This window comes from Lepisosteus oculatus, chromosome 4, assembly GCF_040954835.1.
Source record: "Lepisosteus oculatus isolate fLepOcu1 chromosome 4, fLepOcu1.hap2, whole genome shotgun sequence".
Lineage (NCBI taxonomy): Eukaryota > Metazoa > Chordata > Actinopteri > Semionotiformes > Lepisosteidae > Lepisosteus > Lepisosteus oculatus.
The window spans coordinates 21,287,704-21,348,651 of record NC_090699.1 but is presented as its reverse complement, the minus strand read 5'-3'; the positions used below and the strand labels follow the sequence as shown (position 1 = coordinate 21,348,651).

The window sequence follows — 60,948 nt, the reverse complement described above, 5'->3', positions numbered from 1 at the left end:
TTCCTCGGCATTCAGATCACTGAGAGGCTGAGCTGGTCAGAGAACACTGCTGCCATCCTCACTAAAGCCTACCAGCACCTTCACTTCCTGAGACAGCTAAGGAAGTTGGGGATGAGCAAGACAACACTCACCAATTTTGACACACCTGAAGAAGGCTCCACGGCCGAAACATTGTGTTCTCTTTCTTCTTTTTTTCAGCATGGAATAAACCTATTACTTGTTCCTTTACTCACCAATTTTTACCGTAATATGATTGAGAGTATCCTGACCGGTGGTATTATGGTGTGGCATGGTGGAGCCACACTGCAGGACAGAAAAGCCATACAGAGGGTTGTGAGGTCGGTGCAGAAAATCTTTGGGACCAAACTACCCTCCATCAGCTGGATATACTGTATCTTGACTGTGGCCACAACCGGACTCAAGCTATATGTCAGGACCCAGTTCACACTGGCCATGATCTGTTTTCACCCCTGTGTTCTTGTAGGAGGTATTGCAGTATCAGAACACTGACCAATAGATTTAAAAACAGTTTCTTCCCCCAAGCAGTCCGCACCATAAACAGCTCAAATTATCAGTCGCACTTTAAGGTGTAAGCACTATGACCCATCTTGGCTGTATTATAACGTCTATTGTCTACATTTTTTTTCCGTGTCTGTTTGTAATTTGTGCCTATTTTTTTCAAATGTTACTAGGTACAGCTGAACGAGTAAGCATTCCAATACATTTGTTGTATACGGTAAATAAAAAATCTTGACTCTTGAATCAAAAGTACAGAAATATCTTGTTCGCTCACATCCAAAAAACGCCTCTATACGCATTGGGCAGCAAATGACCCTGCAAAAAAACAATGACCCAAAATATACTGCACACTTAACCAAGGAATTCATCAGGAAGAAGTGGAAGAAATTTCAATGTCTTAAATTGAGGAGAAAACTATAGCCAGAAAAGCAGATGATTAACATCTCAAAGCTGTTGCAGTTAAGGCTGGACAAAGTTCAGTATCCCAAAGGACCATATCAAGACTCTGATGATGACAATGGGGGACTGAACACAATAAAATTTTGTTCTAACATGGTTTAACATAAATGCACGAAAATATTTAGAAATAAAAACTGACATCCTACACTTTTGCCTCATATTGTTTTTTATCTGAAATTAAATTTTTAATACACAGCAAAAATGACAAATTTCACTGCAATGTCCCAATACTTACCCTTTTCACTGTATTAAGTTCTTCTAATATAAACCAGGTATCCTTTTTCCTCCTTTATATTCATTAATATAGAACTTCCTCAGCTTTAGGCCAGTTCTTGATTGTATCCTTGAAAAGCATCTGAGTGAAAAACGCATTTCATACATCAGCCATTCCAATTTCATCTAGAAGGTTCCATCATTATCCAAACACTTTTGACTTGATCCTTTACTGAAAGAATGCTGTATAGATTAAACTTTTGCAACCACAGCAAAGAACAGGAAAATATAACAGCACTCAGCTATTTTTATTGTGTGGGCCTTTTGACATTCTTTAAATATATAATATCAACCTGTTTGGCACTTATGTACACAGAAAAATTACAGCCCATTTTAATGTGTATAGTTACCATATTAAAATACGACAAAATAATCACTTGAAAATATTTTTGTATTTTAGAAAGCTGTTCAATTTCTATCTATTGTCCATTATATTAGTAACAACTCTCGAGGGCCAAGGGACCCCTGGACCCCTGTCTTTCACTGTCCCTCTGGCCTTCTTCTTTTTTCAACATCATACAAAATAAAGCTAAAAATATAAACAACTGCATTTTTAAAAAGTCAATTCCTTTCACTTTAAAATCATTACATGCACAATGTACTTTTTACAGGGCTGGACACTTCTGTGTATGGAAAGTTAGAAAGCAAGGTTTTTTCAGGTACTGTTCAGGTCATGAGGCTCACTTTCAAACAGCAGTTGTGTCCCAGAAAAGATATTTATATACTTCACATAAAAAACACACACATACAAAGACTAAAGCCAACAAGGTGGTATTGGGGAATTTTGTTCAAAACAACTCAAGACAATAGAAATTTAGAAGAAACGAAAATGCTTCACATTTTATTAGATTACTTTATTTAAAAAATAGGACTCTCCACATATAATCATTGTGTTGGATAACTCCCAGATGTAATGAGAACTTTGACAAAACAGTGTTAAATTTATCACACTTTTACAATAACCTTGCAGTACTACAGAAACACTGATATCGGATCACTAGCGATTCACCTGCATAGCATGTTGTTAACAAGAGAAGATCACACTTCGACTGATTGAGTTACATCAAAAACTACTGAAACAAAGATGTTTAAAACATTTCAAAATCAATTTTCAGTGAGTAAATTTCTTAAAGAAAGTTTGTGTTTAATAGATCTTTTGTATTCTACAGAGCTATATTCTAGCATGCCTACCTTAACTAAGGTTTTAACATATGGATCCTACATATATTTGGCAACTTCAAAGATACACTTTTAGAGCAGCCCCAAATACTTGGTTTCCAAAAAAATTCTGCAGTGAAAACAATCTTAGCGAACACTCTTTAAAAGTACTGTACAGTAATTAGGCTACTGTATAAGTGTAGTGAATATTGCCTTGTAATATTACAAACTTGTTACCTAACATAATGCTATTCATGTGTTTCAGTTAGAGCATGTCTGCTTAACAGCAGGAGGACATGCTTATAATGCAGATCTCAAGTAGTCCACATCAACCCAGTAGAGTCCTGCCTTAAAAAACTGCTACAGTAGTTTCAGAGAATTTTGCAAATTAAAAGAAAAGATTAGTAAATGCAAAACCTATATCAGAAGCTGATATCCTCACACACTTGATTCTCATAAAAAGAAGCTGGCATAAGTAGAATCTTTTAATAAAGTACACACATGAAGAGATCAGAGAGAAAAATAGGGTTGTTAACAGATACTTCTATTAATATTTTTGTTTAAAGGGGATGTGACTATTGGCTGTGAACATACAATTGTTAGCTAAGATTCAGTGTTATGAAAGACATTTGGGATAAACCCTCAAAATGTGAAGCAGATAAGCCTGTATATTCACAGGACGAGAGTCACAAATCAGAATTCTCACACTGGGATTACTTCCATACCTTATGAAGATGGACTCCCGGAATGGTATGTATTTGAGATTGTCAACACCTCACTGTTTTTATCTTCCTTTACTGAATTGAAATCCTCTTGCTCTGTCTGATCTTAGTCATGTTAGTGACTTCATATTGTTAGCTTGGCCACCACTCTTTCCCTGAGAATGCTGTTACCTGTACTTTAAATCTGGACTCATTGCTACACCCATCATCTTTCAAACTCATTTTATCTTATGATTTGTCCCTAGATTTTGGATTGGGATTCTATGAACTCAGTACAGCAATAGCATTGGAAGCTGTTAAATCTAGCTTTCCACAGAGTTCTAGTTTAGGATCCTTGTTGCTCAGTCTGGAGCTTCTTAAACTTCTAGCTTGGAATGCTGAGCTGCTCTTTTAGTGTTCCCCAGGGCATGATCTTGGGACCTTTGGTCACTTCATTACATCTATGATGTCACTTGGTGATATTATCAGGAAATGTACACTTGTATTTCACTTCTAAATTGGTCATTCACTTATTTAAGTGATGGTTCCAATCCAAATCAAAAATAGCTAAGCCTTTTCTTGTACATTACCTAACTAAAATCCAGTCATGGATGATTATTAATTGGTTTATATTAAATCCATATAAAATAGAGATGCTGTTGTAATCTAAACAGATTACCGAAATCTTATTCTTTCAGCATAACGTTTGATGGCACTGTTACTATTTTCAGATCAGTTTGCATTTTAAGGCACCTCACCCATATGCAACTAATTGTTCACTGAGAATGTAGATTTACTCATCGCAACCTAACACTATCCTCAGTCAGTCAGATTGAGGCATTCAGTTGTTATCCTCGCTGTGCTGAACCTCCCTCACCATCCACATTAGAAATCCTTATACAACAGACTATTTTAAAATTAAATTGAAAGCCTTTCATTTAGTTGGTCATTTATGTAATTGCTCCTAACTGGACTTGGTATTGCATCTGTTTTGTTTTTAATTTTATAGTGGGCTCTGGGATCCCCTGGTATGTAAGATGTTAAATAAGATAACATCTGTATTGTATTTACAAAGACAGTCTAGCTTTTTGCCTCTGGCACTGTACAGTTATAGTATCGCCCCTCATACATAAACCTACTGAATTTCTTAAACTTATGACACTATGTAATATAGAACATTCTACAACATAATACATAATGGCAGCTTTTTTTGGCTCTGGTAGTAGAGAGTTAATCTATTCCATAGCTCATTCACTCACTTAAAATTGTTTACCATGATGTTTCAACTATAGAGTTGCCATAGAATTTAAGTTTGCCATTGTTCTAGGACCCGTGAGAACCATGACAACCGTTGCAATGTTGCAATGTAAAATGCAAAGAATTTTGAAGGTCGCTAAAGCTTTTCAACTAATACTGTAACCAGCCAGTGAATCATCAGACAGATTCTGTACTAGCTGTACAGTTAAAACGTGAACATACTGAAACGCTGCAGATGTCCTAGCAGAATGGCAAAACACTTTAAACCATTCAATTCCACAAGACCATAACAGAAACCACACATGAATCAGCGAACAAAAACGATACGGCACCGAAGTCGCCCGAAAGGATGAATCATAAACCTTTGCTTTGATAAAGGCAACCTATACAATATTTTTAGCTTGGAGGTTAGACTGGTAGTGGCACAATTTGGCCTGTACAATTGAGTATGTTTATTAAGTCCGTTAAGAAATGTGGCACCTATCAAGCTGAGGAAAATACCATCTCTTAAAAATTGAACAGAAGGCATTCATTAGGGTGTATTAGTGATTTTAGAAGTACTGTCCTGTTATCTCTAACATTATCATCTGTCTTTTCGTGTAGTATTAAAGAGTTTTAATTCACAACTGTTACAATTTAAAAAAAAACTCAATATATTGTATTGAATCACATGAATCCATTTTTTGTTTATGAATACCTTATATATCTACTAAATGAAACATTCAATTCAAACATATAGGACTTTCTACTACTATGGTTATTTTCTAATGTTTTCTCTTTTATATCTACAAAATAAAACTTCTTTACATTTTAGAGTTGAGATGACAATTGATCATCTTTGCGGCCTAAGTAAAGGGATGAAAACCCTACAGACGAAAGGTTCAGGACCAACAATCCAAACATCTCTTAAGTAGGAGATGAAACAGCTTTTTGAATCACAGTTTTGTCAGGAAGGTTGTAGCTTTTTCAGCCTTTGATTCAATCATTTACTGCAGGAAAGGATGCAGACCTGTGTCTGGTGAAAGGGCACGACATGAGAAACACCAACAGGCGTGACGGGTAGCTCTTCTGGGTCACCTTTGTGAAGCCAGATCAAAGAAAGGTCAAACGTCCCAAATACCCATTTTAAAAAAGGCAGTAAAGTGTCTGACTTCCAGTAGTTCACAGGGTTGCTTTGTAGTTTCATTTGAAACCAAGAAAGATCATGAAATGTCATGAAAATTAACCAAAAAGTAACATGATAAAATCTCCCAGGGTACTCATTACATTTTTCTAAAGAAAAAAAAAACACATTCTGATTAAAAGTACACCCAGAAGAAAGAAAGAAAAAATGGACCTATTGTTTGGCAGAAATGTGGGCAAATTTTTGGCATACTCCTGCAGGCTCGACTACCAATTCAGGTATTATTTCAGGTGATATCGTATCATCAAAACGCAGCATGTAGTAAAGCTAATAAGGAAGGTAATGTAAAGAGGCTCAGTGCATTGAGAAAGTTACAGAAGTGTGAAATCTAAACAGAATAGTACTCTGTAGTGGCAGAGAAATGTCCTAGACAACCTAGGGAGTGGAGCCACATCCAGCTTGGAGCCAGGAGTGACTGAGATCAAACCCCCAGAAGGGGCTGAGAATGTAACATTGGTCATAGTAACCACAAAGGATGCCTTGGATTTTTCAGTGCTCCCAGTCAATACTCAACAGTCCATCCAGTTGAGAGTTAATTTCAAAATGGCCATCTTGAATCAGCCATCTCCTGGAACAGCATTTACCAGAGTGAAAAAATTGAGTATTTCATTCAGATAGTAATATAAAAAAACAGAGGAATGGTTGTCCTGGATATTATTATTAACAACTGACTTCTCTCCCACATCCCTTAAATGCCTGAAAGTGTAGGTACAGAGGGAATTCTGAAGCCTTAAATGGGGCTCATTCTGAATGAACATGGTGATCAAAATGGAGCTCTTGGGATAAATCCCAAAAAGTACACCTACGGGTTATAATAGGTCCATTTTCTCAAAAAGGTCCTCCTCTAAAAAGTCAAAACTTGCATAAAACAATTGTAACTAAAATTGAAAAATTACGACAAACAAAATGTCAGTAGATTTTGGCCTTAGCGCACTTTCTAAAAAATACATATTTACAGTATCAGGAGAGGTTTCACAGTTCATGGATTTTCCTCTTAATGCATACTATGTTATAATTTATATTAGTTCATAAAAATCTCTGGGTACCATGGGAAGGAATTAATATTTACAGTTTTAAATTAGAAAATGGCTTTTCCATTTCGGATAGTGGCTTTCTTTACAGGATTCCAGCAGCTTTATCTTGTACAGTTTTTCGTCTCTTTCTTCAGCAGCTTCTTTCCTTAGTTATCGTCCGTCATTTTTAATAATTCCAGGAGAGCACCCACAGCTCCGAAGTAGCCCTTTAAAGCAAAGCAAATGGTCATCCCATTTCATTTACACAAATTACCTTTACCGCACGTCCACAATCCGCTGTACTTCATAGTCAAATTAACACTTGTTTAATCTTTTAATCATTCAATCAGAATAAATGTGATGCCTCTGAAGTTAAGGTGAAGCTGAGCTCACCATGCTCTGTGGTTGACATAGTTCTGCAGTTCACCTAGACTAGGAATTGAGTTGTGTGTGAGTTGTACTGGGTCACAGTTTTATAACAGCTGACAATATTATGCCAACTCTGTAAAGGAAAATTGAAACAGGAAGTATAGAGACTGTAACTCATTTTCCAGGCTCTGTGACCAATGACCCTGAAAATGCCAATTCTATAATCTAGAATAGAAGCTCAAAGTATGTTTTATGTTTCTACAACAAAAAGAGCAAATTTTACCTCATGCTCCAGGAATAAAGCCTTCAGCTGTCCTTTTGACCAAAAATCCATGGCATATGCCAGTAGCTTCATGGACACCATGTTGATCCGGAGGAAATTCCCAACAAAAACTACCCTCTCTATTTTCTGAAAGAGCACATGGACATATCAGCAAATTATGTTGTGTTCAGCAAAAGGAGATTTCACTGTTGAAAATGTTTGATCAAAACAGTACTGCGTGAAAAGAAAAAAAAACTTCTGTTAAAAAAATCCATGCATAACAATGGAAACATCAAACATCAACTGACAAAATTAATATAAAAACAACCAAAAATTGGTAGTTGACCACATTATGTAGACAAGATGTTTTACATTACAATACCTTGACAATGATGCCACCTAGTGGCGCACAACAAGATGAACCGGTGTGGATTGTCAGCATTGTGAAATATTAAAATAGTTTTGAACAAGTTTTACAAGAAAATTCTCTATAGGGCAAATCAGAAAGTCATTTCAGATTTCTCCATTTTTAACATAAGGGGATATAAGAGAAACACCACGAAAGTAATTTTATCGTATTCTTCAGTAACTTCGGAGAAGACGTATTCTGGTTGGGCTTTTGGAACAGGGCGGAGCTGCTTTTGTGGTTTTATTTCATAATGATAAAAATATGGCAGGCAATCAATTCCACAGCTCTGGCGGGCGCTTCAGTTCTCCTCTGAGCCATTGAAATAGTTTAACCCTAGACCCTATAAGAGAAACACCACGAAAATAATTTTATCGTATTCTTCAGTAACTTCGGAGAAGACGTATTCCGGTTTGGCTTTTGGAAAAGGGCGGAGCTGCTTTTGTGGTTTTATTTCGTAACGATAAAAATATGGCAGCCAATCAATTCCACAGCTCTGGCGGGCGCTTCAGTTCTCCTCTGAGCCATTGAAGTAGTTTAACCCTAGACCCAATTTGTGAAATTAAAAAATGTCTTTTGAAAAGGTAAACTCAAGTATGAAATTAAAATGCCACTGGCTGCTGAATTTATATTTATATTCCTCCAACGGATGCAAAAACAGTTCTTAGAAATTTAGAAAAACGTTTTTTTTTTCTAATTTTTGAAGTGGCAAAACTGATTCTGCCCAAAAACTCTCCGTGCTTTTCGAAAGTGTTTAATTATATTTGCAGCTAAATAGACGAAAATGCTATTATTTTCGTTCTCTGAAGAAAGCACACAGAGGAACAGATGCCATGTACAGCAACAGACACCCTCCTTTATGAGGAGGGAATAATGTCTGAGAGACAATCTGGAAGAAACGTAACGAGTTTCAAAGTGTAAGTCCACGCAAGGAGGAGAAGCCCGATATGCATTGTTCTAACACTAAAGGGAAAGTACAGCACAAGCTTTGCTTGTGGGACCTGGAGAGAAAAAAATAGGTTAATCTGTGCCCCAAGGCTGAACAATGTGTTTTGGCCAAGACCACAAGGTGGCTGAATGATAAGAATACAATTGGAATAGTGGTGCTTATTTGGGAAGACGTCCAAAACTCCACTGCTCACATATGTTAAAAATAATGTGCCACTGCACAAGGACATAGCAAAAAAAATGACAGATCTATGAACAGAGCTAATATTGAAGCCATATGCTTTTCAGGCATTGTAGTTCCTCGTGCTGCTCTCTGTGCTTTGATAGCCCTGTACAATGCTGCTTGATCTCCATGCCACAAGGCAACACTGTAAAGAAGCTAAAAACACAGAGAATTTGGCTCCTTACAGATGACCAAAAGACAGCTTTTATTCCTTATACCATAAATACAATTCAGAACCTTTTGTTTCAATTATTATATAAAGCTGATAATTCACAGTACTTCTGTAACCCCTTTAGGTTTCCACTGTCTGTGGTTTTGTGTTCTTGTGTTGTGATATCATTCTGTTGCTCTGTCTTATCAGAATGGCAGTGTGTCATTGATTTATACAAAGACTTAGAGACGTTGTCCCACTTAGTACCGAATACACCTCTCATGCCTTTTCTAGTGGAGTTTCCGTGCGAGTATTAGTTTCTTTGCGCAGACCAACAGGCTGTGTGCCTCTGCAGTGCACAATGGAGAACGTGGTGGTTGCCGCACTTTGGTGCAGATTTGATGGGCATTACCTCGTTTACCGCGCACATGCGAGCGATGGAGCCGATGTTGTTGGTGATGGTGACGAGGGTGGCTCTGGCAAGGTCTTCCTTGCTGATTGTGTCCCGTTTCTCTTTACTCATCATGTGGCCAAAGCTATAAAAACACACACACACAGAGTTGAAGAATGTTAGAGTCAGCATTTCTGCTCTGAGACTGTCAGGTCCTGTTTCAGGAGGAACAATAACATCCCATGAGAAAAACCATTTGGGAAAGTCACTCAGCCCCCACAGGGACAGAGAAGTCAGCCAAAAAATGAGCTGGAGATGGGACTCATGGACTGTTCTAATCTCAAACCGCTTCATGCATGCATACATACATTTGTATGGATGACGCACGTTTTATACAGCTGGTCATTACAGAAAGAGCAAAACACAGGAAGGTCAAAGTTAGTGTCATAAGGTCCAGTGAGCATGTGCTCTGTTAGACGGAATTCATTTTCTTAGATTAAAAGACAGGTATGAAAATGTTTGGGCCTGCCCTCAGGAAGTGCCTCACCTGGATGCGACAGCAGACCCTTGCAGTCCAAATCGCTCGTAATCTCCCCCGTAAATGTCCTTCACTAGTTTATCCACATTGGTGCTGTTCCCCTTGGCTGCCATCTCCAACGCCTCCTCAAACGTCTCGCAGCCTGTCAGCAGGCAGCACAGCCCCAGGAATGTCCCGCCTCCTAGACTTTGAGGTGGAAGCAGCCCACAGGAAATACGGAAATTAAGTGCCAAGGACAGGAGGCAGTACAGCCCATTAAGCCCATTTTGTTGTTAGTCACGAAGTGGTCAGTGGATCTCATGAGGGTTATCAGCTTAGCCCTTTCTCTGAAGAAGTGTCTCCAGTTTTCAGTTAAATGCTACTCCCCTGAAGCTCCTGTCTGCTCAAAGACTACCTGCATTTCAAACAGTACAAAAAATGTTTCCGAAGACCAGGATTCATTTTATCACACCACTGTTGTGTTCTGCTTGACAAACTCATATATTCAAGAACAACAAGAATAAAAACTGATTTTGGCAAATAGATTATATTCATGCAGGAGGTCACTGGACATGCTTTGTAAATTCAGTACACTAGAGAACATAATTTGGAAAATGAATGATGGCACTGTGACCAAACACCACATCAGGATGGCTGTCGGGAAGTAAACAGAGCTTTTTGAAACACATAAGGGTGTGAGTGAGGATTATACCACAACTAATTATACTTCCTTTAACTCATAATAAACCCACAAAGTAAACCAATAAAGCATTGAAAACTTCAGTAAAGTCAGTTACATTTTTGTATGTGCCAAAGGAAAATTAACTTGAAGGTTCAGATAATTGATGTCTGTTACTCAGCTATAGTTTTAAAGATGTTTATGGTGTTATGATGTTCAATTATGAACTCCCCAAGGGAGGCGCGATTTGAATGGAAACAAAAAGGCATTTTGCAAATTCTTTCTTTCAAATGTATTTCTTCTGTCTATTCTGAAATTAAACTGATCTGCTGGTGGCAATTTTCTGTTATCAAAAGCACTTTCAACTATAATGCTTCTAAGTTCAAGAACTGAGATTGCTAATGTTTTCACTAACAATTTCATTTTTCATGTAAAAATGCACATATTCTTGTTTTTTGCCCCAATTTGTAGTCCAACTGCAACTACATATTTGCATGCAAATATATATAATGGGCTACAAAAAATATCTAAGCTTTTATTAAGGAGTTTTGGTTATGTTATAATAAGCTCTGTAAAGATACAAAAAGATGTCAAAGGTATTAAAAGATACCATCATGCAGTTCACTCACAAAATCATTTGTCTCTAAAACAACAATACATACAGCTATGGAGATAATTACCTGGTCCCAGTGACACGTTTATAACTGTCCTTGGAATAAACAGCCAGAATGCTGACCCCTGAGCCTATGTTCACCAGTAGCATAGGGAAGGGATTATCCAGACTGCAGGGTCTTTTCACACAGTTCTGGGGGTCTGAAGGGTTTTCGAAGAAGTAGCACTCTGGATGCCCATTGAACCCAACAGAATCAACGTAGAGGAGGCCCTGGATGAGGCAGTCCAGCTCGTCGAGTTTCAGCAACTCCAGATCTGCCATCTGGAAAGAAGAGATAAACCATTCTGAGCACAAGCAGAACAAACAGCGGGTTAATCAGTGAGCAGGTGTCTCTAAACAATTTCGAGGCGCACCAGACATTACTGCACAGCGTGGTCCCTGCCACTAATCACTGCAGGAGACTTAGCAAGCCAGTTCTTCAAAGCAACCACACTCACAGTTATATTTGCCAACAGTTGACAAATCCTGACTTAGCAGAAACAGAAAACATGTTCCTTTGTATCAGCTGCTTGACAATCACCCACATTGCCTGTTGGTGATGGAAGATCAAAGAGATTCACATCACTTAGACCTAATTAACTTGACTATAATCTTTAAGGAAAAACAAACTGTTGCAAAAAGCAGAAAACCACAAATATCCCTTGAAAAGAAATTGCACTAAATAATCCAAAAAATCAGTGAGAAAAAGATAATTGTGACCAATTACCCTCAAGAGGGTGTTTGCATTTAAAAGACATGGTGACACAAAAATCATTTAATGGAAAGAATAACACAGTAGCGCAGTGCTTAGTTCTATCACACATCTCTCCAAATTGGAGTATCTTATAAACACCTGGCTAATTCACCCCCACCATGTTATGAACGTAGAAAGGGCAACAGAGGGAACCAAAAGAGACGGCACTTTGCAAGGGTGGTGCTCTTGAGTTCTCGCGAGACAGTGTTGGGGGGCAGGCGTGGTATTAATCTCTCGCGGACCTGTAGGGTTTGATCTGTCTGCTCTGCACATGCTGAAGAAGACATACAGACACTTGTTGTGTAGAATGTTTATAGAGAGAGCAGGTAACATTCCAGTTCAACTGGAGGGTAGGGATAAGCACTGTCAAATTGCAATTGTGTTATGTATGACAATCTTTAAGCAGGTTCTAAAGACTTACATAAAACTGTCTCTCTCCTAAACACAACATTCGTGGTGACACAAGAGTGGGGCTGTATCCCTTTGAGAATGACAGTACTCAAAGCATAATAAGAGAAGACACGCTTCTATGTGTCCCTGTTTGTTCTCCGCAAAATGGCCTCCCCAGTAAAAGATGAGAAATCTTTTCAAACCTTCGCTGAGAAGCCCCGTGACGTCCTGCACCCCTACGTACCGTTCGGAAGTCCTCCTCGAACTTGTAGGCGCCCCCTCCTGTGGCGCATAGCGTGGTGTGCAGGCTGGAGAAGTTCTTGTCGCTGCCCATCTGGATGAAGCGGTGCATGGCCTGCGTAGGGAAGCGGATGAAGTGCAGGTGGCCCTTGCGGCCGCACATGGTCAGGTTCTTCAGCTCCAGGTGGACGTCGCGGATGCCCGTCTTGCCGTAGGCCGTGTTGGAGGTCAGGTACTTCCGGATGCTCTTCAGGTTCTCCACTTCCTCCTGCTCCTCCTCTGCGGTGATGTCCTTCGGCTCGAAGTAGACCAGCTTAACCAGGGTGCCGCCGATATCCATCCCGAACCAGGGAAAGGCTGCAACACAGTGCCATGGAAAGTGCTGTCAGGAAGCTAGGGTATTATGGGAGCTGTGGCAGCTCAGACAGCAAAGGGCGTCTAGCTCCTAACTGGAAGGTCCCGGGTTCAATCCCAGGTAGAAGCAAGCGATGTAGCTTGCTCTGATTCCTTCCTGATGGCTCCCAGGTCCACTCAGCCTGCTTTTCAAATGAGTACCGGGGGTTAATCCTTCCAGAGATAACAGGCTGGCCGGAACTGATGCTGACCACATCACCTCTACCTCCTGTGTCGGATGGCCTAGAAAAATGATGGCCCAACCCCCAGTTCCCCATGGGCCTTTATGGCCTAAAAAGGGACCTACTCAGCTAGGGTATTATGTCAATAAAATGGCTCAGCAGCATGATCCACACACTCCTGGACTTGTTTCCTATCATCAGTCTTGCATGGCTTATCTCTTTATTTCTGTTTCTGACCCCGGGTCCTTGTTTTATTTTGAGACCAAACTAGTCTGTTTCCTCCAGGTGCTCCAGTTTCCTACCACAGTCCAAAAACATACTGGTAGGTTAATTGGTTTCTGTCAGTGTGCCCTGTGATGGACTGGTGTCCTGTCCAGGATGCACCCTGCCTTTCCCCTGTTGCTTGCCAAGATAGGCTCCGGCTCCCCCATGACCATGAATTATAACAAGCACAGAAAATGGATGGATGGGTTTGTTGGATTCATCTTAAATACTTAAGATCACATTTTGTTTATTTTAATGAGGATGAACATGTTACATGAAATCTGCCTCTTCAGCCAGCACTCAGGAGAAATCCATCCCTTCAAACCCCATCCAGTGCTGTGGCAATGGTTGCTATGGAAACAGCCACAGAAAGAAGACTGTCTAGAGATTCACAAACCATGCCAAACAACCCATTTTAAAATATTTCTAAAATAAATTAATAAGTAAGCATAACAAATGCTAGACACCCCGTAATGTGGCTATTAATCTGTTTTAAATGGATTTTCAATCATATTGTAGACTTACCTTTTAAATTAGCCTCCTATGAATAACCTAATGACATTTCCAATTTAATAATCATTAAACCACAATTTTAACAATATTTGTAACAATAATGAAATATGACACACAGCAAAGGACTGTCTGCACTTTGCACCATGTGTTCCTGTCTACAATGTCTATGTCAGCGTCCTGTCTGTCCTGTCTGTATTTGCACTGTGGACCAGGAGGAACGATATTTTGTTCCACTGTATGCTTGTATACAGCTGGAATGACAAACAAACATGAACTTGAACTTAAGCAATACTTGATGGTGTTTTGTTTTTCAATTGGAGTGAAGAATGCTTTTACCAATATTTATGCACTGATGGCCTCATCTTCTTTTTCCATTGACTACATAACAACATGAGAAATGTTACAAACAAGAGGAAATGTTACAAGCAAGCTGTTAGCAGCTCATTAATCTGAGGATCTCATCCAGCTGTTTCTTGAAAGAAGACAGGATATTGGGTTCAACCACATGACTATTTTGCTCCACACTCCCACAACCATTTGTAAAGATGTGCCTCTTGTTCTTGGTTTGCGAGTTTTGACCGACCTTCTTGAATGAAAGGTGAATTCAGTGAGGTACCTTGCTGTTCTACTTACAGAAATTGAATCACTTTCACCTGTCACCATCTGGGTTTCGTTCAGGTTTGGGGGGGTAACAAAAATTATTCAAGCCACAGGACTTGCAGTGAGTCTTCCAAATAGCAAAGAAGGCTGTAACTCAATCCTTTCCTGGGCTGGCTGTAATGATGCAGATGTTTTATCATTTTAAAAACTGGATTCTTCATTTATTCTGAATTCATACAATCTTATATTTTAAAACCAGTCACGCTCTAAATTAATAACACTGTTACATTTCAGATTTCTTGCACTGAATCTTATTCTACAACATTTACCTACTTTTTTTCAAGTAACCTAAATTATTCAATCACCCCCCATCTTGTTTCTAAAACTTTATTTTATGCTACATCAAGTCTATATAAAGATTATGTAAATATTCAAACAAGTATTAGCAGGGTGCATTGAGGACAGAGTCCAAACTTCTACAGGGAAGTGTACTAAGAAATCAGCTTTTGTACTTCTCATATTTTTTATTTGCCTTCAATGCGGATATGTTTTAAATACAGCAAATTAAACTCCCCGTCTAGACATCTGAAAACATTTCTTAGAGTCAAGTCAGATTACTTCAGACTTTTGCAAGAAAAGGCTCTTTAAATTTGCATCACTCTCAGGATCCATCTGAACCCGTTTCTTCACCCTCATGGAAATCATGACTTGCTCCACATTAGAAGATGATGACTTGTTCTCAGTTTATTCCCTTAGCTAGAGGCATATAGACTTGACCATTGAATTAACGTGACAGCCTTTGTGCGTCTGAAAAATAATATCTGTGCTTTAACTTACATGGTGGCTTAAAAACCTAAACTTCCCACACAACTGCAAATACACTTGAAATGTTAAACTTAGTAACATCTGGGAGGGGACAGTTATGGTTCATATTACAACACTCATTTTAGTTAAAACAGTGCCTCCTCAGACAGACACTCTGAATGGGATTGGCTGAGAAAAATCTTAAGAAAGATCCCTTTTGAATTAAGGGCTTAGACACACCTCCTTATCATACTGAAGGTTACAATCGTACATTATGAACTCGGTCACCTAAGCTTCTCAGAACACTTTCTGAACACAGTATCTGCCTAAGTCACGATGAAAGCTGTTGGGAAGTGGGGAAATGTTTGCCTCAACTACTGCATCATTCAGGTCCTCAGCACAGGTTCCCGAAAACAGGTCAGCTCGCAATGGTGGCCAAATTACACAAGTTCTTATCAGCAACGTTAACCACATTGTGTAGAACTTAGACTTAGAAAGGGCCCCTTGGATCTTTTTAGATAATTTACTCGTTCAAACATAAATGAAAAGCAATTAAAATGGGGGCAGGATAGACATACATGCTTTCATCTTGTTGCAAAAGTCATTTGCCACAATTAAGGGAAAATAATTCAGGAATGCTTTACATGAATGTACATTTTAGAAACACCACTTGACCAGCTGTGGCACTGCGTTATAACATGGTCTTTTTTTTTTGCTAGGAGCGTGTATTTCATAGCAAGCTACTGCATTATTGTTTTTAAACTACTGCATTAAATGAATGTATATCAGGTGTTGTTAATCTGAGAATAAACCCAGGCTTGCATAATGGAGTGCAGTACTAATGTTAGTCTCAATACAATAACATGAAGATTTTCTTTTCTAATTATTTTCTTCACAGTAGATGTAAAGTAAACCCCATTCATACCAAAGCTCCTAAGTGAATCAACAATTAACAATGGAGCTTTTGTCTAAAACTCTTTTTTCAATTATTTATTCAGCAATGAAACACATTTGGAGGCAATTTCTTAGACAAACCTTTTAAAAATAATTGTAAACTCCCCTTGAACTCAATACACCTTTACATACAACCTAGTGCAGTAACTAAAAAATGTTTAATATAAACATTATTTAACATCTATAGTACTCACTGAATGACAAACTCAGAATCTACATTTGCTTAGCATGTCAGAAGAAACATCATTTGACTTTATAAATCGTAATATAAATCATTGAAAATCCAACTGCCTGAACTGTATTACTTAATTTATTAATAGCATGTTTAGAATGTGGAATGCAAAATACCAGTTCCAATCCTTCCATTTCAAACTTGACTCTGAACTTTAAATTGCAAATCTCTGCAGATTATAATGTTACAGACCAGTTAAAGATTAAACATTCCCTGAAACCAGAAGTGCTCGGAATTAAGAGCAACATCAATTCTCTTTGCAGTGACACCTGCTTCAATTAGCGTCATGAGACAGTGTCTTCTCTGCCAAGCTTGGTAAACACACTTAAAAGCTGCTTCTGTATTAGCTTATTTGTTGTCTCTTTTCGTACATTTTTCTGTTTTTTCTTTAAGGCGCATTAAGGGGCAGAGGTTTACAGGTTTGAAAAAAAATCTACTGTTTTTATTTGTTTAAAAAATGTCTCTCCCTCACATTTAAACAGCTCCCAATCTAAATTCTTCTCAATCAATTTCCTTCTAATAACTCCCTAAATATGGCACAAATATATCATTCACACCCTATGTTTAATCAAACAGAAGAAAAAAATAAAATTCAGATTTACAGAGTTTTCTAAAGGCGTGTCAAACTTGGGGTCTGCACTGTTGCAAGGCAGAACTCGAATGTGAATCCATTAAATGCCACAGTTTGTACATTGTGCAACTGCAGTTTTGAAATTAAGTACAAACCAAACTGTGTCCTTTAAAGGCTAAATTATAGTATACAGTGCAATTCCAACACCTAAGTAGAAATAATAACACCCCTCCCAATGGATATGCATCTTAAGAACAAGAAATAGAACAGATCGTTTTTTGCAGAAAAAGACAGATACAGTGGGTGGGGTATGGATCCCATTGTAAGACTGAATTTCACACAAAAATAAAAAAAGTACTGGCATCATTGCAGGTATTCCAGAAACAAGATGAGGAGAACAAGAGTGTGAGGGCTGTAGCTTCCTCACTTTATAATACATCACATACAATACGCTACAGCACATTCATTAGTGGTGCAATACCTAACCACTCTCCTACCTGTTGCACCGATAAAACAGTAGAGCGCAAACATCCCCGCACACTTTTCTACTATTAATGGTGAACGCAAAGTAAAAAGTAAAGACGTCTGGTAATGAAATGTGCGCTGCTATGACACCTGACACATGACAATGTCATGTCAAGGGAAGATGTCTGCATTCGGGAGACAGAGCACACTGTACCCTCGGCGCCCTGTGACAGACGACACATTTAGGTGAAAGGTCTGTTTACTTCCATAAGCCATGATGTTTAGAGAGCAAAGTACTCAGAATGCACGAGGGGAGAACTTGTTTAATTTCTGACCCCAATGCTTTACCAGCATGACACACTTTACATTCATTTCCAACAGCGACATCCTCACGACAATGACTATGAAATTCACATACCATTCTAAAACTACTGTTTGTTTTGATGAAGATTTATTTTGTTGAGTGTGGTTTTTTGTTGTTTCGTGTGATGATTCCAAAGACAAATGTCCACCCTTTTGGATGGACAATAAAAGCTAGATCTTCTCATTTTATTGCCAGTGGTAATCTAATCTTGGGGAAGAATAAAGCTTCTAACAGGGACAAACCAAAACATCTAAAAACAGCTGATATTAATAATAAAATTGAAAAAACAGAGTCCCCAACCCAAATTCTATTGCTACAAACTTTAAACTATAGCCAAAAAGCAAAGAATTAAGAGGAATTATTGAGATAACTACGTTTTTTTTCATGGTGTAAAAAATTGTTATGCATTAACAGATAATAGGTATGTGTGAACATTCTTAATTGGTTCCTTTTAACAAGGCAGAACTCACAATCAGTTAAACAAAAGTAAAAAGGACACTATAAAAGTAAATTAAAAATTATTTCTAACCCACATTAATGTTTTAAAATATTTGTGAATATTACTGTGGATTGGCTACAAGACTGAATAAAAACTTTCAAGAGTTAGATTTACTTTTATTGCTCTTATTACTCCTATGTATGAGAAAATCCATAAACTGCTTACACCTTGACCCAGGAAAAGGTCATTAACAAGCATTACAGTACTGGTTGGCTGTGTTTCCAAAAGAATCCATGTTAAGGTGTGTCAATTTAAAGATACAGCATACCCCACTGCTTCCGGACATAGCTGTGACTTTTCCACTGAATCTTAACTATAAATTCAATATTAAATTAAATTTAACTGAAAAAAATATATTTTGTCTGGGTTTAAAACATTATGCAGAAGATAATCCTATTTGAGCACTATCATATCAGCAGGAATCCTTACTTCTCCAAATGTGCATGAATCACTATCACTAAACCTTACAAACCTGTATATCTGTAAAAATATCAATGGAAAATAAGTGTAGTTTAATAAACTTAATGATTAACTAAATTGGCAAATAGCATCATTTCAAATTGGCAAATAGAGCCAATTAGAAGTGGTAATTGTCCCTGTGATACGCCGTACAGTATCCCACTGGCTAGCAAATTCAGTGAAAGAAAAGACCATTTTCTTTCATATGAGCAAACGTCTCTGTATTTAAAAACATAACATTGAGAATTTTAAAAGTGTCCTGATTTATGTGACATTATTCCTTGCAGGCAAACTTCATTTTTCAAGATCAAGGCTCAGCACCAGCATTTTATAAAGTAAAAAAGATATGAAAGCAAACAAATCCCACAGGAGAAGGTTCACTGAAAATGATCTCAGCAGTGCAAAACAGCTTATAAGAATTGGGGACCAAGCAGGATTATTTCTCTTTGTATTAGGTAATTGTGTTACTTAAAATAAATTCTCAGCACAACAGCAAATCTACCATTTACAACAGGAGGTCATATTACAGCTGTTTCATGTCCTCTTCTCCTATATTACTGAAATAAAAACACAATGACCAATGAGTTAGACGCCTCCAAAATACAGGCACCACTTTGTTCTATTAAAAGTCTCTACTCTGAAAAAGTATTGTCCCAGCCACTCAGAGCCCCAACCTGCATTCACACAATGGAAAGTAGGAAGAACTGGAATGCAGATAATCAGGCTCTGCTAGCAGTCTGCTGTGGACAGAGCAAAGATCATAATTATAAATGGCATTATTACAGTGACTGTGTTCTAGTGTTTGGATTGTCGTGCAAAATACAAACGGTAATTTAGGGAAAGTGAAAACTTTGTTTCATGTATGGATAGGAAAAACAATCAAAGCAGTTGTTATGCGGGTTTATACATTGCTTGAATTCATTATTCTGTCAACTGTAAACTGAAAAACCTGCTACATTTGTAAGCAGCCTATAGATGCCGTGTTAGATTAATACATTTGATTTTTGCTTTTAGATCAATATTGCATATAATTATCCCTTACCTGGCTTCTTACTATCTTTAAGCTTCATAGTGATGCTCAGGCGCACGCAAAGAAACTATAAGACTCCAATCCAAGAAAACAAATGTCTGTTTTAGAAACAAATAATTGCAGACAACCCGTTTAGATGCTGATATTATTGTCACGGCAATAAAATGCAATTTACTTGCATATGCATTGTGGTTGCTAGAAAGTTTCTATTGGGTGAAAAAGCCCCGAGAAAGGAAGGTTTGCTGTTTTGGGGGATGGGCCTTGCCTGACCCTGTGGCCCCGCCTCGCATAGCCCAAGGCAGAAAGCTCGTTGGCTGAGCAGGCCGGGCCTTCTTATCAGGAGCGATTTCCACACACCTTCTGACTGCCATTCGACCAATCGCAAAGGTTTCACACTTCGACAGACAGAGAAGGAGGGAGTACTTTTTTTGTGCTGTACGTTGTTAAAATATTGCTTCACTTCAAAGCACTGACCTCAGGAGTATCTTGTGTCCTCTGTGAGTGTATGAATGAATCTGGGTGATTTAGTGCTTTCAGTTCACCGTTTCATGAAAAGCGGAAAAAAAACAGCTAAACCAAATCAAGTATCGTATTCCTCGAAATACCACACAAAACGTCTTTGTGCTTAGCTACGGCAGAATTTTACTATCACTCAAAAAAGGCACAGTTCGCTGCTAGTGTTCTTGCACGAAGGCTTTTTGTGTGTGTAGACTGTACGTGTAAAATAGTTTTGAGAAATGTTTATTTGTTTATTTAAATGTTTATTTACATTTTGTAGAAACAGCGCTTAGGGCTACTGGCTTCATTTACATTTAAGATGCACACCTTCAGTGTCTTTTTGGTCTCTGTAGTAACAGTGTATTACATATGCATTACAAATACTGCAAATATGTGAAAGCTTGACGGCAATGGCAATTTCTCTTAATCATTTTTATTATATTGAAAATAAAATAAGTCACATATAGCGCCCCTTTCGTTAGTGTATTTCGAAGGTACATTAATAATGGCACCTGCGCGCCCACAGGCAATTCGGGATTATAATTAGAGCTATATCGATTAAATACTCACGCGGTCTGTTCTTCTTTCCCGAATCCATCCTCCTCCGAAGTCGACACTTTTTCGCCGGGGATCCATTATTGTGTAGGTCCTGGTGAAGATGGTGGAAACTGTCGATGCCACTATGGCCACCGCTGCTGCTACTACTAGCGCTGGCAATGATTGAGCTGCAGCTCCCGTTGCTTAGCTGCGCTGGGCAAAATCCGTTTTGCAATCCGTTCGCATAAGAAGGACCTGCTCCGTTTTGCTCCGCGGTGGTGTCCATAATTACACGCGGGGCAGAGAACAGGCACACAGGCAAAGGTGAAGCAAAGAAGAAAGGAAAAAAAAGCAGCTCTTTCACGGTTTAACTTCACAGTGATTTTATGGAGGATTGAGAGAGATGGTGGAGTGTGATGGACGTTCAGTTCCAGGTGAAGGCTACGTGTTTGTTTGCACTTTAAAAAGGTGGAAAATGCATCAAACCGCAACCACACACGGTTCTGTGGAGGTCACTGTCGGTCATTTTCCTCCTTCATGCTCCGCTCCTGCACCAGCTTCCGACTGAAACAGCCGGCACGCTACGTCATCGTCTGAGCCTCCCCACCCCCTTCGACTCCCCTGGGGCACCACGCGAGAGCGGCGCCATGCCACCTTCTCTGACTCACTAACACGCGTGGCTAACGAGGAAAGAAGAATACAAGAAAACTAATATTCTCGACACATTCACGATTTTAGTCTGTGGTCTTTGTTTCTTGTAACGAAACCATGTGGGATAGCAATGTGTTTTTTTTAACCGTACTAGATCTCTGTATGTTAAAATATGGTATGTTCATCGATTTACAAAAAACCCACAAGAAAACGCGGATCCTTCAGCTATTATCACCTTTAAATTAAGATAGGAATCCATTTCAAAAGTGCATTATTAACGTTTTAATTGTTCTAATTAAAAGAGTTGCAGAAGCACAAAAATAGGAAATTAATAAAAGCAGGTTGCATGAAACACATCTGCAACTAAGAAACCGACCAAATTGTTTCAACAACAGCAAGGAAAATTGATATGCGTCTGCATCTACTATCAACCGTTGTCATTATTTGTTCTTACATAACTGTCTCTTTCTGATTAGTGTTGTGGTGGCCTTGCTAAACATTTTTTAATGATAAGGTCTCCACAAATGTGTACAATTTTAAGTACTCTGCTGTGGAATGGGACCTGTATATAATGTGCTACCTTCATGTAATCTCGATTGTAATTTCTCTTTAATCTTCTAGTGTCCCTGTATACTGTACCATTGTAACATGGGACTTTCCACAGTGACCACTATAAAAAATATGATCTGTTGAATACTGGTGTGATTTTAAACCTATTTGAGAACTTCAATTAAAACATGGCTCAATACGTTCAACTAACAAGATGCATGACTAGTCAATGAGATCTATTAGAATGACACAATGAGGAATGGCATTTTGGAAATGTGACAGTGCATTGAATTTGTAAGACAAATAGCAAAGAACCAAAGAGTGAAAAAACATTCAAACTGGTATCTTAAAAGAGGAAACCATCTGGATTAAATTGTGGTCAGAAATGAATGTATAATACAAATGTGTAATCTGTAAATTAATTCCCTAATTAGGGTTAGGGTTAATGTTTGTGGTTAAGAGATAAGATAAGATTACTTTATTAGCCATATACAATTTCTTGTATTAGGAATTAGTCATTTCTCATACCTCAGCTTGCTCTCAAGGAGAGAGACAGACAGGGAGAGAAACTTGGGGTCAGAGCAAAGGGTGAGCTGTTTATATGGCACCCCTGGAGCAGTTGGGGTTAAGGGCCTTGCTTAGGGGCCCTAACAAAGTAGGATTCATCTGCCGGCCATGGGATATGAACTGGCAATCTTCCAGCCACAGGCACAGAGCCAGCCACTTCACTCCACATCCCAGTTAGTGCTCCCAGGTAGTGAGAAACAAGTAGCATGTTTCTCCTCATGTCCTAATTTTTGCTTTCTTGCTTGTTAATTGAAGCACAGTCCATGTATTGAAAGCCAAAAAACATGAGAAAAGGTGTGTACAAGAGTTATATAGAGTGAAGTCGGTAATTATTGTGATTTAAAACAGTTGGGTGAGATTGGCTTGTCTGTCATTATCCATCCCAGACTCTTTCATTCTATCTTGTTTTGTTTCTCTGGTTGTTGTTTTAGGCACAGTCTATAGAGTATAGAATGAACATGATAAAAAAAGTGACGAGAATGTGGGAGAAGAATGAAAAACAAGTAGCGTATTTCTCTTTATCTGTCTTATTTTTGCTTTCCTGCTTGTTAATTGGAGCACATTCCATGTATTGAAAACCACAAAATATGAGAAGAGTTGTGTGCAAGAGTTATAGAGTATAAAGTAAAGTCAGTAATGATTGTGATTTAAAACAGTTGCTTGAGACTGGTTTGGCAGTCGTTATCCAGCCCAGACTTCAGTTGAGAACTTCACTTAGTTAAGGGTCAATTCAATATTTGTTTTCTTGAGAAAAAAAAAGTAATCTAGCATCCTGTGTTGTGTATATTCAATTAGAAAAATATAACTTATTTAAAAAAGGGAGAGCAGAGCCATTGAAAGATAAATGTCAAACTAAATATACAGTACAGCCCGTACAAATGTACCCTCATTGATGTTAAATTCACCTTTACCTCAAATTGCTTATAACTCTTTCAGTGGGAAGTCCAATACAGTGAAAACACTATTGGCAGTATATGCTGAAGACATTTTGATATTCAGACCAGACACAGTTCAATCTCTGTGATTATTGTGATAAGTTTTTATTACTGTATGTCCTTTTACAATATTTCATAATCAATATTTAAGATCATTACATTTGCTTAAGATTTGCTCCCCCTACAGTCTGTTTCTTGAGCAACGTAAGTACAGTATATATTCTTTCAAAACATTGATTAGCTCTACAACGGTGAGAAATAAGGCACTAGAAATCAACATTAAAGGTTGTCATGAATAGCTGGCTCTAAAATTTGTTTTACAAGAACACTGTTAACTTGACATTTATGCCAGATGATAACGGGTAACAGGGTATTAATGTATTTTGAAGATTTTGCCTTGCTGATTAACATAAAATAAACATGGCAACAGTGGACTGCATTATAATAACTACAATAAAGCAGATAAAGCCTGACTGAACTTTTAAAAAAATGATCTCAAAATGAAATATTTTGACTTCCACAAAAACTGAGTAGAAGCTACAATATAACAGTTCTTTTCTCTCACATTGATTTGCAAGTATAAATTTGAATGAACAAAATTTCTCACATCACGCCTTTTGATCTTCTTATCTGGTTACACCTGTTTAGAAAAGATTATGTTGAACGCAATGTTCTTATGCCATCAAATTTCTTAATACAGCAACAACATCCATCACTCACAGCTGCTTCATCTGCAGGAGGGAAAGCTGGAGCCTAACTCAGCAGACGTGAGGTAGAGAATGTGATTCTGCTTAGCAAGGGCCAGTAGTCTACTGCAGGAACGCACACATTGAAACAATTTAGAGACAGCAATTCACCTAGCTGTCATGTCATTCGGAAGGTGGGAGGAAAACTCAAGCAAAGCTGATGGGAGAACTTTCAAAGTCCACACAGAGGACACCCTAGACTGGCGTCCAACCCAGACTGAAGACGTGAGGCAGCTGTATTAAATGTCACGCCATGGCACTGCCCTGCACTACCAAGTTAAATACTACTGGGACCCTTTATTAATTGTACCTCTATGCAGTCAACTGTTACTTCTGCAAAACTACAATATTCCCAGTTCTTGAGGTTAGAGTGCAGTAAAAAAAAAACTTTGTAAAATCCAGTTCTCTCATACTAATGTTTCAACCAATAGAATCAATTAAGACTTGCATTTCTTGAAATAATATGAAAATAATGAAATATGAAATATTACAACAGCTGGAACATACAGATATTTACAGCTAAAGGACTAAAGATGTGTTACCGACTAAAAAATGTCTGTCACACATCTTTATTTCTGTATATTTGTCCCCACAATGTCACCAAGGTAATTCAGATCCATCCCAGGAATAGGCCTTTCCAGTTTTCTCCCAAGTGAGGTTGTCTATGATATTCATGAGGCACTGGACCGAATGGTCTGGGGAAAAGAGTCTGTCCTTGGGCACATTCTTGTGGTAAGGCCTTGAGAGATCCGTGTTGACGGTTCCAGGGTGTAAGCAGACACACACGACCTTCGGCCTTCCTCGGCCTAGCTCGATGGAAAGATTCTTTGTAGCCATGTTCAAGGCAGATTTGGACATCCTGTAACTATACCACCCTCCTAAGCCTATGAACCAAAAGACATAAGGTTAGCAATTGGGTGAAGTACCTTTTCTTAAAATTCCTCCAATACAGATACTACAAAACCTTTCACCTAATCAGTTGAATAAAAAGTTCGAAGAAAAGAACTACACGGTCATTTTACCATTTTCTGAGCCACATTCAGTGCAGCTTGTGAAATCAGTTTAAACTTTTATTTAACAGCACTAATTTGTTCAAGGTCAGCAAGAGTGGGGAATGGGACTGTGAGTGAATGTAAATGTCAAGAACTGTGGTGTGCCTGAGGTAGGGCTATTACTGAAGAACACACAGACAGCTGGTCCATTCCTGAACCGGCAGCCAGAGCCCTATTCCAGTTTTCCATACCATTGTCGCCAATGGATCCAACTTTCGCCGTCATGTTCACCAGGATAGCACTGTGATGCTTGGATGAATCCTTTGGCTGGTGGCCAAACCCTCCATTCCCTTTCAGCAGCAAAGGGCTGAAATGCTTTGCCATCACCAGGGGCCCCACCGTGTTTGTAGTCAGAGTGGCAACCAGACCCTTCAACACAGGGAGGGGAAAATGATTGGTGTGATAAATCAGTTATCAGCCTTTGGCATATACTGTAACAGATTAACCTCATGGGTGTCTAATACATTAATGATTTATAGAAGTCAAGGGTGTGCCAGACATTTAGAAAGGATAACTTAGAAACTGCACATTATAGTTAGTAATAACACTTTTCAAGCCTGTTGGATCCACCAGTAACCGGTAAGTGAATGAAACGTGGGGTTTGATGGTTTCCCTCTAAAATCCCAACTTCTTCAACACGTTTGAGCGATGCCTAGCATTTGTGTCTGATAGACCTCGATCGGTGAGATGTGTATTGGTCAAAAACCCTGCAGCTAACTTTTTGAAAGCACCGCCTTTACGAAAAAAAAACGTATGCTATTAAAGATCTGTCGTACCTGAGAAGAGACGTCCCTGAGGCTTGTTTCGCCTTTTCCAGACGGATGCAGCATCGCTGAAGAGTTAACGAGAAGGTCCAGTTTTCCAAATTCGCTTTTAACTATTTCTGCAGCGTCTTGTATGTCTTTTTCTCGCGTCACGTCTACCTTCAGCACTTTAATTTTTCCAGGATACTGCCCTGTTAAATCCCTCAAGCCGGCCGCAGCCTCTGGGTTTCTGCATGTCGCGACCACCAACGCTGGACTTTTTTTCGCCAAAATATATCTGCAAAACTCTAGACCGATTCCTCTGCTCGCGCCCTGGATTAAAGCCACTGAAGCCATTACGGCTGCCGCCTAGTCATGTAAAACCCACCACGTGAACCTTTAACTGTACTGCCATCTGTAGGTTGAGAGGCAAGGTTACTTATACAATACTGTATGGTTACGTTTCGTAACAAGATCATGGTGGCATCACGTGCGTAGGTTTATTTAAAAAGGTTCGCTCAAATAATTCGAACTGAGGTTTTCCTTAATGTAACAGCGGATGAAATGAAATAGTTCGCGAGCGGCTCCAAGATAGGGCAAATAAGCTTATAACTAAAAAATCGCCATCAATCAGGATGGTCAGAGAAAAAAGGCAGATTGCGGAAAAGATCCTAAAACTTTTAAATAGGAGCATCTAACCCCCCCGTCTATCTGCAAGCTCATTGTTCTTAGAACCACGCCAAAGCCTCTGTGTGCTGTCTTTTCAGCCCCTATTACTTTGAAATGCTGATGTGATTAGTATAATGATAATACTGTGTGGCATTTGCACGGATAGACCAGGCTGGTTGCGTACGCCAGAGATTTCCACACTGGGCTGTGGAGGAACACTGTGTCTCCTGGATTTTGCTCCAGTCGACTTCTTGCGCACAGGCTAATTGACTTCATATTCCTACAATATATGGGGCCTATTTGTATATTTGTTTTCAGTTCTTCAAACATCAAACGGGATTCGTGACTGTTTTCTATTAATCCTGTTCCGGTTTCTGGTGCTCAGAACTGCCCTCATTGATATTTGTTGCCAGAAATTCAAACAATATGACCTCTGCAGAAGGAAAAGCCCATCACTCTGGGCGTGTCTGATACAGTGTCATTCCCACCTGTCTCTGTTAATCATTAATTGATCAACTATTAAGAGCTGTTTAGTTAGAAATAACGGCAAGCAAATCGAGGAGAGCCTGCGTAATGTTCTATATGCTGACGTTGTTGGAAATAGTGGCCTTGAAATAGTGTCAGAAATTTGTTTACATTCAAAACAATAAAAAAACAAGTTAACAGTTCAAACAAGTAAGAAGACAAATTAAGTGTTCAGTTATAGCCATACAGCCAGCAGCTATATCAGGGTGCAACTCACAGCTGGCAACCCACTGAAGCTAAGCAGGTGGGCCTGGCCAGTACCTGGATGGGAGACCTCCTGGGAAAAACTAAGGTTGCTGCTGGAAGAGGTGTTAGTGGGGGGAGCTCACCCTGCGGTCTGTGTGATACTAATGCCCTGTTATAATGATGGGGACACTACAATGTAAAAAGGCACCATTCCTTGGATGAGATGTAAATCTGAAGTACTGACTCTCTCTTTTCATTAAAAAATCCCAGGGCGTTTCTGGAAAAGAGTAAATGTGTTACCCCATTGTCCTGGCCAAATTTCCCATTAGCCTTTCTCAAGCATGGCCTCCAATAATCCCCATCTGTGAACTGGCTACATCACTCTGTTCTCCTCCCCACCGATAGCTGATGTGTAGTGAGTGTACTATGGCTGCCATCCCAGCATCACAGTGGTTGCTCCACATTGGTAGTGGTGGAGTCGAGTCCCCATTACCTTTAAAGCACTTTGAGTGAAGTGTCCAGAAAAGCACTATATAAGTTTAAAATATAGTGAATATTGTATATAAAATACACCAGAAATATAAAACTCGGCTGCAATGAAAACCAGTAACCCCTCCAGCACTGCCCGAGGACTGGGGCTATGAAACCACTGATCTAACCCTTCCTGTAATGCAGTAAAGAAGAAATCGATTTTTCAATATTTATACATCTAAAGGTACAGCTGCTGTCTATCATGTTTAGCTGCACAAATCTTCGAGCTGTTTTGCAAAATTTCATTATAGATTGAAATATTTCACTGCATTTCGAAACAGAAATTCAACTAAAAATGCGAATAAAGATCTAAAGTAATTCATACGTTACCTGAAAATAACAGCAAGTCCTATCATAACCTACAAAAATGTTTTAAAAAACATACAAATGACGTCTTCAAATGGGTTGTATACGGGACAATTGGGACTATTCTCCAATGGGTCTCCAAGTTGATAAAATCTCCTTTATGTAGCTGGTGAACATCATGTTCAGCAGATGGCACCAAAGTATCACAAAGTGAACCAGATTAACGATCTGGGTTTGTTTCTTACCGCACGCTTAAAGATCAGATCACGGTATGAAATCGTTTACAATAATGAAATGTTTATGATTAAATTATACACTTGCCAAACGTTTCACTCTCGTTTCATTGTTGACTGTATCACATTTTGATAAAAAAACACCTTTTAAAATCGGAACTCAATTTTCTCTGAAAAATAGCGTTCTAATGAGAAAAACAAACGTATATGTGGAAATGTAACAGTGAGGGAGGGGGTAGACTGAAATGAATACAGCACTGCGGTTAGTTTAGTGTTTCCTTTATTTATTCTTATTTTAAGGATTCATAGTTTCGCATTCATACATGATTTTACGCGTGACATTTGTCAGTGGTTTTTAATCTGAAAACTGATTTGGTGTTATAGTGTTTCTTCGTGATGTAGAGGGATTTCCACTTATGTTACCTGTACCGGTGTCATCCTCCGGAGAGTCACGTTGAGCCGGAGCCCAACCCTGTAGACACTGGGCCCTAGGGTCGGACTGCCCCAGAACACACGCACCCAAAGAGACACCAGATAACTTAGGCAGCGTATCTGTGGAAGGTGGCACCCGGAGGAAAACCTACATCAACATCAAGGAAGAACATGGAACCTCCACACAGAAGGACCAAGAGTCCGAAATTAAGCTCAGGACTCAAGAGCAGGGAGGCAGCATTGCGGTGTACTGCAATGTTCCAGAATTTACTTTCTACTCTCTATTTTTTTGTGTCCATCATCTTGTAAAACTGTAAATATTACAATTGAACCAAGATTAAGACACTCCTGATTATTGTGAAATTAGCATAGCCATGAAACCAGGATTGTATTTTTTGGCACTGATTTTATAATTGGTCTGGTTTATTATACAGACTTGGGCCGAAATCTAGCCTACACACTGCATCCTGTACATATTTTGTAAACCCGACTTAATTCGATCTAAAGGAAATCAACAAAGGAAGGTCAGTGTGTATTTTTAAGTCATCCTTGCTCATTAATGTGACGGCATAAGTGGAGGTGTAGTCAGAAAAAAAAAACATGCTAACTGCGGGAAAAGTTTAAGAGTATACGGACAATCACACGTTTTGTCGCACGTCTATTTTGATGAACTTCTTGTGCTTCACTTCCAGCCTGGCGGTTCCTCTGATTATTAGCATGACGTCATTTTCTGCCTTAAAGGAAAGAGCGACCCCGCCAGTAAATGACAGCTCCCCGAGTTTTAAGGAGCAGTCATTTTGGCGATCTCCGGATTGAAGAGCTTGTACAAACTCAGAGAACTGCAACTGCCTTTCTCCAGCTCCGGAGTGAATTGCTTTGGTTTTTATCTGGCTCCTGAGGATTGTTCAAGCAGCGCAATGTCCTCCACATCACTTGCTCGTCTTGTTAAATGTTGTTCATTAGTCCGGCTGAGGAGCGACAACCCCGCCAATGCTGAACAAGTGGACCAGCTGCACACCAGTAGGTTCTGCGGGCAGCACTAGCCTGGCTTCATGGACAGCGGTGGCCACTATGGTTATGGACATCAACACTAGTTTTATTTACGCTAATATCAGATCCTACGTGATTGAAGAGACACCACGGGTCCTCAGCACCACCAGAATGATTTCTGAGGAACTGAATTCACATCTGCAAAAGGTTGTACAGAAAGCAACACCCACCCCAGCACCAACTTCCAGTCTCTCCACAGAGAACGGCACACAATGCGGGGAACAGATTCTCAACTACGGCAACGTCGAGAAAGTGGTTATTGGCGGAATCCTTACCATGCTAACTCTGCTTACCATTTCTGGGAACTTGCTGGTGGTCATATCCGTGTGTTTTGTGAAAAAGCTGAGACAACCCTCAAATTACTTAATAGTTTCTCTGGCGCTGGCGGACCTGTCGGTGGCTCTGGCTGTGATGCCCTTTGTCAGTGTCACTGACCTTATCGGAGGGCAGTGGATTTTTGGACAGGTCTTCTGTAACGTCTTCATTGCGATGGATGTGATGTGTTGCACGGCTTCCATCATGACGCTGTGTGTGATTAGCATAGACAGGTAAGTCGATAAGGGTAGCAAATAGACTCAAGTTCTATCAAGGAATTAAACGCCTTTGTCCTTTATACACCCTTTACTACTGTATTACGCTATCTATAGTGTACCAACCGACTCTTTATTTGCTCTTTAGCAAGCTTCTTTTGCATTCTGACCCTGGTCTAGGCACACCTTTGCTTGTTAACACTGCACATTTTTAACCGAGTTTAACAATTATCTGTGCATGTCAAATTCAGCGTCCAAAGTCGAAAGTTTTATATAATCTGAACTGGCACACCGTTTTTGCAATACGGAGAAAGAAGTATATATTGGATGATTACTATAGATGAAGGTAATTTAATGGTACCGTATATCATCCATACTAAATGGTTACAAATGTGGTATTTCACTGCTGTGTTTCGTGTACCTTGTTTCTCCCTGTGTTTGATTTATAATTAAATCGGGAAAATACCACTAAAAAGCTACTAAAAAGTTATTTTTCCACCTACTCAGATTAGAAGAAAGATTTGATAAAAAATATTTATTGACAATAGCCGTAAATCGTCTGCAAGCACTCACAAACCGAAGGGATAAATTATCACGGTTTCAAAAACGAATTATGGAAATCTTCACCTGTTAATACAGAAAACTCTCGGTTTAATTCTTCGTTTTGATGTACTTTGGATTAAACGGACAAAATCTGCTATTTTGTAACAGTTAATTTTTACAATTTGAAAAAAAAACGGACTTTATTCGCAATAGCGATAAAATGTACAATAAAATAAAATAAAACGCTAAACATGTTTGAAATTCAGGAATATCAATGGTCTCCTATGGTGATAAGTAAATTGCTTACAATGGGTGTATTGCATGTGCTTTAGCCAATTGTATAATATATACATACGATACGTAGAATAAAAAGTTTCCATATAAATGAAAAAAAGCACAGGAACAATATCCATCGACTGCGTTGATTGCAGTTGTTAAGAAGTAACTCAAGAGATCCAGCATCCATTTTTATTGACATTTTCTCATATAACAGTGTTTTATGGGGTGAAAAACACTATTATATTTGTTCATCACCTTTTCAGACTAAATAGTACAACTGCACCAAAATTAAGACACTCCTGATCACTGTAAAATTAACATACAGTAGCTATGAACCTTTCGTCATTCGTGATATTCAGCCATAACAGACACCACTTTCTCCCTTCTAGTCCAAGAGTTTCCTGTTATCTACTGCTACAACAGTGTCTTATCTATAATGGCAGTCTTTTGATATATGTTAGTAGAGTAATTGTAATATGGAGATAGCATCTTAACCCTGTAGTAGGTAGTGTTGAATTAAAAAACAGAATTCTACAGAACGGTTTCATACAAAAGAAAGACATACATATTGTAGAAAAGCAGCAGAGGGCTTCTGTGGTCAAACTTTTTATTGGGGAGCTGTCCATGGTTGAGTTATAATGTTCACCAGTGTTATTCAGATTACTCAGGTTGGTTTATGTAATCAGTAGAATGAGACTAATAATGTCTTAATCACATTCTGCAGACATACTTTTAAATAAGGTGTATGAAGGCATATCTGCTCTTTCTTATCTCTTGGACTTGAAAAGCCTTCTAGTGACAGAAGAGAAAGGAGCTCAGTTGTCTTCTTTTAGATAGTCAAATAAGGTTCTTTTTGATAAATTGTTTTAGACATTTAATGTAGGCAAGAATCTTAGGGGCAACCACGGGTCTGTGTGCAACCTGGATAAATTAAGAAATTTAGATGTTTGTAACGCAATTAATTTCCTTCTACAAACAAAATTTCCTATAGAACAGAAGTTATCTGCTCTTTTTTGAGCACCTGTCAGGGACTCTTGCTGGATATGTGATCAAAAGGTATATCAGAACTCCACCCAAGGCCAGCAGGCGACTAGATCATTTTACAGAGAGCCAATTAGGATGATGCTGAAGTGGAGAATCTAAAAAAAGCTGAAGAAAATGTTATTTGGATTTTTAATTTTTTTTGTGTGCTGAAATTACTTTTCAGGTATCTCGGGATAACCAGACCCCTGACCTACCCTGTTAGACAAAACGGAAGGTGTATGGCCAAGATGATCCTGTCCGTGTGGCTCCTGTCTGCCTCCATCACCCTGCCGCCTTTGTTCGGCTGGGCTCAGAACGTCAACGACAACAAGGTGTGCCTGATCAGCCAGGACTTCGGCTACACCATCTACTCCACCGCGGTGGCGTTCTACATCCCCATGTCGGTCATGCTGATGATGTACTACCGCATATACAGAGCTGCCAAGCGGAGCGCGGCCAAGCACACGTTTACCGGCTTCCCGCGGGCCGAGGAGAACGACGCCATAGACTGCGTCTCCGGCGCCCTAAAGCTGCACCGGGAGGCCGAGGAGTGCACCAATTTTTCCCGCCTCCTGAGGAGCGACAGGAAGAACATGTCCATTTTCAAGAGGGAGCAGAAAGCCGCCACCACTCTGGGAATTATCGTCGGGGCGTTCACCGTGTGCTGGCTGCCCTTCTTCCTGCTCTCCACCGCGCGGCCCTTCATCTGCGGCATCGAGTGCAGCTGCATCCCCCTGTGGGTGGAGAGGACGTTCCTGTGGCTGGGCTACGCCAACTCGCTCATCAACCCCTTCATCTACGCCTTCTTCAACAGGGACCTGAGGACCACATACCGGAACCTGCTGCAGTGCCGATACAGAAACATCAACCGCAAGCTCTCGGCGGCAGGCATGCACGAGGCTCTGAAGCTGGCCGAGAGACCGGGCCTCGTCCTCTAGGTTGAGCTTCTGCCGTCTTTCTTCCTGCTGTCCTCTCTTGACTCCAGAGGCACTTTTCTGTTGCCTGACTGCGAGTGCCAGATCTCACCAGGCTTTTGTTGGTGTGTGTGTGTTGGGTTTAGTTCCCACCAGTTAAAAGTCCTGACAAGATATAAAACAAGCAGTCCCGCAAGAAGTTAAAATGTCACTTTCAGACTTTTTTTTTCTCGAAAGTTAAATACATTTAATTTATAACAGAACAAGATGGAAGCAGAGCAGGAAGAATCAGGAAGAAGGCAGACTCACATTTAATGAATGATTCCATTTATGGGTTACTTTATACCAATGGCAGCCAAGTCTCTTCAAATCCATTTGATGTTTCATGGTGTTAGCAGCTTCCTTTGCCGGGTTCGGTGGCATTAGTGGTAGCGGAGAGTTATAGTAATCACATTCCGTCTGTTCCAGATATTTAACTCTGAGAATAATTAAGTTCACATAGTGCTATAGAGTTTTTGGTTTTAGTTTAACAATAGTACCATAAGCAAGCAAGAATAAAAAATGATATATTTATTTTCTTTCTTTTCTCAGTGGCATATTATGAAGTTTACTTAACATACAGTATTGTCTCACAATAGAAGTAGGGATGTACAATCAATATTGTCACTAAGATTTGTTTAAAAGTAATGATAAACAAGTGATGATCACTCCTGTGCCTGGTAGTGTCAAATAATATTCACAGTGTACTGTGATGTTCTTAACTCAGGGATCATAAAATACAAACAATATCAACATACATGCACACAGACACAACAGACAAACCTAATGACATTTTTTAAAATATGTATGCATATGTAAATATTGCCAACTGCTTTAAGATTTTATACATTTTTATTTTCACAAGCTTGTACAGTAATTGCATAGTGAGAATAATTGTAAAATATGGGATATTTAAAATACACAACCTGAAAGTGGTCACATGGTATTCTATAAAGATTACATTTAGATAACAGCAAGGAGAAAGAGAACAGGTGCTTTTCTGATTATATTTTAATTTAAATGCTATGTGTAAATGTGAAGTATTTATATTTACAATTTTCCAACTATCCAAATTTCCACTGGCTGTATTATCCTTGTTTTTGATTTACAGTATTTATGTTGAGTAAAATTATTTATTGTCTTATTTATCTTTTATCAGTTGCTATACAATAATATTTAAATGTTTTACTGAAGCTTGTCAGGCCATATGATGAAGTGCTGAAATGGAGAAGTTGTGCCTGGAGATATTAGCAAAAACAACATTTTGCCATGAGCATATGTACTGTAAGAGTGATTAAGTGGCTAACTGAAAAATATATAGTTATCAGTAAGACCTCATATGTGATCATGATCACAAATTAAAGAAATAAATATACATTTAATTGCATTCCACATTAAACTGTATTTTTTTTACTTTGTTGCATTCTTTTACTTTGTTTTATTTAATTGGTTTGTTTGTTCCAAATTGTAGTAAAACAAATACATATATAATCATCTGTGATATTTACAAATTTAATGAAACTTATATGTATATGTTCACCTGTAATAGAGTGGAATTGTTCTTCATGAAGTTAAAGGCTTTTAGAAGTAATTCATTATAAAAAGTTCTGGATTTATGTGTGTGTGAATTTAGAGAACAATGATTACATGTGGATACATGTGCTTTTTATAAAAGGTATGAGCAACTGTGATGTAAAATACATTGATAGCAATGTTAACATAAGGCAAATAAATAGCAAAAAATTAAATTAGTAATGCCAAGCTTAATTTTTAGAGTTCCTCTTAAATCTGTATTTATATTAATTTTTGGATTAACAAACCTCACCTAATTATTCTTTTTCCTCAAACCAGTTTCCTTTTACCCATGCTTTTTCCTTCCCTCTGTTTTTGGTTACTCTGTATTAAGCTAACATAATAAAGGTTTTTAATGAGAGGGGGCATCTAGATTTTTTAATTACCAGTAGTTTATATACCCAAGCCTGTCCTTAAAGGATCAGAGGAAATAGACATCTGTAATGCACAGTATTACAGACAAATCCAACTTTCTATGTGAAGAAAAGCCTCTTATTTTTAGTTAGTAATTAAATTTCCTCTTCATATCCACCTGGGTTTTTAGATGCATGTTTTACATTTGGTCCTGACACAGCCCTCCTGTTACGCTGACACAAGGCATTACAGACAGCAGCGGAGGTGTACAGGCGGAATCCGGAGATTAAAGGCTGTGGTGTGGCTGTATACTGCAGATGGCTGTGGACGATTTGAGGCTGGAACCCAAATGCATGAGTTCATAAGTCTTCGGGTGACTTCAGAGAATAAGAGAGGAGGCTCAGCCAGAGCTCGCTGAGGGCAGCTGAAGTCACAGCAAAGCAGAGTAATGGCTGAGTCCTGCAAAAGGCAAGATGGCTTCTTAAACCCTGCTGAAAAAAACACTGAGTGTCTGGAAGGTTTGAGAAGGGAAGTCTTTGGCAGGACCTGGAGGTAAAGCAGGCACTTGTGGAAAAGTTTCATGGTCCATGATCCATGGTCAGACTGACACACCGGGCTCAGCGTGAGTATGTTTCCAGGGTGGTGTCTTGGGAATAAATAGGTAGAGATGAATTGGACGATTGGCTATCTGCCTGGCAGGAGGAGGGCCCAAGTCCTAAGATCCACGGAAGAGCTGCAGTCTTTCATGGGAATTTCATGGTTTCCTGGGGTAAATGAGGGTGGCCAGCCCTCGCCCTTCACGGGTGCACTCTGGGAACCAGGTGGGATCTTCAGGCAAACTAAGTGTGGAAAGCTCAGATCATCTGTGGCACATAGAGGTCCCTTGCAGGTACCCATGTTTGATCCTCGGGTCCATGGTCCCTCCAGTGGACCAGGTACTGAAGGCTATTCTGGACCCACTGGGACTAAAACAAAAGCAGCTGGAAGAAACCCATGGAAGCACAAGGAGAAATGACAAATTCCTTGCAGGTTGCACCCCAGATCTGGAATCGAACCCTAGGGCCCCAGGCCTGAAAGACAACACCGCTAACCACTGTGCCACTGTGCCGCATTTCCAAGCCGAATCTACGGCTTGACGTTACTACTTTGTTGCATTGCAGCAGAGGTAATGGTTATTAGCAACACAAAATGATTTTTACAGGATAACATCATGAATGAGGAGCTTTAACATACATTCCTGTCAAACAATGTGCTTAGATAAAACCACAGATCTCGTTCGATCATGCAGTTATTTCTTAAAGTGTAAAACAAAGTACCAATAAAATGCAATAAATCAATTTCAACAGCCTAGTACTATATTTTTATACAATAATTGTATTGTGTCACTTTATTATTTTATATTAGCATTTTCTTTGTCAAACCTGTAATTTTTATTAAGTCTTGTTCTCTGTGGCTGCATGCCAAGTAGTCCTTCAATTTTTGTCAGAGAATCGTTGCTGTCAATCTTTTCTTCAGTCTTGCTAAACTCCCCAAGTGACACAGCTGGCTTTTTTCTTTTCCATCCTCCAGGAACAGATCTGAAAGGCCAACGTGTCACAATAATTTAGGAAGTAGAACAAGATCACTGGGAAACTCAAATGGTATACAGGAAGGATGTAATTAATTAATGCTTATATAAAAAATTGAACACTAAATGCCATTTTTTCCTGTATAAGTTATTTATTCTGAAGAAAATAACTGCAGGACTAGTTACTGTGTATTCCAATTTGCCTTTAGTTGTCGTAGAGCAGGAAAGGACAATTATTTACAATTACTGTAGTTATTTTTGTGTTGATCTTTATAAATATAAATTTTAACCTTGAAAGGTTTTTTTCTCTGAAATACAGTGTACTGTATGTAATAATGCTTCAGTCACAGAAGAAGAAAGTACCTTCCACTGCCTCCTATCAGTGATAAACTACAAGATCTGTTATAAATCAATCTACTTTTTGGAGAACAATATCTAACCTGATCTCAGAGTATCTGGACATCCCTTGTTGTAACATGTTACATGTCACAACATTAGAATAATATAATACCAGAATAGAATACTGTAAAACCATAGTGTATCTTCTCCATTAATGACATGGTTGGAGGAACACAGAAAACAATTAAATGCAAAAGCTTCAAAAATGACAAGCATATTTAAGACAACATGGCAATGTACCGAGGCACATAGTCTGAAGTCATGTGTGTTATGCAATGGGCACAATCAATCATTCATGTGGTAATAGAACATTATTTGCCCTATTGTTTTGGTACCTGCATGGAGGATAAAAACGTTAGATTTGCTTTAAAATGAGATGCTAATGCGATAAAATAATTCTGCATTCTGTTGTGCATTCATTTTTGATTACAAACAGTTGAACTTTATTCCCTCAGGGTTCCTTGATAGTGTACACACATTTTTTGAGTTATCAAGTGAACAAAAGTGCCTATGTAATGTGTGAAATAAAATGGGAACTAATTTCTGCGGACAATTATTTCAAGAGAAACAGTGAAATACTATGGAACATTTTAAGTGCTGGTTGAAGACCTTGCTTTAATTAGATGCTGTCTTATCTTCATAGAGTGTCTTGCTTTCATTCTAAAAAAGGTAATTGCATTTTCTAGTTTCAATCATGCAGAGTTAGTTAGAACTAGTCAGAGGTAATTGAGGAAGAATACTGTACTGTATATACTGTAAAAGTCTAGTTTTAGAAAAACACAAATAACCCAGAAGCATAAGAGCTGGAAACATTAAATTCATAAGGGGTCCTTTTCATCTGGGTTTGCAAAAAACATATGAAAAACCTTTGCCACATTAGAGGCTTCAGAAAAAAAATAAGGCATTCAACATGGTCTCTATCACAAGACCCCATTTCATTTGATGTGACAGAACATATATGCTATGAAGGTGTGGTTATGGTCTAGTGTACTTTTAGACTGAGGGAGTTTTAATTATTGAACAGTTCTTGCTTTTAAGGAAAAGTATTTTTTTCTACCTGACCTGGCAAAGAGATATTGATGCTGACAACACAGAAAAGCTTTGAGAGCCTTGAGGTCTTATAGTCACAGAAATCTGTGATGGGAAAGGTACATGCTGCTCTGCAGGTTCAGCACAATTCAGCACAAACTGGTCGTGAAGTTTCTCTCCCAGGAGAATTAAATATAAATGAAATATTTACATACTGTAGCTCCTGTGAATCTACTCTTGCAGTCTCTTGCAGAATTCACCCTATAAGAAGTCAAAGAAGTCAGAAGGTTTTCTTGTAACATAAGGTCATACATATTCCCTTCATGCTCAATACACATGTATTTTTCCCATGGACAAATGCGTGCTTGATAGAAAGATAGTGCTGTAGGTTCCTAGAGATGTTTAATCCAGACTGCAATGTAATTAATCTTTCTGAGCAGAAGGTCATCCAGACATTGATGGTGACTGACACTGGAGTATTGTTTTGGAAAGTACTGGCTGGGTGTCTGTAAAATCAACCAGAGTACTTAAATAAAAAGTGGTACGGATATACTGTATTATTTTAAAAACATAAAACTAGACTAGACCTTCTGGCTGAGTTTCTCTTATACCAGGCAGTAGCCTATTAAGTAATGGCAGATGGTCAGGATGTATTTTTATTTCTGAAAGAGAAGTCAGGTCTTCTAAAACTTGACTCTGATGGTGTCTAGCCCTGATCCTGGAGAGCCCAAATCCAGCAGGTTTTGTAGGTCATCATTATATCACCTATATCATTATGTTATTTAACCAGGGTTTGGTCTGTGCTGAAAAGTTAAAATATTTTTTCTATAATCTGAAAATAATTATTTTAAATTGCTGAGATGTCTTCGGGTAGATTTCCTGCTTTAGTAGATTAATTTTAAGAAAAATTCAATTTTCATTAAAAAAAATTCCAAATTAATTTTGTGGTTATGTGTTGACTGCGTTTAACAATATTTTAACATATGTTAAAATTACATTTTAAATATGAATAAATAGATAACAAATCTAATTTCTTAGTTTGAAAAAGGTAATTTGTGTTCCCCAAAGGGAAAACCAAGAACCTGGAATAAGGGTGAGAACTTTTTATAATCAGAAATAACTGGGGATTTATGAATGTTACTAATAATGACTTAATATTAAATTTTTATATTAAGAGAGTCTGCCTCCCAAAAATGGTAAACCTGGGAGAACACCTCCATGGGAAATATTACTTAAATTGCTAAAAATATTACTTAAATTGTTAAAATATACATATATACACTTTTAAACTCTTCTGTGCAAATATACTATATTTTGATAGGTATATCTGAAAAAGAAAGCACACTGAGCTGTTATTTCACAGGTGATCCCTTGAGGAACATGTTGTCAACACCAGTCATATCAGTGTACAGAAACTTGTATTCAGTAAGCAAGACTGAAAACTTTGTGAACCAAAGGGGAAAGTGGCATGGCGGACTAATGATTAAGTCCTGCTGATATTTTGTAGTTCTTATTGGAACGTTAATATGCTATGATGTTCCTATTTCACAACACAACAGATAAGTTCTGAAGGTCCTATTGTTCAATTACTTTACTAATTTTGTTAGTTCTCCTCCAGTAGAAGACCTAGGTCAATGTTTTCATAAACATTGATGAAAATTCACCTTTGGCAAACTATCAATTATTATAAGTAAGAGGCACAACGGGTTTTAACAGTGATGAATAGTTTAGAAAAGCGAGCAATAAAAAAAAAACATAATAATGAAGAGCTTCATAAAGCTCTGATTTGGAAACTAAGACACAGATATGATGAAAAAGAAATGTTAATAGGCTGTAATGATTTCCCTGGCTGGTATCCGTGGTAGCAGTTGTCACATCCTACTTGACCGAACTTGACCTTGAGTTTATGTGAAAAGACTGTCACTGAACTTATAGAGATAATCCGTGTTTCAAGATATTCTTTTTTCTTTTTAAATAAAGATGATTCAGTAAAGAAAACACAAGCAGGACAAATCATGCAGTGAAGCAGAACAGTTGCCAAAATGTTCTCTGACACCTGTTGAAAATTCAATACCTCACTAACTAGTGTACATATTTAGTTTATCTTACCAGCAATAAAGACATATGTAGGCGACATATTAATGCATTTCATGCCCAACATTAAATACTGCTGTAAGAGAGTATGAGCTGCATGTTTCCATTATAGCATAAATAAAAATAATTTTTCAGTGATATATCATGACCTTCCAACATCTCACAAGGTAAAACATGTTGAATGAAAAGTAAAGGGTTTTATTTACTTGATTAAAAAAAAACACAATCATTAAGAATAATTTAAAATACCCATGTCTATGATTATAATATAGAATAATACAATTCTGAATATTTTGTACAATTGCATAAATTCTAGTTGTGGGATTAAACCCATAGGGATATTGGGAAACACTTAGTTAAAACAGTCTTCACTAGTAAGTGCCCTTTTGCTGCCTGGTGATCGTTATTTATAGCAAACTTCACTAGCAGACAATTTACAAAGGAAAACGTCCACATATGATTTATTGGCAAATCACAGTAACAAGCACATTCTGACAGAATCATTATCATTTGTAGAGAGCTTGTGCAAAAGCTTTTCAGCAAGCTTTTAGTTTTCCACCAATACTTACTCCATGGGAGGCCAATTCCAAAAGGTCAGTTTCAATGCTTTATTTATTTATAGATTTTAACTGCATAACATACAGGAACCAGAAATTCAAACATTCCTTGAAATTAAAAGGCTGAGCTTTAAAATGTAAAAGTCTGCCCATCAGGCAGAACTCATGCAAACATGCTTTTTTTAACTTACTTTCCCTCAACTTCCTAAAACATATTGAACATGACACCTAGTGGCAAACCTTGGTTCTCAGTACAGGCCAGTAAATCAATCTACCTGCAACCATAAAATTGAATGCAACTTAAATTTTAGAAAGGAAGAAATATACAATGTTCTAAAGAATTACAGTACTATTAAATAAATTGATTAAAATCTACAGGGGCCTTGTCTCTTTTGTATTTAAATTGCTGTTTTGGTATATATTGTAACGCTTAGGGGTTCACGTGGGCGCCCTCGCCGTCGCCGCATCAGGTCGGCCCCCCACCGTTGGGGACTCAAACCAGGGCCTCCAGCGTCCCTCAACAGGGACCCAGCCTGTTGAGCTTAAGAGAGATCTCCCTTCAGCCCAGCGCCTGCAGCCCCTACTATCACAGGGAAGGGCGGTGATGTCACAGCTCTGGTAAGCCGGGTCTTACACACTCACTGGTGGCCGTAAGCATTACACTCTCCCCCGCTTAACTCGCCGGTCTCGGCGAAGGGCTGTCCCATCCCTTCGGGGTTCACATGAGCACCCTCACCACCACCACATCAGGTTGGCCCCCCCACCGTCGGGGACTCAAACCCAGGCCTCCGGCATTGCTCAACAGGGACCCAGCCTGTTGAGCTAAAGGGAGATCTCCACCCTTCCCTGTGATAGCAGGGGCTACAGCCGCTGGGCTGAGGGGAGATCTCTCTTTAGCACAACAGGCTGGGTCCCTGTTGAGTGATGCCAGAAGCCCAGATTCAAGTGCCTGACAGTGGGGGGGCTCACCTGATGTGGCAGGGGCAAGGGCGCCCACATGAACCCCAAAGCATTACAATATGATTTATTAATTATTTCACATAATAAATATATGGTGTCACACAATGGCCTGAGGAAGGCCAAAGTAAGTCCATTTTACAACAGAATGTCTCCGCCGCAAAACACTCAAGTAAAATAAGTGCAGTTTATTTACAATGCACCCCATCCCCCACAGCAGAAAACAAAACCCCAAAAAGAAACAAAACTAATTCTTCAAATGACAATAAATCCTCCTTATTGCTTTCTTTCTGTTTTTAGTCACACTACCTGACCTAATAATCACCAACAACCAACCCCCTCTTAGGCTGAGGAGCCAGGTTAAATAGCTTGTAAGCCCCTCCCCCCTGGAACAAACCATTTCTCCAGTTCAATGCATGGTTTTTCCCATCTCCTTAAATAAGCCTTGAGAAGTGGGGTTATGTTTGGCCTTCTGAGGCCACCATAGGCTGACTCACCCTGGAAGTACTGACACCAAACAAACATTGAGTATCTTCCATTTTGAGAGCACTCTCCATACACACCACAATACTCGCTCATATGTATGTTTAAGTATGTGAATGTATGTGAAATTAAGTAATAGCAGTTACTAGTCAAGCTCTGAGTGTGCACCCTCAGGAACTTATCTAGCAACTGCTCAATGGAAGGTGTATGAATATGTATTTCCTGTGCTATCTGTACCTTGTGACAGGCTGCTCTGTCACATATGGTATATATATTATTTGAGAAAAACACATTATCCACCCAATGGGTCCAAGGTCTGGGTAACAGATTGTGTACAGTATATCATATTCTAACTGAAAATGCAAGTAATACTTATCTATTTTCAGATATATGAGTTTTAGATAACATTCAAATCTAACATACTGTATGCAGACATATGCTTTCTTAAAGTTAGTATAGGAATTCCCTTGAATCCAGCATCCAATAAAGAACTCTCAATAATTGGTCTTATGAAGTCCATTGTAGTAAAGATATAGTACATGCATACTTCTGCTTCTATCATGTCCATCTTATCAATAATACCTGCCTTGTTTGTCAATTGAGTCTTCTCAAGAGCATTGTCAATAGAACTTTTAGGATAGCCTTCAGAAAGAAATATACTTTATATTGTCCATTGTATTAAAAAGGTGAATTCTTTGTTCCTAAAGACTTTAATATACAGGATTTCCAGATTAGATGAGGAGAAGTCTATGACAGTATGACAGAAAAGGTGTTCAGGGTGGTCAGTTGGTCCTGCTGCCTGACTGCTCTTGGGTTCTGGATTGAATTCCAGGATAAAAAGCATTATGTGTGGAATTTGTTCACTGGATGTCCATGTGGATTTTCTCCTACAGTCTTGCTGTCCCAGATTGGTGTCTCTAGAATACCCCCTGTTTGTGTGTGCAGTCCCTGTAAGGATGATGTAGTTTTGGGAAATAGATTACTAAAACTTACAGAAGACATACTGTAGATCCCAAAATGACTGTGATCAATAGTTACGGACAATTATTCCACGCAGCAGTGCTCCTTTTTGGAGAAAAAAAAATGCTAGCTGGTGCTATTATGCACTATTATGCTTTATATTCATAAGCAATTCCTGAGACAGTGAGGGGTTTCCAGCTTTTTCAGCCTGAAAAACGTCAAGACCACATGAAAGTGCAGTGCACTGACAGTCAGGTGTCGATCAGGCGGAAAGCTTCTTGCTTCCCTTCCACAGACACTTCATCACGGCCGTGGGGTCAGACTGATCAGTTGCTTGCCATAGTAGGAGCACATAGTTGAATTGTTACGAGCTTCCTGCTCAAACACACCCCCCCAAAAAAATTACAGTGAATTATATAATTCCTGATTATGCCATCTGTTGTGTGCAAAGAGCGCAATAAATGTCATAATAATTACTGCAAGGGGAACAGATTTAGTGTGGGAATGAGTGGGGGAGTTCTTGGTCAGTTTGACCAAATTAAAACTAAAGCATGTGGGACTTGACTCCGTGAGTCACGATGAATTAGAATTGTGTGAATCAAAGCATGAAAACATATAAATATCATTGTATTTTTAGAGTCAGTTACAAAGAGGAAATAAATGAAATGGTAACAATATGCTAAGTTACAAACAGTGTAATTAAGAACAACAACACATTTGTCTTTAGATGCAAACATGCCAGTGTTTTTATGCCTGTTTTGGAAGGTATTACCGGCGCATATGTAAATTATTTCTGTGCTTCAATTCCTCTTTTTTAATTGTTGAAATTAACACTGTTACACATTATCATGTCACAAGAGACATTATTAAGAATGAAAAAGTATCTCTCTTTAGCGACTTTCACTGCTTAAAGGCTTTGTAAACTTACCCATGGGATTTTCGAACAGCAGTTATGCTTTAAAGACAGAATTGACACCAGAAGCAGACACATTCGTAATTGTTGATGTATACTGTAGAATGCACTTGGGGGTTGAGTTGAAGGAGGAAGGCAGGTTTAATGATTTTTCTGTGCATGCAGAACTTTTTCCCATATGTTTTCTTCAGGAGGAGTTACAGATCTGTCAAATATGTACTTTTTTCTCTGTTGCCCACAACTGTTGCCCTGTAATGTTCACTTAGTTAAAACTACAACTGGATGAGATGAGAATCAATCCCATTACAATTAAATCTGGTCTTGCAGTTTTGAGTGACATTATACATGGCAACTGTAATTAAACTTTTCTGATCCATTTGATTTCAAAACAGTTAATTTTGTTATTTTTACAGGATTCAAAATACGTTGGTAGCTACTGGAGATTTTAAAGCTTTGATAGTATTTCGACGGAATGAACATATAGTTCTGATATCTATCCTATCTTCAGATAGGCCCTGGATACTGGCTCATGAGGAAGCTATTACACTTAATTTGTAACTTTAGAAATAGTTATGACCTTTGTAGCCGTATCTGTGTCACATTTATAGGTGCATAACAACTTTGCAATAGAGGACAAAAACTGATGGTGAACTGCCAAAATTGTTTAATTGTAGCATTGACAGCTATGAGAAGGATTTTCAACACAAAAGTGCAAATAGTCAAATTGCGGAAAGATCCTCATAGCAGGACATAGCAAACTGCAGACATTTACCAAAGGAACGTTTTTAGATTATGTGCAAATAGTTATGAAAAAGAGTCGATAAGAAGAATGTGAGAAAACCATCCATGGTTGTGCTGAGAAAAATGGCATTTTGGCAATAAAACTAGAAAAATCACCCGATTAAGAGCCAATTGTGTGGATTTCACACCTTGGCTGGCAGCTATAAACTCTTACTATGCATGGGGACGAATGAAGAAATGAAGACGTATTCCTCAGACCCACCCACCTTTGAGCCACTCATCTTTTAACACGTTCAATCAGAGGAGGGGAGCACCCACACCAACCTTTGTACATCACATGCCCTATGCAGAATATCTCCATCCATTTCCATAAGACACTTAGTCCAAATGCAGTTGGATCATATCCAGGCAGACAATGGGCACAGAGCAGGATACTTGTACGTACAAGTATGTCTCTCGACTGCTGGAGGAGATCAGAGCTCCTGGTGAAAACGTATGTGGCTGGGGATACTATGCAGAGCCATTGACCAGTATTGAGCCTGGAACCCAAGAGCTGTGAGGCAGCAGTGCTCTCTCTTGTGGTACCATGCCCACACATAATATTACCATAGGGGATTTATTCTTACAGAGTAACGGTATTTTTTTTATACCCCATTGGTGAACTGTATCTAAAAGCTTTAACACTATCATCAGTGAATCAATCTGTATTTTCTGATGAGATTGTAACAACATAAGAACGATAACAAATAAAAGGAGACCATTTGGCCTATCTAACGCATTTGGTAGTTAGGAGCGAATTGATCCCAGGATCACATAACAAGGCTGGGAACTAGTGCCGAATGTCACGGATGTCGGAAAGGGCATGCCGTGGAACAGCCAGGAGAGCAATAAAGACCCAATGGGTTGTGGCAAAAGGGGCAACATGGAGGTTAGTCCAGGCTCAGGAGGTCAGACGATGTGGGGTAGAAAGCTATGCCCTTAGGCCACAGAGGAGACGACCTGGTGCTAGGCTTGTCTCAAAACATCCGAACCCTCAATGCTGAGCCAAGAGCAAAGGTTGACCCGGAAATACATAGCCCCACACAAAGACACAATGGAGGGACAAGAAAAGCACGGGGAAACTAGGAACAGGACAGAGTAGGAGCGTCCACTAGAAGTAGAGGGCGTGACACCAAGTTCACCACAATCCTAGAAGTGCCCCTAGTTCTTGGTTTTAAATGAACTTCCATACACTTAAAATTAATGGAATACATGCATGACTTTTTAGTGCTGCAAGTATAAATAAAATGTGTATCAAAAGTAAATACATTTCTAAATAAGTGTTGTTCAAATTGTTTATAGACAGTATTTTGTGATCACCCCTTAGGCTTTGGTAACCTCTGGGTGTGCTTCCTGTGCTCTTTTAATATACAGTATTATGCATTTTTTTATGAAGGATATTTGGCTACTCCTCCTCTATACCTCCTCCTGGAAGTGAAACCTCTGCTTGTGATCTGCAGCACTAAAAAGGTTCTACGCTTGACTGTGATGACCAATCAAGAATATTGACCTCTACACTTAACCATTTGGTCATTAAACTTGATCCAATATTTTGGATAAAATATCCTGATGAGGTTTGGAAATATGTTTGCCCTCTGTCTTAACTGGGACACCAGAACCAGAGAATGCAAAACAACCCTACAACAGAATAATTTCTATTCCATTTCTTTCTTCACAGAAGTGATGGCATTCTTTTTCAAACTGAGCTTCTCATTTCTGTATGTAACAGCAGTGGTGTATTTTTTTGCTACAGACGTTAGCAGTGCTACAACCCTGTGCAGTGGGGTTGAAAGAGAGACTGAGACTGTCGTATGTATAAACACAGAATGGAATCGAGCCGTAAATAGCAGAAAATAAAGCCAGAGTTAAATTTAGAAAGCTGCCCAGTCTGTGTTCTTTTAACTAATAGTGCATAACCACAAATCCATTTCATATGCCAATCATACTCCTGGTGAGATTTAAAACTCAATTTGTGATTCATCTAACCACATAATGTGGTTCCAGATGAGTTGCTATTTGGTAAATTCATGTACTGTACAGTATATTTTTGTTGCTATGGAACTGTGCCACAGGCACCATATTTATTGTATGACATCCACCTTGAATGTTAGTCATGGACACATTGTATCCTGAAAATGTCAGCTTTTTAAAGTTTTTAAGTGGCTGTTGGATGTGAGCCAAACTCAAAAACCATTTTTCCTCACAACAGCTTTAAGCAAAACTTTCTGACACCTCTTGCTGGCAGGGTAGCACCTCAAGTTCAAGTTTATCGATGACATTATAAATGACATAACAAATTACATCACAAATTATTCCATTATGTCATATTATCTTTGATCTTCTTGATGAAAGATACCACAGTTAAAAACTGGATGTCTTATGGATTTTCTTATAGCTGCCAATAGAGGTGAGGTCACTCATCTTTTACCTTAGATCTTGGGATAAGTCTCTAATTTCCCCCATGATGATGTTGCCCTGACCTTTTTGCTTGTACACCCAAGTGACAACCAAGGCAATAGTCAATCAGTATGAGGATTTGTGAAACTACCGGATGACTAAAGAACATTACGATTCGATTGAATTAAAGCATTTATTTTTCACATGTTTATAGAGTATGAATACATTTGGATATTTTGTATCTAGAATTACAATTTTTTTTACAGTTACAGTCAATGTTATTTACATATTCACTACATGTTTTCGTGTTTTGATTAATAAATGTCAAGGAAGCTTCTTGTATACCTCCATTTTCTAATTTTTAGTTCCCATTCAACATAGGTATGATAAATCTGGAAGCTACTTTTGCTTTTGGACAGTCGAATTGCAGCATAAACATACAGCACCCTTTGCCTCATGTTACCTTCCATTTGCAGATTTTCTCTTTATGAAGAGAATCTCACTGAATCTTATCAGTGGGGGACGTTGCTTTGATAGGATTAATGCCAGTACATGTAGGAGAAATGCAAATGCATTTTCTGAGAACACACTTTATCTAGTTTATATAATTATAATACAATTAGATTTTTTTAATGAAATTACTATGGGTATGAAGTAGTTTTGGAAGACTGTATTACTGGCAACAACATTCATAAATTATTCAGATGAATAGAATTCCCTGCTATATTTAAATTTTGTGAATAAATTTGCCTGCCAAGAAATGGACTATTCTATTCATCCTCAACCCATTCCACAGCAGGTGGTCGGTTATTGCCACAATTCCCATTGCAGGGGCTATTTCTAGTTGTTCCACTGCAGAAACATACACACTAAAAGCACTTTGGTTTACAGTTTGGTGAAAAATGAAGGCAAAGAGAAAGATTCTGAAACATTATCTGCTTCTCCAAACCTTTGGTAAATACCTCATCCCCAGACAAATTTTTTGCTTCCTTGTTTTTCAAGATTTATCACTTATTTTACGATAAAGACTACTGGGAGAATCTTGTAAGAACTTTAAGAATATGCACTACTGTACATATTGTAGTTTCAATTCCATAATACACTTTCAGTCCTTTAGTTGTGCAAATCCACTAAAATGAGAAGAATAATAAAACAAGATTTGGTATCTCCCAGGTCTAGATAAGATAATATTTTGGTAAAGGTCATCTGAGAAAGTAGACTATTTTTCATGAGGATTCTTTATCAGATGACTAACATTTAGCCATGAAACATTGTATCAGGGTGTATTATGTACTATTAGAGTATAATGTGTAGACGAAAAAGCAACACTATGTCCTTGGCTTCTTGTTTTCTGTAGTCATGGTGTTGCTGACTATTCCAAATGTTTAGTGTGAGTTATGTGTGTACCAAGGGAGATTCATGGTGTCTGTTCAATTAAACTGAAGTCGTTTCATTTTTGTTTAGACACTAAAGTTTAATGGATATGACCTGACTGTTCAATAGTTGCTGACATAGTGTTACTGTAGCTGAGCAGTCAAATTCAAGGCCATAAAATAAGTTGGAAATATGGGATTTACTGCTGATCTAAAAAGATTTGGAATCTCAGCCTTATATACAAAAATCTCAAAAGATATTTGTATATAGGGATAAAGTGATTAAGCTTTTTTTGCACTATCAAAAAGCAGACTGTGATTTATGCAAAGCAGAATACTGAGATGAGATACAGACCAGGCTGAAGTGTACATTAGCATTTTATATTACAATCAGGACTTGTGAATCGCAGAACAGAATGAACATTCTGCTGCTCTGGTAGAATTCTCTTTTTAATTATCGTACCTAAACACGAGAGGCGTCATTATATTTACATTGATATAATTTGTAGGACATGATAGAAACATAAATGATAACATGTTTCTAATCCTAATAATCCATCAGGACTCAATCCTTGGAAGTTATATATTTTTTTATTTTAGCTTTTCATATATTATAAGTGTTAACCGATTTCCCTGGAAGCCATATATGTTACTGGTATTTCTTGTTAATAAAGAGCATTAAGCTAATCAAAACAGATAATTTTTTTTTGTGACCATCCATAATTTGGTTTTCACAGACAATGTTTTATGTTGTTGCGATTTGAAATATTTAATTTATTGGTTTTCTAACTAAAAAATAAATATACTTTTTTAATCAACAAAATGCAAATAAGCCTTGGCACTGAATAAAAATAGCCACATTTGAATTTGATCTTTCTCTTAATGAATTCTATGTATGCAGCGGTGCTGGATGTTCATTAATGTTTTCAACATCAAAATAGGCATAGAAATAAAATGTTCATCTATGCAAATTACAGATAATTAGAGCATTCAGGATTTGAACAAAATTTACATTTAGTTTCATTTGATACAATTGTAGTTCATGTCTTATTTCACTTGCAAGAATCTGATAAAGTCCAGTAACCATACCTCAACTACATATTGAGGTACATATTGCAGGGTGATATGGCCAGCAGCTGTATCACTCTGCAATTAACAACTGGCAACCCACTGAAGCTAAGCAGGTGTGAGCCTGGTCAGTACCTGGGTGGGAGACCTCCTGGGAAAAACTAAGGTTGCTGCTGGAAGAGGTGTTAGTGGGGCCAGCAGGGGGTGCTCACCCTTTCGGCTCATGTGGGTCCTAATGCCCCAGTGTAGTGATGGGGACACTATACTGTAAACAGGCACTGTCCTTCAGATGAGATGTAAAACTGAGGTCCTGACTCTCTGTGGTCATTAAAAATCCCAGGGTGTTTCTTGAAAAGAGAAGGTGTGTACCCTGGCATCCTGGCCTTTATCAATCATGGCCTCCTAACAATCCCCATCTATGAATTGGCTACATTACTCTGCTCTCCAGGTGGATGCAGCACATTGGTGGTGGTGGAAGGGAGTCCCCATTACCTGTAAAGTGCGTTGAGTGGAGTGTCCAGAAAAGCACTGTATAAGTGTAAGCAATTATTATTATTATATTGTATACCTCTGTTGTAAATGTTTTTTTCCTACACTCCGTTCTGTACTGAAACATTTACTTTTTAGTATTTATAAGTTGCCTCTTGGTTAAATTGTCAGCATGTACTTTGGTTTTACTGCTATGCCGATATTTCTAAGATGCCTTACCTTACCTGTCTGATATTAAGATATAGATGCAATTTCTGAGCTTTTTTCTTGTCACAGTTAATTTGTGCTCACAGACTCTTAGTATCTATTAAACCTATCATTAACTATTATGACTTTCTATCATAAAGAGAAAAAAGTAGAAAAGGGAAATTGTTATTCTTCGAGCACAGTGGTTTTTCTATTTTGACATGATGTAGTTCTCAGAAATTAGAGCAGCTTTTCTAATGGCTGGTTGTTAAAGAAAGATGGCAGAATGCCATCACAGTAAGTACTGCAAACTCCCGAGTCCTAGTTTCAAGCCCAGACTTGGGTTCCTTATGTGTACATGTCCCTCTCGTAGCTGCATGGGTTTCCTCAAGGTGCTATGATTACCTTCCACTATCCAAAGGCATGCCGTCTAGTTTAATTGGCATCTCTAAACTGTACCCTGTGTTTGTGTGCCCTGTAATGGACTGGTGGGGTCTCCATGGTCTATTCTGCCTCGTACCTCATGTCTGCCAGGTCAGGCTCTATACCGACTGCAACTCTGTATTCAAGTTGTTACTGAATATGGATGAATGGTCCTAAAAGCCCCAAATCAATAGTTTTTTTATAACACCAACACAAGAAAAGCAAGGTAAAACCAGGGTTGTGATTTAGGCTTACAGCAACTGCTTTTCAAGTGACTTTTTTCCATGATTTGTGCCATCAGTAATCATAGACCAGAATGTTTTGCCAGTTAATGGTTTGCACGTGACATCAGTAAGAGGTGACGGAAACCAGGTTGCTGCTCCTCATGTTTTCAGCTTTCAGAGGGGTAAATTCTCTAAAATGCGAAATAATGCTGTGAATGGAAAGCATGCACAAAACTTACTGGTATTAGACAAGCTACAGTATATTGTACCTTCTTGCCCCTTCAATGGCTGGAGCTCTTGTTGTGGCTTGTGAGCATATGTCGCAGGATGTGGGCCATTGAGGCAGTAGCAGGCCGTGATTGATTAGGTTATGTTGATTTCCAGGATGTTGTCAATGTTGCCTCTCACTCAAGGGTGGCGACTGTAGTTGTTCTAATGCATATAGTCTAGCAGGAACAGTCAGTAACAACAGTCACACCCAAGTCGTTTAGGAAGCAATTAGGTATCGATACTTGGAGCTGTTAGGAGTTGCTGAGCCAGTTTTAGCCAGACCAAGGGAGGAAGAGGGAGAGCTGGAGAGTGAACAAAGATTCAAACTGAGGGGAATGTAATACAGCCTGCAGGGGATTTTTATTGTTACCTGAACGGAGACTGGGGAAATAGGACTGGGTGATATCCCTCTCCTTCAAGTGGGCCTTCAGAGACTACAGGTACTAAGTAGAAATGTTCGAGTGGCCTCTCTTCAGTGTTTTACAGGGAAGACTGCTGCCCCTCTGTATTCATTATGACCCTGGGAAGGACCTTTTGCTGCTGCGAATGCTGTTTTCATTGTGTTTTGGGGTGATAGTGATTGTGAATGAAGTTGGAAAATAAAAAGGGCACTTATACAATACAAATGCTTGTCGCTGGTCTGTGTGTGCATTTGTGATTCTGGGAGATAAAAAGAACCCGTGGTAATGTAGAGGGGCCCTAGCATCCGGTTTGTATTGCTAGGTGGCGTAGTCATACACGAGGCAAGAACATTCCTCGCCCAAAGGGTTCACCTTACTGTGACATATACTTAACTGTATACTGAAATTGGGTTTTGAAAGACTTGTAACTGTCCAGCCCTGTGGGATATGTGTCTCTCAGAGTTAGATTTGCCAAAGGGCAGACACTGATGTACTAAGTAACAATACATTCTTCCTGCTTTTAAGCAAATATCGTCCTCATATTGACAACTGTATCTGTGCACTTAAGATCTCTTACTCATAGGGTGTAAATCTTGGAATGAAATATTGATCATTCACCTCTGCCATTCCAATGTCTCTATAGACAGAATGTTATATACAGAGCATATCTGGAATCATTTTAATCATTGCTCAGAATTTCTCAGGGCCATACAAAATTAAATGAGCTAATACTTTTTACATCTGCATTACCTGTATAAGGTTGAATATACTGATCTTGGCAATTTTTCTCGCGATCATTCATGTCTGTGTAGCATTTATGATTCTAATTTGATCTTTCAGGAAACAGATGCTTGGTCATAAATTGCTGATAGCAAATATGCTACCATTTCTATATTTATAACTGCCAATTGTTAAAAAAATTGATGTTCCAGCATTAACTCTTACATCAGCATGGGGCATTTAAGGACCCATGCAGTTGTCATCATAGCTTGATTAGAGGGCTGATGCAACTTTCACTAATCTCTGCAAGCTCGCAGGTGGGTCTTTTTAGGGGAAATTAATGACCTTGTCTTGTGATGTACTGTACATTAAACAGATTTAAAAATAATTTTATGAAAAAAAACAGCAGTGATTCTGCAATATAATTCAAACTGACATGTATAAGTGTAAAACAACCCTGGTGGTTCAGAAATCATTCCCATATCTTCTCCATCTGCATCAAGGTCTTTCAATGACTTACTCCTGTCTTAGCCTGTGCAATGGGTTTTGATTTGAGTTAGTAAACATTTTCTGTGTTCTTTATTGGTATGAAGTAAAGGTGTTACAAATACTTTTGTGTGAGTGCCATGTCTTTAGACTTAGAATTTAGAATTTAAAATAAAATATGACCACAAGGTATTTCATGTCATTAACACCTGAGCAATAACAAGTGAGTATACGTTTTGACCCTGCCTCCATAGAAAATCAGTGGGAATTCCAATGCTAACTTTACAACCTGTCAAATAATCATCTTATACTGAAAAGTGGTAACTTTATCCACTTTATTGTGATATCCGAATATGCATAATTACACAAAGCACGTTTTTTTATTTCACTTCACTAAAGCTATTTGAGTTTTACGAAGTTAAGCCCAAGATGTAATTTTATTTGTTATATTAAGAACACATGCAGAAAAAAAGCATTGCACAAGGTTGTCACACCAGGAATGTTTTTTTCGATAATCTTGTTAATGTAACAATTCTTAACAAAAATAGCATTTTAATGTATTGTTCTATCAGCGGAATTTAATTTAGTGAAATTTGTGCTGTAAACACTACACAGAAAGCTTTTCAACTATGCCACTTAGCAATGCAGATTTCTACTGTTTACTTCCAGCATATTGGTGTAATTTAAGTCATTAAATGGAACACTGCCTTAGTGAACTTCTGATATTGAACTTAATTGTGACCAAGGGGAAACGTGATTTGATTTTTGCTAGTTCAATTTGGGCTATTTTGTTTTTTTAAATCTGCATTGTTAAATACTAAATGAAGCTGAACAACTCCATTTGGACCATGTTCTACAAGAAAAATAAGTTTCCCTATTCAAAACTGAAGTCTTTACAGGAGCTGCAGAATTTGAAAAGCCAGGTTATTTATTTGTAGGTAAAGGACAAATACATTTACAGGGGGGGACAATAGCATCTCTGTTTGCCCCTGCCAGGATCCAATCTCGGTTGCTTTCAGGGTCTGAGCACACTCAGTGGAGTTCCCTGGACAGCACTATCTTAACCACGCCGAGAGACCAGGCCCTCCGCTCCAAGTCTACCACTGCCTAGATTCCAGAGGGTGACATGACTACTGTGACAGAACTTCTCAGAGCAGAACACTGACCCTGTTACACGTGCTTATAATGAGAAATGTGTAGGCCTCCATTTTCCTGATGACCGAGACGGACATAATGAGTGTTTAAATGTTTCTGAAAGAAAATATCATTGTAAATGGCTTTTCGCAGTGACACACCTGAGCCACATTGAGGCCTCACGGTACAGCTCGATTGTCAAGCCAAAGGGAAACATCTGCTTCACAGTAAGCTGCTGGTACTGGGGCCAAGTTGGACTGGAGGCCAGTGTGAGGTTGTCACTCAATAAGCGTTTGAAATATTAATACTACTCATTTTGTAACACATTAAGGGTTCACAAAATGAGAAATAAAAAAAGTAGCATATATATTGATAATCTTTTTTCACTTTTAAGCTTTTGTATATAAAAAGCTGTTATTTATGATTACGAATATCAACGCTTATTGAACCAGAATAACAGGTGGTATTAATTACTGTGGACTCACTACCAGGACTTATTGATTTGTATCTTGCAGAGAGTGTGGAAAAAAAAACTATTACTGTGAAGTCACAAGTGCAAGACAAAGCTTATTTAATTTCTCTGTCCAGCTGAATACAGATTTAAGTGTTTTTCTTTATTTTATCTTCTTTTGAATGGGCCTTTGCACAAACCATCACAGAAGCTTTGAAAATAATAGAACCTAAGCTGACGACTTTAGAGTATTTCTCTAAATGTTTCTTTCTGACTACCATCTTCTCAAAATTCTAACACAAAGGTTAGCATTCAGTTAAACTGAGCCCAATTAAGCACTTCATATAACTAACATATTCTCAATTAGAATTTCCATCATGTATATTATAAAAAATGCTACATGTCTAAGTGTATGATTTTATTTTCTGGTATGTTCTTTGCTTTTGTAACAAGCAATAAATAGCAGGTAAAGTATTTTCTAAAAAGTGTCTTTTTGCTTTATTCATTGCTTCACTATATTGCCTACAAGATGTACTGTAGATAACAAATCAACAAACTTAATATTTTCTCATAAATTGCCTATTCAATCTCAATGTTTCCTGTTTTGTATTTGTACAGTGTTATTGATACCTGTATGTAACCTTTTGCACTTGTCTACATGAAACATCGGACAAGTTTGCCAAGTGTTGAATACCATCTAAATGTTTTTAAATTTCCCAGTTCTTTCTACAGAGTTTGCTAATTGCCTAATTTGGTATCATCTGTTAACTTTACTGGTTTACTAATTATACCAAAACCTAGATCATTGATATAAATCAAGAAGAGAAGTGGTCCTAGTATACATCCCTTTGGTACTTTGTTAATTGTATCACCCCAATTTAAGCATTCACACGGTATCATAAATTCACAAATTTCCTCACTTCTAAACACCAGTATAATCATTGAAAACCTACACAATTCCCTGTTCATTTCCAATAATAGACCGATTTGTATTCCTGTGACAGTTCTGCTGACATTTTGTTATTGTAATATTGAAAAAAATTAAGCCCTTGGCATTAGTTTTGGCTCCCATAGCTATATTTCTTTGTAACTCTTGGCTAACTTTTTTGACTTGTGCTTGCAGCTCAATCTGCTCTCTGCGCTTTTCTTCACCCCGGTCCCTTTAGCATTCTCTGTAATTAATTTTCTCTTTATATTCCTCGTTAGTGGTCTATTGAACCATTTAGGCATTTAAGCCAAAGTTTTGTGGACCATGATTTATTAACCTTTTTTGTTTTTTTTCTTGTGCCTCTAATACTGTGTTTCTGATGTGTAGCCATCTATTTTCTTCTGATTTCCCAATGTTATCCCAGCGTATTTCTCTTAGGCTCTGGTTCTCTTAAAGTTTGGTTTAAAATTAGTAACCATTCTTGTAGATCCTGCCTGTCTAGTTTTGCAAAATGCCACATGACCTAAAGGTTTTCTTGCTTTTATCTTCCTTAACTCTTAATGGGTCATTTGAAAAGGCCAGTTCACTGCAAGGTCTTTCTTTTGCTGGCATTCTGACAAACAGAACAAGAAAGTGGTCATTTTCCATCCCAACCACGTTTTTACTGCTATTCAATCATTTTAGAGAAATCCAAAGACAGACAAATGCACAACTCCAGGGAAAATTATTTTCCCAACCATTTTTCTGAAATTGCTTCCTTCATTTTTGCAGTTCTTACTCCTTGCTTAACCCGTATTTGCACCCTACAGTGTGGCCTTTCAATCTGAATATTACCAGTATTCATTTTTTTTAGTTTCTACAGGAAGAGGCTTCTTCATTTTTATTTTAAAATATTCATATTGTTTAAATATTATGCAGCATTTTGTTAATGTATACAGTCTTAGAAATCTTCCTTAAATCCATTAGATTACAATACTTCAGAAAGGCGCTAGCTAAATGACGCCAAATATTAGCATAGTCTTGCTTTGAATGATCACATTGATATTTATTATGTACTAATTCCAGATGATTTCTAAAGCTTTTGTTTTGGTATGATTCGGATTATTGCTCTCCACATTTCACACCTAACATTTCTTTGTGTTGACATATGTATGCAGAGGTCAGATGAAATAACCTACTTCAGTGAAGAGAAAGCCACTAGCGGGTTTTGATATTCTCACCAGACATTCATTTTCTAGCATCACAGAGTAAAATGTAGGGCTATAGTTATCACGCACAATGGCTGACAGCATTTATTACAGCTTGGCACCCTTCCCAGAACAAAAAAAAAAGGGAAAATAAGTCATATAGCATCCTGATGACATTTCAACATTTACATTACCTCCTTTCTTTTCACAGGAAAATAATAAAGCCTTTACCAACTTCATTGCAAAATCCTTCTGCCGATTACCAGCAATAACAAATAAAATCTTGTGTTATAATAACTACTTTCAGTAATTCAAAGTGCACTGAAAGAAACAGAGCACACTGAACATAAATGAATGCACCATATAGTCTTTGTAGTCTTTCTCATATGCCAGAGCAAACATAATACACACAAGTGTATCATCTACTAATCATATGAAAGTGGGGCAAAAGAGATTATTCTTTAACAAAGCTAATCCTGCACTATTCCAATGTGGTTCAGAAGTCATGATTACTTTTCATTCATTTTATAACAAGGAATTGATATCTCACTAGCTTTCAACAGTCTATTCATTGTAAATCAAAGCAACTATATCGAAAGCCGACTTATGCAATGAAATGTATGCACTTCTACAGTATATATAACAAAAGAACTTAAAACAATTCAACAATGTTCTTCCTTCACATTCAGTCAAAATGCTGTAATAAAATCCTATATAACTAATATATAATCACCATATCTTAAAATCAATCTGGACATCAGAATAAAATCAGTAGAACCAGGTGAATATTATTGGCAAAGCAGATTATCAAAGACTTTGCCAATGGATCTATTATTAAGGCAGCTCTAATAACTACATATTACTAACTTTTATTATTACAATAATTCTGCAGGTATGGGACGTAACTCTTGATTGCTCTGTAATTAATTAATTGAATCATTATAATGCTATTTATAAATGCAAGTATTAGCAATAATTGAGGTAGCAGTTTTGATTGAAGAGCTCTTTATGTACCTAGATCAAATACATTTATTTTGAGGTACTGGTATCAGTGTGTCAAGGTTCTACACAAGTCATCAATATACAGAGAACAATGCACAAGTATGTCCCTCATTAATAAGAACAGCAGGAAAGAATAAGAAAGGGAGTAAAGGATCATTTAGAAGAAAACAAATATGGCTGTGGAACACCAACACAATTAGCATATAAATCAAATAGTAAAAACGTCTGGATAGTCCAAGCCAAAGCACTTAACTCCTCTGCACAGAGTTGCATTGGATGCAACTGAAGTTTGTAATTAGGAAACAACAAATGACTTTGTACAGATGGCCACAAATCGTTTCAATTGTGGGCATGTAAACTGAAGTTCATGTTCGCATAGTGTAGTGCTCTGTGGCAGTCTGGAGACATACACACAGGGCACTGAGGGAGGAATGCCACCTCATTGTTGCTTGGGTTTCCATGCTCTGAGGATTACTTGAAATCTGGCTGTTAGTGGTACCAAAAACTTAAATATAACAATTTCAAATAAAATATTTATAGCATAATTTATTTCCTTAAAGGAGGAAATGAAAAAATGCATAACTTCTCAGTCAAAATAGTTTTGTCCTATCCAGATAAATACAAATAAAATAATATAATACACATAATATATGTATTGCCATCGCATCATCCAGTGTCCAGAAAAGTGCTATATGAGTGTAAGCAATTATTATTAATAATAATTCAGAATGGTTTCAATGATTCTTGAGTGTATAAATCTCTAGCCGGACAACACTGCAGGTTAATCCAGCAGAGAAATTGAAATAATTTAAAATGCATTCAGTGCAGCACTAGACTAAAGTGATATATTTTACATAAACACAAAAAAACACACACACATAACAAAGGTTACAAATGAGAGGGGGGCCTGAGAAAGTAGTTAATTGATCCAAAGATCTCACCCTGCCATTTCTTGAAAGAAACTTGGGTATCAACATGAACAACATTATTGGGCAGCTCGTCCAATATTCCCAAAACCCCTCGGATAAACAAATGCCTCCTGTTTTCAGTTTTTTTAAATGCAACAGAACTTTACATGTAATAGAAGTCATACTCATTACCTGGGTCAGTTTTGTCACCCTTTTCAGAGGTGGGCAGTACATTAGCAATTTTCCAGTCCATACCTACTGCCCCTGTCCTGAGGAAGAACTGCAAGAACGGCCTCTGAATAAAATTTGTTTCCTTTAGTCCAATTAAGAAGATACCTTCAAGGGGGATTTATAAATGTAGTGTTTTTCTCATCTCCAAAACCCTTCAGCTTTCTTTCCCCTGCTATTTTTCCTAATTGATTTATTGAACCATTTGGGATACTATCTTTTAATTGTCGATTTTTCAAAACTACATTTGTTCTGTGCTGCAAGCAGAGTCTGTTTAAACTGTTGCAATCCTTTCTCCACTGATTTCATGTACAGTTTTTCCTTTGCCATATTGCTTTTTTAAAAATGTATCATTCCTTCAGAATCTGCTTTATGTAAATTGTACAGTTTCACAATTGTCTTTAAATCACACTGCATTATGATCACAGTTTCCCAATGGCTCCCTCACTTCTGTTTGCCTCACTCTGTCTTGATTGTTTGAAAATATGAGATCCATACAAGCATTTTCTTCTTTTGGGTGCTCTGACAAACTGGGCTGGAAAAGTCATTAGCCGTGTCTGTTGCCAAGCTTTTTACTAATGTGCCCTCTCCTGCTTGAGATGAATTATTTTGCCCTTGATTCTAAATATAGTTTAATTTCAAAATAGCAAGAAAATCCAGGCATTTCTTGTATATAATGTCAGACATTAGTACTGTTCTTAACATTGGCAAGAGACACCTCCTTAAATTTTTTAATTACCTACAATTACACCTAAACTTACATCAGATGCAAAGCTTTTACAATAGTTTTGTTTCAGCAGGATTGCAGTATACAGTAAGTGATCTGAAATGAAAGATTAAAGATTTTTCAGACCACTAGATCAACGTCTTTCAAAGTGCTTTAACTTGTGGTCTAATTGGCTAATTAAGCACAAATCACTGACATCTAGAAAAAAGGATCAAGGGAATCATATTTTCTTTCCTCATTACCTAGTAATTAAGGAGTCCTTTTTTACTTTTTAATACAGCAATGCAAAGAGTCACATTTGTAACAGCCTAGGAAAACTAGGGAGAAATACAGTACATAAAAACACATATCCAGAGACTCTAGAGAGAAACACCTAAACTAAGCCGGAGGAGTCAGGATGATCTGCTAAGGATGTACCCAATTAGCATCCATTCATTTAACTACAGATCCGCATTGCATTGTTTAATACACACAGTACATTGCATTGCTTAATACACTTAGTAGCAGCAGACTGTAAAACATAAGCTAAGCACACATTTCTCAATCTTTCATAAACTTTAGCAATTTGTATTTTACTTTTCAAAGATTTATTATTCTTAAATTAATTCAATAACAAAAGAAGGTCTGACTCAGTTGGATAATAATTAACACACATCATGGTTTGGCTGGAAAAGTGTAAAATTTGTTCAGGGAAGATTCAAGGGGAACTGAATTATGTTTATAGAAATGCAGCTCCATCTTACAGTTTTCCTTCAGTGTCTTGACAGACTTCTGCAGCTGGTTGTAATGAATGACATTTTTCAAATAGATTTAGAGTTTTTTTTCCAGTCTTTTCATTTGTCATTTCAATTCCAAGAGGAGCAGTTCATTTTCTGTGGCCTCATTTAATTTCATTTTTTTCTCCATGTCTGGCAAGATTTCATTATATACTCTACTAAACATTTTATGTGTTTTGATACACCAGGTGTAATTATTGTAATCTCTGTATATTAACAAAGGCTTAAGAAGATATAACGAATTAAAATCCTCTCTGAATCATTTCACAAACTATATAGCAGAATAAAGAAAATGTTAATGTGTATTTGAATCCCTAAATTAAACAGACCTACAAAGTTTTTTCTTTTATACCAATACAGAAGTATTTTGATTTAACTTCTCCATGTGAATGAAAGAAAGAAAATCTTAGGATGAAAACAATATTTCAGCTTCTCTTGATACCGTTTAAAATGATTGTCTCAACATCAAGAAACAACATAGATCATAAATAA

The 60,948-nt window shown here is 38.0% G+C and overlaps 3 protein-coding genes across 5 annotated transcripts; 1 reads left to right on the top strand and 2 right to left on the bottom strand.

Moving 5' to 3' along the window:
• Positions 1–2,064: 2,064 nt before the first annotated feature.
• pank1a (pantothenate kinase 1a) lies at positions 2,065–21,513 on the bottom strand. Of its 3 annotated transcripts, none has more exons than XM_006643179.3 (7): positions 20,944–21,513; positions 12,550–12,902; positions 11,190–11,443; positions 9,861–10,037; positions 9,335–9,458; positions 7,216–7,341; positions 2,065–6,790 (listed from the first exon to the last, which is right to left on the bottom strand). In XM_006643179.3, exons 1-7 carry the CDS (start codon positions 21,194–21,196, stop codon positions 6,731–6,733), a joined length of 1,347 nt encoding a protein of 448 aa, XP_006643242.2. In that variant the 5' UTR covers positions 21,197–21,513; the 3' UTR covers positions 2,065–6,730. The 3 variants fall into 3 exon arrangements, with proteins under 3 accessions (XP_006643242.2, XP_006643241.1, XP_015194973.2); XM_006643178.3 differs by lacking the exon at positions 20,944–21,513 and adding an exon at positions 19,888–20,102; XM_015339487.2 differs by lacking the exon at positions 20,944–21,513 and adding an exon at positions 17,556–17,674.
• A 2,181-nt stretch (positions 21,514–23,694) lies between these two features.
• On the bottom strand, positions 23,695–26,629 carry LOC102688490 (C-signal). Its single transcript, XM_006643180.3, has 3 exons — positions 26,187–26,629; positions 25,602–25,779; positions 23,695–25,242 (listed from the first exon to the last, which is right to left on the bottom strand). The coding sequence occupies exons 1-3, from the start codon at positions 26,508–26,510 to the stop codon at positions 24,956–24,958; spliced, it is 789 nt and encodes a 262-aa protein (XP_006643243.1). The 5' UTR covers positions 26,511–26,629; the 3' UTR covers positions 23,695–24,955.
• LOC102689092 (5-hydroxytryptamine receptor 7) lies at positions 25,948–34,800 on the top strand. Its single transcript, XM_006643183.3, has 3 exons — positions 25,948–25,989; positions 29,728–30,633; positions 32,645–34,800. The coding sequence occupies exons 2-3, from the start codon at positions 30,026–30,028 to the stop codon at positions 33,396–33,398; spliced, it is 1,362 nt and encodes a 453-aa protein (XP_006643246.1). The 5' UTR covers positions 25,948–25,989; positions 29,728–30,025; the 3' UTR covers positions 33,399–34,800.
• The last annotated feature ends 26,148 nt before the right edge of the window (positions 34,801–60,948 follow it).

Bases quoted from the DNA above. Each gene is read 5' to 3' on its own strand.
- LOC102689092 (XM_006643183.3), top strand. From the start codon at position 30,026: ATGCTGAACAAGTGGACCAGCTGCACACCAGTAGGTTCTGCGGGCAGC. The intron at 30,634-32,644 runs GTAAGTCGATAA...ATTACTTTTCAG, and splicing joins TGTGTGATTAGCATAGACAG to GTATCTCGGGATAACCAGAC.
- LOC102688490 (XM_006643180.3), bottom strand. From the start codon at position 26,510: ATGGCTTCAGTGGCTTTAATCCAGGGCGCGAGCAGAGGAATCGGTCTA. The intron at 25,780-26,186 runs GTACGACAGATC...CCTGTGTTGAAG, and splicing joins TCAGGGACGTCTCTTCTCAG to GGTCTGGTTGCCACTCTGAC. The intron at 25,243-25,601 runs GTATGGAAAACT...TTTGGTTCATAG, and splicing joins TGGATCCATTGGCGACAATG to GCTTAGGAGGGTGGTATAGT.
- pank1a (XM_006643179.3), bottom strand. From the start codon at position 21,196: ATGGACACCACCGCGGAGCAAAACGGAGCAGGTCCTTCTTATGCGAAC. The intron at 12,903-20,943 runs GTGAGTATTTAA...ACTGTGTTGCAG, and splicing joins GGGAAAGAAGAACAGACCGC to CCTTTCCCTGGTTCGGGATG. The intron at 10,038-11,189 runs GTAATTATCTCC...TCCACCTCAAAG, and splicing joins AAACGTGTCACTGGGACCAG to TCTAGGAGGCGGGACATTCC.